This window comes from Scyliorhinus canicula, chromosome 16, assembly GCF_902713615.1.
Source record: "Scyliorhinus canicula chromosome 16, sScyCan1.1, whole genome shotgun sequence".
Taxonomy (NCBI): Eukaryota; Metazoa; Chordata; class Chondrichthyes; order Carcharhiniformes; family Scyliorhinidae; genus Scyliorhinus; species Scyliorhinus canicula.
This window is the reverse complement of record NC_052161.1, coordinates 95,069,875-95,141,963: the sequence shown is the minus strand read 5'-3', so window position 1 is coordinate 95,141,963 and position 72,089 is coordinate 95,069,875. Positions and strand designations below refer to the sequence as shown.

General features: G+C 50.7%; 1 long non-coding RNA gene across 2 annotated transcripts; it reads left to right on the top strand.

Annotated features, from left to right (window-relative positions):
- Positions 1-56,057: 56,057 nt before the first annotated feature.
- On the top strand, positions 56,058-65,376 carry LOC119950835. 2 transcript variants are annotated; one of them, XR_005457441.1, is made up of 4 exons: positions 56,058-56,209; positions 58,176-58,278; positions 59,381-59,446; positions 65,296-65,376. It is a non-coding gene; the product is annotated as an uncharacterized LOC119950835 (long non-coding RNA). The 2 variants fall into 2 exon arrangements; XR_005457440.1 differs by lacking the exon at positions 56,058-56,209 and adding an exon at positions 56,278-56,361.
- The last annotated feature ends 6,713 nt before the right edge of the window (positions 65,377-72,089 follow it).

Below are 72,089 nucleotides of genomic sequence, written 5' to 3'. Positions count from 1 at the left end.
ATAAAGATCAGTGCCACAGGGTCAGCCGGCCAGTTCACCGAAAGTTCAATGGCTAACAGGCTGGCTCTGTTGTTAGTATATTAAAACCGCTATTCTAATCCTACAAGCACGTGTCCGTAGAATTGTTGGTTCCAACAACTAGCCATATAAATACTGTGGTTATAGGAGCAGGTCAGAAACTGAGAATCCTATGGTGGATCATTCACCTGATGACTCCCCTTGGCCTGCGCAATCTCTACAAGGCACAAGTCAGGAGTGTTATGGAATACTCTCCACTTGCTGAATGAGTGCAGCTTCAACACTCAAGAAACTTGACACCGTCCAGGACAAAGCTGCCGACTTGATTGATTCCCTCCACAACCACGCAGAGTAGCAGTAGTGTGTACCATCCACATAATGCACTGTAGGAATTCACCAGGACTCCATAGACAGCATCTCCTAAACTCACGAGTACTACCATCTCGAAGGACAAGGACAGAAGATACATGGGAACCAAAAGCTCCCTCAAAGCCATACACCATCCTGACATGGAAATATATCTCAATTCTTCCACTGTCGCTGGGTTACACCCTCCCTAACATTACAATGGGTGTATCGGCAGCATATGAACTGCGGTGTTCAAGAAAGCAGTTCACCACCACCTTCTCAAGGTCAGCTAGGAGAGGGCAATAAGTGCTGGCCTAGCTGGTGAAGCCCACATCCCTTGGATACTTAACAAATCCACCTAGTCAACAAAACTCTGGCTCCAAAATATTCCCAACTTCTCCTTTAAAGATCTCTCTTCTTGGAATTCTCTCTGTAAGTCTCTCTCACTTAGACAGCTATAATAATGGTCAGCTTCACAGTGTTTTAATCCTGACCTCTAAGGTTCCCTCTCCCCGGATTCTTGAATAACTCAAACATTAGCTTACAAGCACACTTTCAGATCTATGGCCACGTCAAACAGAAAACCACTGCTCTAAAGAGGTGTCTTTGCCACAACGTCTGGAGTCAGACTATACTGTAGCTCTTTAATTAATTCAGAACATATCTATTTGTTCCCTTATTTTAACTAACTTAATGGGACCTATTCCTGTTCTGTGTCTGCGACATTTCCAACTGGAGATGTTGCTCACTGACACTTGAATTGATCTGGGGATTTATGAAAACACTCCCAGAGGGTCCCACATTTGTTACTAGGCAAGAACCAATCAAACAAGCATTGGGACATCCTGTACCTTAAATGTTACAATCTCCATAGACTGCCACTTTAACACCCAAAGACACACAATTCAACAGATTTCATGACAGTATGTCCAATACAGCGCAATATAGATGAGACTATAATAGTTCCCTGTACAAATGCACCATTTACTCCTGGGAGTTCCATTATATCCTCCAGGATTTCACTTCAGCATGGAAAGGTTTAAGGGAGGATTGAATAGATATTTGGGGGTGGCTGATCAAGGAGTATTAGTTTCAGGTGGCTGCAAAATCTCATCTATCTTATAACTCTGCCGATCACTGGAAGAAAAACACACTGTGCCTTCTATAGTAATACCTAGGGCAACCTCTGACCTTTTCAAAATAAGGCACTCCCATAGATATAATAATAAACTTATGAGGACTATCTTCCGTCAAAAGGTCAATTCCTTTGACGATAACTTCCAAACCTACAACCTCAAGCATTTGAGAGGAAAGGGCGGGAGACACATGGGAACCTGTAACCTTCCCCCGGACTCACACACTTGGAAATATATCCCTGTTCTTTCACTGCCACTAGGTCAAAATTCTGGCAAGATGCCGCCTGGGCACCTTGGCACTTCCACCTTGGCCATGTCCTTGCCAGCCTGGTTGTGCCACCTGGGCACCCTGGCATTACCAGAATGGCACTGAGGTGGCACTGCCAAGGTGCCCAAGTGGTACTTCCAGGGTTCCAGGCTGGCAGTATCACGGTGCCTGAGTGGAGTCGGAAGTGTCAGGGTGCCACCCTGCTCAGAGCCCAACCATCCCGGGGCTCCCGATCACCTAGGAGACCCTCCCAAGTGACCCCCAACATTTGTGGAAACCAGTGCTCAATGGCGCTTGGTCGGGCTCTCCAAGGTGAGGCCGTTAGATCGAGACCCATATTTCCAACTCTGTCTCTCTTTGGAGGACGAGGACACTTTTGATGTGGTACTTAAGGTGGTCTTTTCCCCTTTGAGTTTACATTCCATTTTCCAGCTGCCATGGTTTACTATGAAGAATGCTCTGGATTTACTTTCTCAATAACAATTTCTAACTTGCATACGCTTATTAATTGACCTGTCCATCCAAGTTTCAAAAGCCCAACTTTAGTATGCCCTTCCTCAGTTTTCAATCCTAACCCAATCCTCTGATGCGGTGAGTTAGCCATTTGGTTTCTCCTTTCTACCAGCTCCAGCGTGTGAATGTCTGTCAGTGACGACAGTGTACACACGCTCTAGGTGCCCCTAGAACAGAACGCGAGTCAGATCGTGCATTTCAATCACTTTCCATTTCACTTCAAAACCTCCCAGCATTTGTGGAAGTTTAAAAATCTCTGCTGGGACCGACACTGGAATGGGAAACCTGAACAGATGGCTTTATAAAGAATGGGAGCCTGTTAACACTGTTGGAAAATGAAAGTGATTGAGATATGACTGTTGATTTTTTGCACTGAAATTATTCAGTGAGTGCAAAACTATTACAACACGTAACAGAATACATCTTACAGGGTCGTGACAATCAGTGAAAATTAGTTATTTTAGTTCTGTGTAACTCATTGATAAAATAGCATTTGGGATATTTTGTGTAATATTAGGTTTCCAATAATTGCCTCAATTATTGCTCCCAGTTGAATTAAACCAAGATCAGAAAATCGCTGAAATGATCTCCTCTGTAATGTTAATGCAAATTTCTTTGGATGGTGCTGAGGAATAGCAAGGAATCATTCACATTACTGCAAATACATTGAAAACGATTGAACAGCAGAAAGGGGAAAGAACAGCAGAGAGGAGAATATTGACAATAGATTGTGGGAAATTCCAATTATCCAATAATAGGATGGGAAATGTGGAAGGTATTTATGGTGAGAAAATGTTTTCGTGTCAATATGTTGCTCGACCAACAAAACCAGAAGCACCACTTGGCCTGTTTCTGGCAGAGCAAGTTGGCAACCTAAAAATAGGGAAGAGTTGGCGAGCTGTGGATGTACTATAATTAGCTCCAGCATAGGAATATGAAAGGAAACGAGGACAAGGTCACTTGGCAGGAAAAAAGAGCCAAGATTAGCAAGGTAAGAACTTTACCCAGATGTAACGGAAGGAGCAAAATACAGGGAATATAGTTGTGGGAAATATTGAAACAGGAGGAAGAGAGTGTATGAATCATTTTGAGGAATAAAAGGATTGTATCATAAGTTGACATCATGCACATTAAGAGAACGATTAGACCAAATTTGATCCGATATTAAAAAAGTATTTCATATTTATAGATCATTAGAAGAAGAAGGCGCTTGCAGTTATACAGCACTGCTCACACCTCTGAGCAAGTTGCCGCCAATGACATGCTTTTGAAGTATAGTCACTGGGCAGAATTTTATGGCCCTGTGGCAGTGTCTGGGTGGGGGGAGGGGGGGGGGGGGGTGGCGAGGGAGGGGGCACATTTACACAGGTCCTGTATTTCACGCCTTTCTTTATCCATGATTCCCACCAGGAAAGTTGGAAGATGTTCAACATGGAGCCATCAGCCCAGCTGATCCTGTCCTCACCTGCTGACCACATGGTCTTCATTTTAAGTTGCTATTAGCACTCCTTTTGTCTTTTGCCGGAAGCAGCTTTGTCAAATCTCTCTGTTCCCAACTATCATTAACCTTCTATTTTACTCCACCTTTCACACTCCCTCTAAACAGTATAAAATCCATTAAATTCACCTTCACTTTAGCTGATATGGATGCGGAACGTTAACTCTGGGCGGGATTCTCCGACCTCCCAGAACACAGGATGCATATGATAGGTTAAGTGGGTTTATGGGGATAGGGCAGGAGATTGGGCCAAGGTATGGTGCTACTTGGGAGGGCCAATGGAGACTTGATGAGCCAAATGGCCTCCTCCTGAACTGTGGGGATACAATGGAATGTATGGGATCAAGGCATTGCTGGGCGACACGGTAGCACAGTAGTTAGCAATGTTGCTTCACAGTGTCAGGGTCCCAGATTCGATTCCCGGCTTGGGTCGCTGTCTGTGTGGAGTCTGCACGTTCTCCTCATGTCTGCGTGGGTTCCCTCCAGGTGCTCCTGTTTCCTCCCACAAGTCCCAAAAGATGTGCTTGTTAGGTGAGTTGGACATTCTGAATTCTCCCTCAGTGTACCCGAACAGGCGCTGGAGTATGGCGACTAGGGACTTTTTCACAGTAACTTCATTGCAGTGTTAATGTAAGCCTACTTGTGACAATAAAGATTATTATTACTTTTTTCTGGATTTTGGAATTTACTGAATTATACATTAACATTAGACTGTCTAACTATAGGCTGGATTCTCCATTTTTGGGGCTATGTGCACACGCCGTTGTGAAAACTGTGGGGCGGGATTCTCCGACCCCCCGCTGGGTCGGAGAATCGCTGGAGTTCGGCGTGAATCCCGCCCCTGCCGTCCTCCGACCCACCAAAAGTTGGCGAGGCGTGAATCGTGCCGCCCGCCTCAGAGAATGACGGGGACCAGCGCGACGCTATGGACCCCGGGGCTGCCCGAATTCTCTCGGTCGGATGGGCCGAAGTCCCGCCATGGGTCACGCCGGCGTAAATTAAACCACCTTATATAACGGCATCAACCAGTGCTGATGGTTGATGCGGACAGCGTGGAGGTAGGTCACAGCGTGGGGGGAGAGGGCGAGTGCCGGGGAGGGGGCGCGAGTGCCGGGCGGGGGTGGGGAGCCGGGGAGGGGGGAATGAATGCCGGGGAGGGGGACGAGTGCCGGGGAGAGGGGGGCGAGTGCCGGGCCGGGGGGGGGGGGGGGGAGCCGGGGAGGGGGGACGAATGCCGGGGAGGGGGACGAGTGCCGGGGAGGGGGGCGCGAGTGCCGGGTAGGGGCGCGAGTGCCGGAGAGGGGGACAAGTGCCGGGGAGGGGGGCGCGAGTGCCGGGTAGGGGCGCGAGTGCCGGGGAGGGGGACGAGTGCCGGGGAGGGGGGCGCGAGTGCCGGAGTGGGGGACGAGTGCCGGGGAGGGGGGCGCGAGTGCCGGGTAGGGGCGCGAGTGTCGGAGAGGGGGACGAGTGCCGGGGAGGGAGGCGTGAGTGCTGGGGAGAGGGGCGAGTGCCAGGGAGGGGCGCGTGTGCCGGGCGGGGGGGGGAGCCGGGGAGGGGGGACGAATGCCGGGGAGGGGGACGAGTGCCGGGGAGAGGGGGGGCGAGTGCCGGGCGGGGGGGGGGGGTGTGCCGGGCGGGGGGGGGGGAGCTGGGGAGGGGGGACGAATGCCGGGGAGGGGGATGATTCCCGGGGCGGGGGGGGGGGGCGAGTGCCGGGCGGGGGGGGGGCGAGTGCCGGGCAGGGGGAGGAGCCGGGGAGGGTGGACGAATGCCGGGGAGGGGGACGAGTGCCGGGGCGGTGGGGGGCGAGTGCCGGGCAGGGGGTGGGGGCGAGTGCCGGGCAGGGGGGGGGAGCCGGGGAGGGGGGAGAGCGCGAGTGTCGGGGAGGGGGACGAGTGCCGGGGAGAGGGGGGCGGGTGCCGGGCGGGGGGGGGGACCCGGGGAGGTGGATGAGTGCCGGGGAGGGGGGCGCGAGTGCCGGGGAGGGGGGAGAGCGCGAGTGTCGGGGAGGGGGATGAGTGCCGGGGAGGGGGGAGAGCGCAAGTGTCGGGGAGGGGGACGAGTGCCGGGGAGAGGGGGGCGAGTGCCGGGGAGGTGGGAGAGCGCGAGTGTCGGGGAGGGGGATGAGTGCCGGGGAGGGACGCGAGTGCCGGGGAGAGGGGGGCGAGTGTCGGGGAGGGGGATGAGTGCCGGGGAGGGACGCGAGTGCCGGGGAGAGGGGGGCGAGTGTCAGGGAGGGGGACGAGTGCCGGGGAGGGGGACGAGTGCCGGGTAGGGTCGCGAGTGCCGAGGAGGGTCGCGAGTGCCAGGGAGAGGGGGGCGAGTGCTGGGGAGGGGGCGTGAGTGCCGGGCGGGGGGGGAGCCAGGGAGGGGGACGAGTGCCGGGGAGGGGGCGCGAGTGCCGGGGAGGGGCGCGAGTGCCGGAGAGGGGGATGAGTGCCGGGGAGGGGGGCGCGAGTGCTGGGGAGAGGGGCGAGTGCCGGGGAGGGGCACGAGTGCTGGGGAGGGGGACGAGTGCTGGGGAGGGGGGGCGAGTGCCGGGGAGGGGGCGCGAGTGCCGGGCGGGGGTGGGGAGCCGGGGAGGGGGGCGAATGTCGGGGAGGGGGACGAGTGCCGGGGAGAGGGGTTGCGAGTGCCGGGCGGGGGGGGGGGGGGGGTGTGTGCCGGGCGGGGGGGGGGGGGGGAGCTGGGGAGGGGGGACGAATGCCGGGGAGGGGGACGAGTGCCGGGGCGGGGGGGGCGAGTGCCGGGCGGGGGGGGCGAGTGCCGGGCAGGGGGGGAGCCGGGGAGGGGGGACGAATGGCAGGGAGGGGGGACGAGTGCCGGGGAGGGGGGAGAGCGCGAGTGTCGGGGAGGGGGACGAGTGCCGGGGAGGGGGGGAGAGCGCGAGTGTCGGGGAGGGGGACGAGTGCCGGGGAGAGGGGGGCGGGGGCCGGGCGGGGGGGGGGGGTGGAGCCGGGGAGGTGGACGAGTGCCGGGGAGGGGGGCCCGAGTGCCGGGGAGGGGGGAGAGCGCGAGTGTCGGGGAGGGGGATGAGTGCCGGGGAGGGGGGAGAGCGCAAGTGTCGGGGAGGGGGACGAGTGTCGGGGAGGGGGACGAGTGCCAGGGAGGGGGGACAGCGCGAGTGTCGGGGAGGGGGACAGGGGGACGAGTGTCGGGGATGGGGATGAGTGCCGGGGAGGGACGCGAGTGACGTTGAGAGGGGGGCGAGTGCCGCGGAGGGGGACGAGTGCCGGGCAGGGTCGCGAGTGCCGAGGAGGGTTGCGAGCGCCGGAGAGGGGGATGAGTGCCGGGGAGGAGGGCAAGTGCTGGGGAGGGGGCGTGAGTGCCGGGCGGGGGGGAGCCAGGGAGGGGGATGAGTGCCGGGGAGGGGGGCGCGAGTGCCGGGGAGGGGCGCGAGTGCCGGAGAGGGGGATGAGTGCCGGGGAGGGGGGCGCGAGTGCTGGGGAGAGGGGCGAGTGCCGGGGAGGGGCACGAGTGCTATGGAGGGGGACGAGTGCTGGGGAGGGGGGGCGAGTGCCGGGGAGGGGGCGCGAGTGCCGGAGAGGGGGGGGCGAGTGCCAGGGAGGGGGTAGAGGGCGAGTCCCGGGGAAGGGGGACAAGTGCCAGGGAGGAAAGGCGAGTGCTGGGGTGAGGGGAGAGGACGAGGGAGGTCGTCGACCTGGACAGGTGCCAGCCTCCAACAGTCGAGCCCATGCAGCCCATGGCACCTGGCTGCGGGGGTGCGGGGGGGGTATGGGCAATGCTGACACGTCGCCACCCCCCCCCCCCCCCCACCCCCTGCAGGCCGCTATATGTTCTGATCAGCCAGCGATGTTGCCGCCGTGGCGGCAGCCGCACTTCTACATGTTGCCCTGGGGGAGGAGGAGGAGGAGCGTGCCAGGGAGGCGGCGCAGGCTGCCGCAGAGGAGCAGGTGGCAGCAACCCAGGCTGGAGGGCCACCCGCCCGACAGGACGAGGAGGAGGTGGCTGCGCCACGGCGACGGAGACGCCTGAGGAGGCCCCGTGTGTACCGGCCCCGCTTGTCGTACCAGACCTCACGGATCGGGCATGCAGGAGGAGACTCCGGATGAGCCGGGAAACCGTGGCACACATCTGCCATCTGATGGCACACCTGGCACCGCGTGGCACTGGGGGAGGACACCCTCTCCCCGTGTCCGTCAAGGTTACGGTGGCCCTGTACTTTTATGCCACGGGGTGAATCCAGGCGCCGAGTGGGGACCTGTCCGGCATCTCGCAGGCATCGGTGCACCGGTGCATCCAGGCAGTGACGGAAGCCCTATGTGCCATTGCGGACCGCTACATCCGGTTCCCTGTGTACCGGGCCAGCCAGGATACCCAGGCAGCGGGCTTCGCTGCCCTAGCCGGGTTTCCCATGGTCCAGGGCGCGATCGATGGGATGCACGTTGCCGTGCGGCCACCTGCAGATAACAGGGCCGAGTTCACCAATAGGAGGGGGACCTATTCCATGAACATTCAGGTGATCTGTGACCACCGCATGATGATCCTGCACGTCTGCGCCCGGTATCCGGCAGTGTACATGACTCGTACATATTGGCGCAGTATTACATCCCCGGCATGTTCGAGGGACGCCAACCCCAGCTGAGTGGCTGGTTGCTGGGCGACAGGGGTTACCCGTTGCAGTCGTGGCTGATGACGCCTATACGGAGGCCACAGACTGATGTGGAGAACAGCTACAACGATGGTGATGCAGCGACCAGCGGTGTGATAGAGAGGTGCTTTGGCCTGCTAAAAATGCGTTTCATGTGCCTGTACCATGTCATAATATCCACTCATGTATATCATGAGACAGGCAGTGATTGACACACATAATAACCAATGAACACACACGACACAGAACAACCAATCACCAGACAGGACACCACCACTATAAAGCCCAGAGGGCATTAAGGCTCTCCCTCTCTCTCACTGGACATGGCTAGGGAGATAGTCACAGTGCACAGGCCAATGAACATCATCACCATGTGATAGAGAGCTAGTCTGGTCAAGCCAGTAGGAGGTTATTAGTTAGGTTAATAGAGTGTCAACCCACAGCAGATTATGTACAGCAATTAACAGGTTCAATAAAACAGTGTTGGACCATCTCCTGTGTCGAAAGCCTGTTTCTCGTTTTACTGCATCCAGTTGCAGTCGATGTTAGACCAACACAAATAACACATCAGACCGCTCTGGAGGGGTCCTCCAGTACCCGCCAGATAGGGTCGGCAGCATCATTGTGGTGTGCTGCATCCTGCACAACACAGCCCAGCAGAGGGGCAATGTGCTGCAGGCAGAGGAGGGGGGAGTGGAGGAGCAGCAGGACGAGGCGCAGTCCTTCCCAGATGAGGAGGATGGGGACAATGGTCAGGACAGATGGGCTGGACATGGACGGGAGGCTGCCCACCGTTACCGGCTGGGCCAGCGGGCACGGGACAGGCTGTTAGCCACCCGGTTCACTGACTAGGGTGTAGTGTGAATCACCGAGTATGGGCACAGATCGCACACCATGGCACCAGCCGACCACCCTCACCCCCCCACCCACCCACCACCAACACCCTCACACCCCCACCCACCCACCACCAACACCCTCATTCCCGCCACCCACCCACCACCAACACCCTCACACCCCCACCCACCCACCACCAACACCCTCACCCCCGCCACCCACCCACCACCAACACCCTCACCCCCGCCACCCACCCACCACCAACACCCTTACCACCCACCCCCACCCACCAGCATGCACACCACCCCTCCATTGCACATCCACCTGCGGCACAACGGGCCGGGCTCACACGGTCGCCGGCGGAAGCGTGTCTATTGTAGGCCATGGAGGATGATGACGACCCGCTCTGCGATGAGCTCCTGGCTCTACATCGTTGGCCAATATCTGACCCATGGCCACAGTACCACCCTCCACCCGGACCATCCCGGCATACGGCCGTGATACTGCAGCGCACGGTCCCGTCCTCTGCCCAGGGGGTTGGTGAGGGCGACCCAGGGGGAGGGGGGCACACTCTCCTTGGGCCGACATAATACCACCCCTCACATACACACTGGCGCTCACCTCATACCACACCCCCGCACGCTTCGGACAGAGCACAAAGGCAGATTAGTATGTGTGAAAGTGATTTTAATGACAAACAGTCCATGCATGTGCCCTAGCCCCTTTAACTCATCTGTGCCCTGCACCCATGCCAACGTACTCAGTGTCTAATTGTTTGGCCTTACGGACCCTATGACTACGTCTAGGTGGTTTCCCAGACGGTATAGCAGAACTGGAGGTGGACTCCTGTGATTCCTGCCCTGTGACTCGGGATCCCTTTGGCGGCCGTTTCCTGGGGCAGCCCGGCCTTGATGGGCCAGGCTGCGGCTCGGCTCAGGATGGTGAGCTGCAGCCTGTCCTGCCCGTTGGACACCAGATGCACCTGGGACAGAAGTGGGGGAGTCTGAGGTGTCGTGGTGTTCCGGGACCTCCCCTACAGGGGGACCCGGGACGGGCCTCAGCAGCTCCTCCCTCGGGGTGCCCGATGGCCCCCGGGCCTCTACGTTGTTCGGGGGTGCGAACGGACCAGCCATCCAACGCCCCCACGACACCTGGCGCTGCCAGTCCTGGAGGCCCGCCCTGGTATCGACAAGGGTCTGCAAGTTTTCAGCCATGGAGCGCAAGGAGTTGGCCATCCCTGTCTGTGTCTAGGCGACGCCGGCCAGCACCTGGGCAATGGCACCGATGCCCTCAGCGATGGCCTGCTGAGACTGGGCCATGGCCTGCTGGGACTGGGCCATGGCCTGCTGGGACTGGGCCATTGCCTGCTGAGACTGGGCCATTGCATGCTGGGACTGGGCCATTGCCTGCAGAGACTGGGCCATGGCCTGCTGGGACTGGGCCATGGCCTGCTGGGACTGGGCCATTACCTGCAGAGACTGGGCCATGGCCTGCTGGGACTGGGCCATGGCCTGCTGGGACTGGACCATTGCCTGCTGAGACAGGGCCACGGCGTTGAGCGCCTCTGCCATCTGCCGCTGGCTCTGGCTCATGGCTTCCTGTGAGAGGGCAGCCATGTTCTGGGCCACAGATGCCGCCTGCACAGAAAGCCCCAGTCCTTGCATACTGCTCCCCATGTCTGACACCGTCGCACCCATTGCCTCCGCCTCGGACGCCACCCGTGTGGTTTTGGCCTGGGTGGCACGCATGACCGGCACCACTCCCAGCTCCTGGATGTGGGTGCACTCCTCCACCTGAGTCTGCAGCCACCACAAGCCGGCTTTCACCCCCTTAGATCGTCCCTGTTTCGGTGACTGCATTAAGTCTATGGGTGGGTGTGGTAACTTCAGGAACCCAGGACCCGTCTAGTGGCTGATGTTTGCTTGCGCCAGAATGCCGTCTGACCTCCCGGCCCCTCTGCTGCTCCTACCTCCACCTGCTGTACCGGGACGGCTGTGTTGTGCGCACCAGTGAGTGTATCCAGAAATCCTCATCACTAAAGTGCCCAACCGAGGTGAGAGTCTCTGCGATGGTTGAGGGTGTTGGAGAAAGCAGTGCCGTTGGGTTGTAAGCATCGTCTGACTCAGAATCCATGGTCCCCGGGGGTGGCGACTCGTCTCCACCCGTCCGCTGTGTCTCACTGTCCTGTCTTTCGGTGTCATGTGTGTCGATGTCCCAGCTAGGGGTGTCCTGGATAGTGGTGTCCCGTGTAGGTCTGTCCTGGGCAGGGGTGTCCTGGGTAGGGCTGTCCTGGGTAGTGGTGTCCTGGGTAGGGCTGTCCTGGGTAGGGGTGTCCTGGGTAGGGCTGTCCTGGGTAGGGCTGTCCTGGGCAGGGGTGTCCTGGGTAGGGCTGTCCTGGGTAGTGGTGTCCTGGGTAGTGGTATCCTGGGTAGTGGTGTCCTGGGTAGGGGTGTCCTGGGTAGGGCTGTCCTGGGTAGGGCTGTCCTGGGTAGGGGTGTCCTGGGTAGGGGTATCCTGGGTAGTGGTGTCCTGGGTAGGGGTGTCCTGGGTAGGGCTGCCCTGGGTAGGGCTGTCCTGGGTAGGGCTGTCCTGGGTAGGGCTGTCCTGGGTAGGGATGTCCTGGGTAGGGCTGTCCTGGGCAGGGGTGTCCTGGGTAGGGCTGTCCTGGGTAGGGCTGTCCTGGGTAGGGCTGTCCTGGGTAGGGGTGTCCTGGGTAGTGGTGTCCTGGGTAGGAGTGTCCTGGGTAGGGCTGTCCTGGGTAGGGGTATCCTGGGTAGGAGTGTCTTGGGTAGGGCTGCCCTGGGTAGTGGTGTCCTGGGTAGGGGTGTCCTGGGTAGGGGTGTCCTGGGTAGGGCTGTCCTGGGTAGGGCTGTCCTGGGTAGGGGTGTCCTGGGGAGGGGTATCCTGGGTAGGGGTGTCCGGAGTAGGAGTGTCCTGGGTAGGGGTATCCTGGGTAGTAGTGTCCTGGGTAGGGCTGTCCTGGGTAGGGCTGTCCTGGGTAGGGGTGTCCTGGGCAGGGATGTCCTGGGTAGGGCTGTCCTGGGTAGGGCTGTCCTGGGTAGGGCTGTCCTGGGTAGGGCTGTCCTGGGCAGGGGTGTCCTGGGCAGGGCTGTCCTGGGTAGGGCTGTCCTGGGTAGGGCTGTCCTGGGTAGGGCTGTCCTGGGTAGGGCTGTCCTGGGTAGTGGTGTCCTGGGTAGGGCTGTCCTGGGTAGGGCTATCCTGGGTAGGGCTGTCCTGGGTAGGGGTGTCCTGGGTAGGGGTATCCTGGGTAGGGGTGTCCTGGGTAGGGGTGTCCTGGGTAGGGCTGTCCTGGGTAGGGGTGTCCTGGGTCGTGGTGTCCTGGGTAGTGGTGTCCTGGGTAGGAGTGTCCTGGGTAGGGCTGTCCTGGGTAGGGGTATCCTGGGTAGGAGTGTCCTGGGTAGGGCTGCCCTGGGTAGTGGTGTCCTGGGTAGGGGTGTCCTGGGTAGGGGTGTCCTGGGTAGGGCTGTCCTGGGTAGGGCTGTCCTGGGTAGGGGTGTCCTGGGGAGTGGTATCCTGGGTAGGGGTGTCCGGAGTAGGAGTGTCCTGGGTAGAGGTATCCTGGGTAGTAGTGTCCTGGGTAGGGCTGTCCTGGGTAGGGCTGTCCTGGGTAGGGGTGTCCTGGGCAGGGATGTCCTGGGTAGGGCTGTCCTGGGTAGGGCTGTCCTGGGTAGGGCTGTCCTGGGTAGGAGTGTCCTGGGTAGGGCTGTCCTGGGCAGGGGTGTCCTGGGTAGGGCTGTCCTGGGTAGGGCTGTCCTGGGTAGGGCTGTCCTGGGTAGGGCTGTCCTGGGTAGTGGTGTCCTGGGTAGGGCTGTCCTGGGTAGGGCTGTCCTGGGTAGGGCTGTCCTGGGTAGGGGTGTCCTGGGTAGGGGTATCCTGGGTAGGGGTGTCCTGGGTAGGGGTGTCCTGGGTAGGGCTGTCCTGGGTAGGGTGTCCTGGGTAGTGGTGTCCTGGGTAGGGGTGTCCTGGGTAGGGGTGTCCTGGGTAGGGCTGTCCTGGGTAGGGCTGTCCTGGGTAGGGCTGTCCTGGGTAGGGGTATTCTGGGTAGGGGTGTCTGGGGTAGGAGTGTCCTGGGTAGGGGTATCCTGGGTAGTGGTATCCTGGGTAGGGGTGTCCAAGGTAGGGGTGGCCTGGGTAGTGGTGTCCTGGGTAGGAGTGTCCTGGGTAGTGGTGTCCTGCGTAGTGGTGTCCTGGCTCGGCTATGATGGGGGCCTGTTGCCGCCCCCCTCATCGCTGGGTGTCACACGCCTGCGTCGCCGCACTCGCTTGAGACGGGGGCGTCGTCTCCGTATTGCTCCGGGTCTGTCCCTGTCTCATGGCCACCCTGAGGCATCCTGCGGGCGTCGCATGCCAGAGGGGCCCTGTTTGGTCCTGCAATATACAATACAGCATACATGGTCAGACACGCAGGCGGTGATCGGGGGAAATGGGGGAGGAGGGGATATTGGGGAGGGGGGATATGGGGTATATGGGGGAGGGGGATATGGGGGAGGGGGAATATGGGGTATATGGGGGAGGGGGGATATGGGGGACATGGGGGAGGGGGGATATGGGGATATGGGGAGGGGGATATGGGGGAGGGGGGATATGGGGAGGGGGATATGGGGGACATGGGGGGAGGGGGGAATATGGAGGAGGGGGATATGAGGGATATGGGGGAGGGGTATATGGGGAGGGGGATATGGGGACATGGGGGAGGGGGGATATGGGGATATGGGGGAGGGGGGATATGGGGGATAGGGGGATATGGGGGATATCGGGGAGGGGAGATATAGAATCATAGAATCATTGAATTTACAGTGCAGAAGGAGGCCATTCGGCCCATCGGGTCTGCACCGGCTCTTGGAAAGAGCTCCCCACCCAAGGTCAACACCTCCACCCTATCCCCATAACCCAGTAACCCTACCCAACACTAAGGGCAATTTATCATGGCCAATCCACCTAACCTGCACATCTTTGGACTTTGGACTATGGGAGGAAACCGGAGCACCCGGAGGAAATTGTGCTATCCACAATGCTACCGTGCTGCCCCTTATGGGGGCTATGGGGTAGGGGGATATTGGGGATATGGGGGAGGGGTATATGAGGGAGGGGGGATATGGGGGATATGGGGGAGGGGGATGTGGGAGATCTGGGGGAGGGGGACATTGGGAGAATGGGGACGGGCCGTGGGGGGTCTCACTTGGTGGTGCACCCCTGACCTCTGCATCCGCAACCTCCCGGTCTTCAGGTCCGCCTGCCAGTTCCAAGGCCCTCTCCTCATGAACGGTGAGAGTGGTCTCTCATCAGCTGTGCCCCTCCGGTCCTCTCACGCTCCCCGTTGTTGTGTGCGCGCTTCTCCTGTGGGGGGGGGGGGGGGGGGCGCGGGCGCGTGGGTGGCAGGGATAAAGGGCAACAGTGTTAGGCAGGGATATACATGCAGGCCAGCGGTTGTGCGTAAATTGGCATGGGTACGCAGCACGTTAGGGTTAGGATTAGGGTGAGGGTTGGTTGCACCTGGGGGTGTGCTGCACATCATGGGGGGGGGGGGGTACTCACCCTGGCTGCCCTGATGAGGTCATTCACCTTCTTGTGGCATTGTGCGCCTGTCTTTGGTGTTACAGCCACAGCGCTGACGGCCTCTGCCACCTCCCTCCACAGGCGCCAGCTGAGGCGTGGGGCAACCCTGCGGCCGTGTCCGGGGTACTGGGCCTCCCTCCTCTGCTCTACTGCGTCCTGGAGCGCCTCGATGTCGCGCTGCTGGAACCTTGGGGCTGCCAATGGCGGGCGGCCATCTTGTCGGATCTCCGTGGGGGGGGGGGGGCGCGGCGTCTTTTGGGCTGTGACGCCGCCTGGCGCCAACACGAATGGCGTCACGCTGCTACTATCCCATTCCGGGCCAGAGAATTTGCGCCGTTTGGGGGTCCCTACACCAGAGTGATCCGCACCATTTTTGGCACTGGGTCTCGGCCATCACGCCGATTATCGGAGAATCCCGCCCGTGGTCTTTTACACCAGGAAAACTGGCGTCAAAAGGCCACAGATTCACAGCCTTGCAGGAGGCTGTCATGGAGCTCGCAGCTCCATCTGCCGTTACGGCCCCCAGCACCTTCGGATCAGAGGTCGCGCATGCACATGGCGGCGGCCTGCAACGGCTGTGCCGTGCTCCATGGCGGACTCAACCCGCGGACCTGGACCGCGGAAATAGTGCCCGACCCGGACCGCCTGCATAGAAAAACCCCAGTCCCGAATGAGGCCCTCTCTTCCCTCCGATCAGTCCCCAAAACCCGTGAGTTTCCCGAATGGCAGGACCGCATTGGAAATACGCTTTCAGAAATTCGGCCGATCGGGGACGGAGAATAACGGGGTGGGCCTCAGGCAATGGCCCCAGGTGGTGGATAATTAGCGCATCGGGGGACGGAGACCGTGGAACCGGCGCCGGTCCCGATTTCATGCGTGAAACTGAATTCTCTGCTCCTGTCGCTGAACGCGATTTTGGTACGGAGAATACAGCCCATATGTGTGTGAACCAAGTATAAATATGCAACTGAGACATTAAACATGCCAAAACTAGTGTTAAGACAGAGAAAATATGGCTGACGCACTGCGCACAAAGGTCCACAACAGAATTGAGCATCACTAACAGTAAAGGAATGCATTTGTTTATAATGTTTTTAAAACTTGTAAAATCCCAATGAGTTCATAGTATACATTTGAAGACACTTACTGATATGTCATGTTTTTACCTAATCTGTACGCTCTACACCAGTGCCTCTCCACCCCTCCCCATTGCCCAAACCCCCTCCCCTCCCCCATTCCTCCCCACATACACACAATGTTATCAACCCCTTTCTCATTCGAAAGCATTTATATCCTTTCTTAAATAAAGATTGGCCGGATGGTTAACAGTGAGGTTGAGTGTCTTGGGTTACAGGAAGATATAGACGGGATGGTCAAATGGGCAGGTAAATGGAATTTAACCCTGAAAAGTGTGAGGTGATACACTTTGAAAGGAGAAATTTGACAAGGAAATATTCAATGAATGGCCTGACACTGGGAAGTTCCGAGGAACAAAGGGACCTTGGGGTGTTTGCCCATAGATCTCTGAAGGCGGAATGGCAGGTTAATAGGGTGGTGAAAAAGGCATTTGGGACAATTGCCTTTATCAATCGAGGCATAGATTACAAAAGCAAGCAGCAAGTCATGTTGGATTTGTGTAGAACGTTTGTGAGGCCATAGCTGGAGTAGCAGAGGGCTAAATCACTTGGTTTGAAAGCAGACCAAGCAGGCCAGCAGCACGGTTCAATTCCCGTAACAGGCGCCTCTTTCATGTGGAAAGAGGGTGGATAAATATGTTGGCCTCCCCAAACAGGCGCCGGAATGTGGCGACTAGGAGCTTTTTACAGTAACTTCATTTGAAGCCTACTCGTGACAATAAGTGATTTACATTTCATTTTCATATGCAATTCTAATCACCACACTATAGTGAATGCATTGGAAGGGGTGCAGAGGAGACCCTTCGTGACTGGCCCTTCACCTAATAGAGGATAACTGCTCTCTATCCTCCCTGCCCATGCCCCTCATAATCTTGTACACCTCCATCAGGACATCCCTCCAGTGAGAACATCTCTTCATAACTTAAATGTTCCGTCCCAGCCTGATCACAGAAACACAAAACATTCCAGCTTGGCACTTTGGCTGTTCCAACCTGGCAGTGTTCATTCCAGCTGGCAGTGCCAACTTGGCACCCATGTGGCCTAGGTGGCACCAGCAGAGCCAGGGCACTGCTGCCCAAAGGGCATGCAGCTGGGGGCCTCTGATTCCCTTGGAGACCCCCACAAGTGCCGTCCAATCTGGTCCTCGTACCAAACAGCGCTAGCCCGAGGTGCCCGAGGTGAAGGGGCTGAATCTCAAAGCCTCAGGTACTTTGGGAATTTGCACATTAGAGTGAGGCTCTAATCTGCAGGTTTACCAAAACGTGATCCCACCCATCGTGCCCCGGTTTCACATCGCAACGTCTCGTGAGATTGCGTTGAATCTCGTGAAGTGTGGCAAGCCGGGTAGATCCCTGGAGTGGGTCTACCCGGCTTTCAATGGCCCAGCTGCATCACGGCAAGCTGCTTTTCTGGCGCAGTGTGGCCATTGGATCACGCCCTCTGTCTTTGCTTCACAGTTTGATCTTTCAACCACTGGCTGTTTGAGAGAAGCTGCCATGTCCCTGGGCTGTGAGGCTTTGTAAGTTCCAACTCTCAAAGTGACATTGAAAAAGAACATGAATATTAGAAATATAAAGCTAACCAAACATCAGTTAAGATTTATTCATGTAATTTTAACACTGAACTAATAAAAGAAATGGTGGTGTTGAAAATGTGATTACAAAGTAAAATTCTGTCAACTCCTTTCACATGGTTTGCCAATTTCTTTCCTTCCTCTATTCCCTGTTGCTCTTTATCCATTTAACTCTAATCTTAACTCATCTATGTTGTATTAAATCTTGAATATGTCCTTTCCATTATATCCTGACAGACGGGTGACCACCAAGTAATTTAACGAATGAACGGTGTATTAAAGTAGTAACTATTTACAGAGAGTGAGGTAAAAGTGACCATATTCCAAGACACCAGACTCGTAACTAACTGGGAAACCCACTCTCCACCCCCAGGGTTCACGCACTTCAGCCCGATCGGGACACATGACCGTCTGGGATGTCGCCACCCCCCCCTCACATTAATGGGGCTCGCTACCACTCCTTCACTTCTGTGTCCCTGGCCTCACAATCTTCAAAAGGATTTGTCTGAGATAGTCAAACTTCTAACAGGCCAATGTTTTTTTTGTTTATAAATTTAGAGTACCCTATTATTTTTTTTTCCAATTAAGGGACAATTTAGCGTGGCCAATACACCTGCCCTGCACATCTTTGGGTTGTGGGGGTGAGACTCATGCAGACACAGGTAGAATGTGCAAACTCCACACGGACAGTGACCCGGGGAGGGGATCAAACCTGGGTCCTCGGCGGCATGAGGCGGCAGTGCTAACCACTGCGCTACTGTGTCACCCTACGTAATATTTGTTTTATCTAAATCATGTGGAAAGAGGGTGGATAAATATGATGGCATTCAGAAGAGTAAACTCCTAATGTTGTGATTAGTTTTAATGGATTGATTGAGATGTCCGCATGTAAATTTGAGCTCTGGAAAGTGGGCAGCTTTCAATTCTCATTAACTTACTGAGAGAGGTTTGCATTTGAGGCCGGGGTGAGTGTGTGAGTGGGAAATTCAAGCTGCAATCCGGTAAATATTCCAGCACTGTATCCTGCTTGAAATCAGCAAGCCCTGATGACAGGGTCAGCTGGAGGGAGTGGCTAATCATTTCTCAGGAATATACAGGATTGCCGTTCCGCGTAAAAGAAACAAAACACGACAGGTGCTGGAGTTCAGAAATAAAAACAGAAAATGCTGGGGAAACCCTGGAAGAGTCTGTGGAAAGGGAAAGGGGGGCTGGGATTCTACAGTCATCCTCACCGGCAGGATCTTCTGGTCTGACTGATGGCGACCCCACCCACACCCCGTCGCGGTTCCCCCGGTGATGGAGGGTGTGAACAATGGGAAACCCCGTTGACAGCGGCGGGACCAGAAGACCCCGCCGGCAGCCAATAGTGGACCCCCTCTGCCACTGCAAAAGATGCTGTGGGGATGGAAAATCCCACCCACGTTTTGGGCCGGATTCTCTGACCCCCCCCCCCCCCCCCCCCCCCCCCCACCGGGTCGGAGAATCGGCGGGGGCCGGCGTGAATCCCGCCCCGCCATCTCCCGAAGTCTCCAGCACCAGAGATTCGGCGGGGGCAGGAATCGCGCCGCGCCTGTCGGCGGGCCCCCCCCCCCCCACCCACCGGCGATTCTCCAGCCCGTGATGGGCCGAAGTCCCGTCGCTGTCATGCCCGTACCGCCAGCGTGAATCAAACCACCTACCTTACCGGCAGGACAAGGCAGTGCGGGCGGGCTCCGGGGTCCTGGGGGGGGCGTGGGGCGATCTGGCCCCGGGGGGTGCCCCCACGGTGGCCTGGTCCGCGACCGGGGCCCACTGATCGGCGGGTGGGCCTGTGCCGTGGGGGCACTCTTTTCCTTCCGCCTTCGCCATACCCTTCACGATGGCGGTGGCAGAAGTGGTCCCCTCCCCTGCGCATGTGCAGGGATGACGTCAGCAGCCGCTGACGCTCCGGCGCATGCGCGGACTTCCGCCAGCCGGCGAAGTCCCTTCGGCCCCGGGTGGCGTGGCGCCATAGGCCGTTCCCGCCAGCCAGCGGGGCGCCAACCACTCCGGCGCGGGCCTAGCCCCTCAGTGTTAGGGCTTAGCCCCTAAAGGTGCGGAGACTTCCGCTCCTTCGGGGTGACCCGACGCCGGAGTGGTTCACGCCACTCCATCCCGCCGGGACCCCCCCACCCCACCGGGTAGGGGAGAATCCTGCCCTTTAACTCTGTTTCGGAACTCACTCTGCACAACTTCAGCACTGGGAAGGGGCTTTGACAACTGATGCCAGCATTGAGAGAGAGAGAGGTAAAGCTTGGGAGGATAAATGTCTCCTTGTGGAGTCTCGGGTGAGGGAGCACTATTTGTCCACCTAACTCACGAGAATTGCACAGCAAAATGAGCTATAAAACTGGCATGGTTTTTTCCAGTCGGTCAATGCTTTGGGCGGGGGTGCAGTGTCGGCGGGAAAAGTGAATCGCAACGGTCGAGGGTGTGTCTGGCCCACATTAAAATCATATCGCGGCGCATAGCAGTGGGCAGCATGATGGCACAGTGGTTAGCACTATTGCCTCACAGCATCTGAACCAGGGTTCAATTCCAATCTTGGGTGACTGTCTGTGTGGAGTTCTCCCCGTTCTCCCCGTGTCTGCGTGGATTTCCTCTGGGTTGTCTTGTTTCCTCCCACAGTCTAAAGGTGTGCAGGTTAGGTGGATTGGTCACACTAAATTGCCCCTTAGTGTCCAAAGTTAAGGTGGGATTATGGGGCGATGGGGGATAGGGCAGGGGCAGTGGGTCTAGGTGTTGTAGGTACAGACCCGATGGGCCAAATGGCCTCCTTTTGCATTGCAGGGATTCTACGATCGTATGATCCCGACACACCTTTTAAATTGAAAGTAGGGCTGAAGTAGGAGCCACGTCAACTTCAAAATCGGTGAAGATGTGAAGTTGCTGGCTGGGAATGGAGGGACATCAGTCCAGTGAGCACTCAGCCAGATCTTGACATCCCCCCCCCCCCCCTCTCCCCCCCCCCCCCCCCCCCTCTCCCCCACCCCTCTCCCATGAACCGTCGTGCAGAAGTTAAAACCCAGGCCTGTGAACCTGACCCCAAATCATTGACTACCACTGCCGACTGAAACCTCTCAAGCGAAATTGCAAACCAGTACAATTTCACTGAAGATTTGCACACGGCATAAACCTTAACACCGGCCAGAAAGCGAATGTTCCTTTAATGATTCCTGACCAGTAGCTGGCTGGGAATGGAATGTGCCAAACAGCTGAATGAAGCTGTCACAGGTCACCAGCGAATAATGAATTGCAAGTGAAAGGTTTCAATTCTCTCTTCCTCAAAAATAGGAAGCTTCTGATCGTGAAAAAAAAATCATTAAAATCAAAACCCGGCTGCAGCGAACTTCCTCACTAACCAATGAGAAAGGCATTGAATTCAAGTTCCCTTCATATTTCCTATATTATACAGTGCATCTTTGAACAATGATAATGGAACGGAAAGTCAGATCAGACACTGTTCTCTTACAGAAGATCATGAATTATTCAGCTGAGATTTGTAGGGAGATGAATACTCGTGGATGTAATTTGCAAAAACTTTGCATAATGACATCCATTTTATCACAGGCCTTATCATAATGCCTGCCCACTTAAACATATCCCTCAAATCATTGGAAATAAATGTAAAAAGAAGCCCAGGATGGAGGAAATAGAGAAATAGTTCAAACAGTCCTTTTGGACAATATTACTTATTTCAGAAATGATGCATGCGATATTAAAAGCATTGAAATGCTAAACAGCTAATAAATTCACGGCTGCATTTTTCATTAAATGAGTTTAAAATGGTCAGATGAGTCGGATAATTCTCCATTTTGACTTCTGAACAGTTGCTGGACCTTCTATAATGTGCATTGTAATGCTTTCAACCTTGTTGAATAAAATGGAAATTAATTCTATTCCTGTAAAATGTCCTGTCACTTCTACTTTGCTGGTGCAGAATGGAGTTTTCTATTTTTCTCTGTACGGACGCAGTGAAATAAACTATATTTGGGAAGCATTTTGCAGTGTGATCTTCAGCTTAAGGTGCTTCAAGGTTTGGAAATGTGCCTGGCTCTACAGCAAAAAGGGATTCTCACGTGAAACGGAAGCTCCATCGATCAACATGGGCATCGTGAACCACAAGTGTGATGTCTTTCTCTCTCGAGGACGGCAGGGTGGCACAGTGGTTAGCACTGCTGCCTGACACCGCCGAGGACCCAGGTTCGATCCTGGCCCCGGGTCACTGTCTGTGTGGAGTTTGCACATTCTCCCTGTGTTTGGGTGGGTCTCACCCCCACAACCCAAAGATGAGCAGGGTAGATAAATTGGGCACGCTAAATTGCCCCTTAACTGGGAAAAAAAATAGAAAGACAATTCCAGACGGTTTTCGCTGCCATTGTTGTTGCGCATTCACCTCCGCTTCAGCTGTTCGTCCCATCTTTCTCCCGTATTTCTTACTCTCTATACTGTATTTGCCAAGTTTGTTGTCGTTTCCCGTGCTCTCCTTCCGGTTTTCATTCCCTCGCCTCCTCTCCCTCTCTGGTTCCCCTCTATTGTTCCCTGTCTCCTCCTTCTCCCCTCCTTATTCCCTCTCCTCCCCCCCTTCTGCCCCCCTCCCTCCCTCCCCCCCCCCCCCCCCCCTCCCCCCTTCCTTTCTCCTGTGGTTCACCTTTCTTTTCTCTTATGTTTAGCTGTTCCCCTCCCCCTGCTCCCCCTGGGTCTTTCCCTTCTTTTCACGCCTTGGCTTCTTTCCCCTGATTCTTGGCTACTTGACTATTCTTCTGCCTGTTTGTTGGCCACAAACAGGCCCTTGAACAGTTGGGTGAATGGCTCCCATGTTCTGTGGCGAATTTAAGTTTCTCCATTTTGAGAGATTCTGAGAGGTCGGACAGCCAGTCTGCAGCTTTGGATGACGCTGCTGACCGGCAGCCAAGCAGGATTCTACGCCAGGCGATCAGGGAGGCAACGGCAAGAGCGTCTGCCCTCCTCCCCAGGAATAGATCTGGCTGGTCTGAAATCCCGAAGACCGCCACTTTCGGGCATGGCTCCACCCTCATCCCCACCACCTTGTCATTGCCTCAAAGAAGTCTGTCCAGTACCCATCAAATCTGAGGCAAGACCAGAATATGTGGGCGTGGTTGGCCGGGCCTCCTTGACACCGTTCACATCTATCCTCCACCTCCAGGAAGAACCTACTCATTCGAGTTCTTGTTAAGTGGGCTCTACGTACCACTTTTAGTTGCGTCAGGTTGAGCCTTGCGCACGTGGAGGTGGATTTGACCCTATGCAGTGCTTCGCTCCAGAGTCCCCACCCTATTTCAATCCCCCGGTTTCCCTCCCATTTCTTTCTTGTTGCGTCCAATACGGTGTCGGCCCTTTCTATCAGTCGTTCATACATGTTGCTACAGTTTCTTTTATCTAGGATGTTTGCGTCCAGTAACTCTTCCAGTCATGTCTGTCGTGGCGGTTGTGGGTACGTCCTTGTTTCCATTCATAGGAAGTTTTTGAGTTGCAGGTATAACTTGGATTTCTAACCCAATTTTTACAATACCAGGAGGCCGCAAATCACATTATGCCCAGCTAAGTACTTTCTCGAAGTGTAGTCATTGTTATAATTTTGGAAATACAGGGACCAATTTGACATCAGTAAGCTGCCACACAGCAGATAATCTGTTTTAGTGGTATCGATTAAGGGGTAAACATTGGTCAATGAACCAGGACAAACTTGCGTTCTGCCTCAAATAATAGCGGTTGGCTTAGTTGGTTGGTTTTTGATGGAGAGCGAAGACAGCAGCGTGGGATCAATTCCTGTACTGGCTGAGGTTACCATAAGATTACCTTTTGAACCTTGTCCCTCAACTGAGGTCTGGTGACCCTCAGGTTAAATCGCCACCAGTCAACGTCAAAGGGAAGAGAAGCTATGGTCCTCTGGCACTGTGGCGACTTTCATTTCAGTTCCTTAGAACATTTTTATATCCTCCGAGAGGGCAGACCCGCTTTATCATTTGATCCCGAAAGGGATCAATCGCTGAGTCAATAATTACTAATTGTTTGTGTTGGTTCTCCACTAACACCTGACACAAACAGACTTCACCTTTTAACCTGAATGAAGCAGGTCAAAATTGCTGGAACTCCGCCCCCCCCCCTAACTGCACTGTGGGTGTGCCTACATCACATGGACTGCAGTGGTTCAAGGAGGCAGCATACCGCCACCTTTTCAAGAATAAATAAAATTATAGAGTAGCACACCCGCAACAGTGCAGAAGGAGGCCATTCGGCCCATCGTGTCTGCACCAACGCACTGAAAGAGCACTCTACCTAGGTCCACTCCCCCGTCCTGTCCCAGTAACCCAACAACCCCAGCTCATCTGCATATCTTTAGACACTAAAGGGCAATTTAGCATGGCCAATCCACCTAACCTGCACATCTTTGAGCTGTGGGAGGAAACCGGAGCACCCGGAGGAAACCCACGCAGACACGGAGAGAAAGTGCAAACTCCACACAGACAGTGACCCTAGGCCGGAATCAAACCTGGGTCCCTGATGCTGTGAGTCAGCAGTATTAACCACTGTGACATCGTGCCGCGCCGAGGGATCAGCAACAAATGCTGGCCGAGTGAAACCTGCATCCTAAATAAAAGGAGAAAAAAGGGGAAAAACATCACAGCCTAGAGCAACTCCTGCTTCTTCTTCGGTCCGATCAATCCACCCTCAGAGTGTTTAGCTTCAACAGCAATGTTCCTTAGCAAACCCAATCTATGATTGTCGAATGCACTGGTCATTCAAGATTCATGGAGCAATCATATGTAATTGGGAGTCCAGCACAGGTTTTGTGAACAGCGCTAACTTTCTGTATGTGGAACATTTACTTTCATAACACTTCTTTGCCACAGTTTCTCTACCAGGTTTTCCTTCTTATGTTTTCCATCGTGACCTGTTATCGCTGTTAGAGCTACTACATTTCACAAGTAACCAGATTCCTGCTCTAACTCTCTGGGCGGGGTTATCTGCCACCAACACCAACACCCGCACCCCCCTCCCCCCCCCCCCCCCCCCCCCCACACACACACACCCTCCTCACTATGCGGTGCAGTCTCAGACAGCAGAGGCACCTTGCCATTGGCTGCTGGCGGGATCTTCGCCCTGATGTTTGTGCCATTTTGCGTGGCTCGCCCTTCAGCGGGAAATGTCGCCGTATATTCAGCTTCTTGAAAGCATTTTTTTCCACGTTTTTCACGCCCTGGTGGCCTGCCTCTGATTCGCTCGCCCCGCCACCAAATTAATCTCTGCAATCAGTGGGGGGTGCACTTTTTAAACCTTCCCCAGCACTCGTTTGAAGTCCAATCGGGGTGAAAGCTGCCAAATGGAGGTGGGAAACCCTCCAACCTCGATTGGACAGACACCCTGCCAGCAAAGCCACCAACCCCATGTGGGAGGCTTTGGCTGCGGTTGAGAGCGCCAGCTCATTCCATAAGAGGACGGGGCTGCAGTGCTGGTAGCAGATAATAATCTTTATTTTCACAAGCCATATTCCGGCGCCTGTTCGGGTACACTGAGGGAGAATTCAGAGTGTCCAAATTACCTAACAGCACATCATTCGGGACTTGTGGAAGGAAACTGGAGCACCTGGAGGAAACCTACGCAGACACAGAGTGAACGGGCAGACTCTGCACAGACAGTGACCCAGCCAGGAATCGAACCTGGGACCATGGCGCTGTGAAGCAACAGTGCAAACCACTGTGCTACCATGCCGTCCCGATGAATTACCTTCTTCGCGCAGTCAGGGTAAGTCTATCGTCTCTTGTGTCCCGCAGCACCCCCTTAACACATACCTCACACTTCCACGGTGGTCTTACTCCCAGACACCTCACAGGGGCCCAACACTTGCCATGCCGACCAACCCCTCACCCTCCCACCGCCCATTATCTCTCCAGTAGCTCCTCTGCCTCTCACATCCCCGCTTCCACTCGTCCCCCACGCATCCCACACAACACTACATTCTCACAGCAGGTGGGCGGGCACAGTGGGCTGGAGTGATGCTGGAGCTCAGGACCCTGACCCCATTTGAGAATGAGCCCTTGAACTAGCCAGTGTGGAGCAGGACAGCACCTGTGCGCAGGGCGAGGCCGAGCCAAAGGCACAAGTGGGAACCCTTAACACATCCAGCCATGTGCAAAGTTCACGTGAGTGACATTTCTCCTATCAGTGTTCATCTGTCCTCCACTAATGCCATTTTCATTCCATTGCATGTCAATCGACAGACCAGCCCGGACCATCCTTGTACCCCATGGAGTCACAGACTCGAGCAACTCTGAGGGACACATCTCGGAGACCAATATCGAAGAAGCGTCACAGATGTCAACCGCACCTTCCCTCAGCCCAGGTGCCTGCACCTCAATGGAAATAAGTAGTAGGCACGCTTCTGGGTTGCTCGCTGGTCAGCACCTCACAGCTGATGATCCACAGCAGGTTGGGCCAGGGATGTCCCAGGGTTCCAGCATATGCCAGAGTCCAGGACACTGCTGAGCCCCTGGCCAATGACATGCCTCTGGGTCCAGTCATCCCAAACTGTTGGAGCTACAAAGGCAGAGTCAGGAGCATCAGGAAAGAATGACAACATTCCTCCTCAGACTGCAAGGCCGACTGGAGGCGTCCCATCGGCATCTATCTGAGGGGACGATGCTGTCACTCTGATGCAATGAGGCCGTCACTGCAAGGGTGATGTTTGCAGCGGAGACCTTGGTGCAGAATGTGCACTCCATGGTGGGGAAACTTTCAGTCACCTTCATCCTTAGGTGGCACCCCCATTCCCCCAGCTCTCATGGTCTGCCGATTAAACAAGCCTTCCAACTTGAACAGCCAGTCACTCAGACTTTATTCCCTTTGACAAAGAGTCATCCAGACTCGAAACGTTAACTCCCTTCTCTCTCCACGGATGCTGTCAGACCTGCTGAGATTGTCCAGCATGTTCTGATTTGGTTTATTCCCTGAAGGCCTAGCCTGCATAACCAGTGGGATTTCCCTTCCACACAGTTCATGCCCTGAGAATGCCCTCTGCAAGCTGAGGGTTGGGGTTCACTGGGACTGCACTCATTCTTCCTCCAGTGTGAGGACCTTCTGCTCTCATGTAGCTGCTCAACATCCCTTGTCAGAGCCTGCTACCCTGCCCATGTAGCCTGGCATTTCGCCGGACCTACCCAGGGACCCCTGTGCTGACCCAGCGATTGTACCCACTCCAGCCACCTCCAGCTCTCACTCTGGAAGGGCCGTCCTTCAGCGAGGAAATGGCCACATGCCCAGCAATGAGGACCTGAAACGCATTCCCATGTGTAGTAATCCACGGGAGGCAGGAGTTCCGTCACCGCACCAATATTTATTTACAATAACGATATTACAGGAGCAGCTACAAACAGTGCTGCTAGCAGTCCAGTCAACTTAAGACTGCTCACAAAGCCTACACAGGTGATTATATGGGCCTCCTCAATGAGCTATCATTGAGGGAGCTCATACTCCAATTGGCCAACCAATAAAGCCAATTGGAGTTCATTACACCCCTCCTCTCCAAGGTCCGAGGAATTCCTGCAAGCTGGCATTCCTCTGAGCTTCTTCCTGTTCCTCATGTCTGGGTCTGTCACCTCTGTGTCGTCCGCCGGGTCGTTCTCCGAAGTGGGCGGGGTGTACCTTATAGGTGCCCGTCTTTTCCTTGACGAGCTCCTTGGAAGTTGTTCTTCCTCCTCCTCGGGAAGAGGTGTCGCGGCGGCCTCGTCAAGTGTGTCCATCTCCGACTCTGATGACTGGATGACGGGGTCTGGAGAAATTGCTCGTGGCTGGGGTGTGGTATCCTTTCCGTCTGGGCTATCCCAGCTTGAGGTGGTCCTGCTTTGCCTGCCTCCAGGTGTGGTTCCGCTGCCCTTATTTGGTCTAGGTGTTTCTTCAGCACCTTACCTCCTATTGAAACCTCATAGGATATGGGCCCTGTTTGGGACTCTACCGTGCCTTTGACCCACGTTGGTCCATTCCCATAATTCTTGACCCAAACCGGTGCCCCCACCTGGAAATGTCTCTCCTGCCGACTATTATCATGCCCCCTGCGTTGGGCCTCCTGTTGTTTCTCCACTTTCCCTGTTAAATTTGGGAAAAGGAGACTCAGCCTCGTTCGCAGCCGCCTTCCCATTAAGAGTTCAGCTGGCGGTATGCCCGTTGTGGAATGTGGTGTGGTCCTGTAATCAAACAGCCAGTGGGAGAGCTTTGTGTCTATTGACGCTGCCGGCTGCTTCTTGAGTCCCGCTTTAAGTGTCTGGACCACTCTCTCTGCCAGGCCATTGGTCGCTGGATGGTAAGGGGCCGTTTTGATGTGACGGACTCTGTTTTCCTTCAGGAATTTTCCAAATTCCCCACTTGTGAATGCCGTTCCATTGTCCGACACCAATACCTCCGGAAGTCCATGTGTTGCAAACAAGGCCCTGAACTTTTCAATTGTCGATGCTGTGCTTGCCGTGTTTACCCGGTGGACATCCAACCATTTGGAGTGGGCGTCCACTATCACCAAAAACATTGAGCCCATGAAAGGGCCAGCGTGGTCAATATGCAGGCGGGTCCACGGTCTGCCTGGCCATTCCCACGGGTGCAATGGCGCCGCTGGTGGCACTCTTTGTCCCTGTTGGCACTCCTGACACCGACGTACCAAGGCTGCTATGTCTGTGTCCATACCTGGCCACCAAACGTAGCTTCGAGCTAGCATCTTCATTTTAGACACCCCTGGGTATTTGTGATGTAACTCAGTTAAGATTGCCTGACGGCCCTGAGCTGGGACGATTACCCGGGCTCCCCATAATAGGATACCGTCTTCTACGGTTATTTGGTCCCTTCTGCTCCAGTATGGGTGCATCTGGGGCTCCACTGGTCTTTCCAGTTCCCCTGATAGCAGTAAATGCTTCATCTTGGCTAAAACTGGGTCTTTTTGCGTCCACAACCGAATATGTTGTGTGTCCAAAAAATTTAGAGTCATTACTGTCTCCTCTACTTTTGGTATTTGCGGCGGAGTGTCCGGGAGGGGAAGTCTGCTCAAAGCATCTGCATGTGCTACTTACGTTCCCGGTCTGTGCTCCAGAACGTATCTATATGCCGCCAGTAGCAACGGCCAGCGTTGGATTCCAGCTGATGCAATCGGGGGTCTTGACTTGTCTTCTTTTAATAACCCTAATAACGGCTTATGGTCTGTCACTGTGGTGAATTGCCGCCCGTACAGATACTGGTGAAATTTTGTTACTGCGAATATCACCGGCAGTCCTTCCTTCTCAATTTGCGCGTACTTCCTCTCAGCCAACGCCAAGGTCCTCGAAGCATAGGCTATTGGCCGTTCTTCCCCATTCCTTCCTCTGTGGGCTAAGACGGCTCCTACCCCGTAGGGGAATGCATCACAAGTGACCACCAATTCCTTCCTTGGGTCATAATGCTCTAGGACATTTTCGGATGACAGCTGTTCCTTTATGTCCCTAAATGCTCGGTTTTGGCGGGTGGACCATTTCCATTCTTGCCCCTTTTTTAGTAGCTGGTGGAGGGGTTCTAGGATGGACGCCCTATTTTCAATAAATTTTCCATAATAGGTTACCAACCCTAGAAATGATCATAACTCCTGGACCGTGGTGGGAGCTGGGGCTTCTTTTATTGCCCTTACTCTGTCTTCTAATGGATGTAAGCCTGACTCGTCTACTTTATATCCCAGTTCCGTCACTTGTGGGGCCAGAAAAACACATTTTTCCCTTCTTAGCCGTATGCCTGCCTTTGCGAAACGCCTGAGCACTTCCTCCAGGTTCCTTAAGTGTTCCCTGTTTGTCCTACCCGTGATTAAGACATCGTCCAAATAAATCGCCACCTGCGGTAGTCCCTGCAGAATATTTTCCATTGTACGCTGGAATATAGCGCAGGCTGATGACACTCCAAAAGGTAGCCTAGTATAACGACAAAGGCCCTTCAGGGTGTTGATCGTAGCGAACTTCTGGGAGCCCTTGTCCAGTTTTAACTGCAGGTAGGCGTGGCTCACGTCTAGTTTCGTGAACAAAAGCCCACCTGCCAATTTGGCATATAGGTCGCCTATTTTCGGGATTGGGTATTTGTCCAGCAGTGCGTATTTGTTTACTGTCTGTTTGAAATCTCCACAGAGACGTATCGAGCCGTCTGGCTTCAAAATTGGTACCACCGGCGCTGCCCATTCCGAAAACTGTACTGGTCTGATAATGCCGTCGCGCCATAACCTTTCTATTTCGTCATCTACTTTCTTCCTTCATGCAAAAGGTACCGGCCTGGCCTTATAAAATTTCGGAAGGGCTTCTGGGTCCACGTGCAAAGTTGCTTTGGCGCCTATGATTTCCCCCAAAACCTTCCTGGGAGACCTCTGGATATTTTTGGAGTACTCCACTCAACTGCCCGCTTCCACTCTGGAAAATTTTCATCCAATCTAATTTTAGGTCTTTCAGCCAGTTCCGTCCAATTAAGCTCGGTCTGGAGCCCTCTACTATCGGCAACGGTAATCTGAGCAATTGTTTCTCATATTCCACAGGTACATGAGTCGTGCCTAGAACTTCCAGGGGTTCCCCCGTGTAGGTTTTAAGTTTCGTCGATGTTTTTGTTAGGGTCAGTGGCTGGAGTCCATCTTTGATTTTTCTAAATGCTGCCACTCCCATTACTGATACGTCCGCACCCGTGTCTATTTCCATTATTGTCAGCCGCCCGTTCACCCGTGGGGTAATCCTAATGGGTTCTGCTTTCTTTGTTGTAATATTATATAATTGTTCCCCTTTGGAGGAGGATGGGGCGTCTCGGTTGTGTACTTTGTATCCACCTAAGATGGACACTGGGCTACAAAATGGAGAACTGCTAAGGCTGCAGGGAAAAACAGTCTTAGCAAGGACAAGCAGTTTGCAGGAGACTAATTAGCATTCTGCACGTACAGAAACCAGTTTGTGGCCAGGTGCAGAGTCTCAGCCAAAGGTGTAAATGGCAACAAAGATCTACATAGTAATGAGGTGATCCAGATCCAGACCCCGCACAATAGAAACATTTAAGTATCAATAGATACTTTTGAGTAGACGCCCAGACAGAACGGCACCACAGTATCCAACACAAAGAACCATAGGGACAGCCCACCCATCAAGGGATGACCCTCAGATTGGGGGGTTTAGAAGATATCGATTGGGAAAGGCCCAATCGATACATGGCAGGTAAAAGTCCCGCCCCGAAGGGGCACGGACTTCTAGGAACTATAAAAGTAGACCCCGCACATGGTTCGGTCTGCTTTGGCTCCGGCTCTGACTGCTACTTTTGCTCCGGCTCCGCTTTGCTGATACATCGCATCCTGACTCCAGTTCCATCACCAGCCGTTGAGCCATCAGCCATCGAACTGTAAGTGCCAATACAACGATCGCTACGTGATCCAGACCTTGCTAGATCCTGACAACTTTAAGTACCTGAGAGTTGCAGACCAAGAACGGGACGAAGGCCTTGCTCCCTGACCTTGCCTGTTCCTGTCTAGATAAGTATTTTAGTTGTTTAGTATTAGAAGTAAGTTAGTCTCTTTAAAGTATGCATGTGTATTTATTATATTTGTCATAATAAATATCAATCGTTTGGACTTACTAATCGATGTACAGATTTATTACTTTGAACCTGACCTTGATATACTTGTGAGGTGTCTAAATACGGCACCTGGCGACTCCTGAGCATAATTACATACACAGAGCCATAGTAGTGTTAAGCACACGGCCTTTAAACGGAGGCGAGTTAATACACTCCAGTAAAACGAGCAACAACTTCCCTGCGTCCCCACCTGGTATTCCTCCTTTGAACCTCCTTCTAGGGCAGGGGTGGGCAAATGTTTCTGTGCAAGGGCCACATTCAGAAATTCACAATTTTAAAGGGCCGCATAGTATTAATAGTCCCGGTTGTAACCAATTAGCGTGCGGCATATACCTCAGCGCTTCCCCCGGCGGCATCCTGCCTTTAGCCCTCTTTATCTCTACTTTTCAAAAATGGCTCTTCACCCGGTAATGATTCTGGGTGCCTCATATAGAACATAGAACAGTACAGCACAGAACAGGCCTTTCAGCCCTCGATGTTGTGCCAAGCAATGATCACCCTATTCAAGTCAACGTATCCACCCTATACCAGTAACCCAACAGCCCACCACATTAACCTTATAAAAAAATTTTTAAAAAAAAACTAAAAATTTTTTTAAAAAGATTTTAAAAAAATGTTTTTTATGACTTGATCTTGGTGGGCCGCATAAAGACCTTTGGGCCATAGTTTGCCCACCCCTGTTCTAGGGTTTCTGTCGTTGTTACCCCACTCTGTCTGGTGCCAGAAACGGTCCTTCTCTGTTGGGGGAGCCTCAGCCGGTACTTCCCTCTGTCTCCAGTTAGTCCTGGCAGACTTGGGGGCAGTTCTGGGGTTTTCCTTTTTCCCTCTATTCCTCAGGTTTTCCCTGAGAAGCGGCTATCTGGTAGCAGGACCCGTTGTGGTAGTCCCTCTCACAGGTATCTGCCTCCATTGGCGTGCCCTGTAGTTCCTGCGCCCTACTTGCTGCCTTTTCTGGGGACAGTGTGAGCTGTAACGCCTGCCTACAGTCTAGCTCCGTTTCTGCCAACAGGCGTTTCTGTATTGTGAGGTCGTTTATACCACACACTAACCGGTCCCGAAGCATTTCATTTAGCGTCGGGCCGAACTCACATTTTTCCGCCAGCCTTCTCAGGCGGGTCAAGAAATTTGTGACTGACTCCCTGTCTTCCCGCTTCGCTGTGTAGAATCTGTACCTACGCAAAATGAGAGGTGGCTTTGGGTCGTAGTGCTCTTTCACCAATTCCGTTACTTCTTGGAAAGTTTTCGTGTCCGGCGCATCGGGATAAGTCAGACTACGTATAATGGCGAAAGCGGAGGGTCCGCACGCCGACAGCAGGCTAAGCCGTCTCCTTTCGTCCGTCAGTATATCATTTGCCCGGAAGAAGTAACACATTCTCCCCACATAATGGGATCAGTCCTCAATAGCCGGGTCGAATGCCTCTAACCTCCCAAAAAACGGCATTTTAAAAATGGCAAGGCTTACCCTCCGAGTGCGGCAGCTGGTCTCCGCAAAATTCGTAGTTTACCTCGTCGCCACTGTAGTAATCCACGGGAGGCAGGAGTTCCGTCACCACACCAATATTTATTTACAATAACGATATTACAGGAGCAGCTACAAACAGTGCTGCTAGCAGTCCAGTCAACTTAAGACTGCTCACAAAGCCTACACAGGTGATTATATGGGCCCCCTCAACGAGCTATCATTGAGGGAGCTCATACTCCAATTGGCCAACCAATAAAGCCAATTGGAGTTCATTACACCATGCATGTCAACAACCAGACCCGTGGAGACCTGGAGGACCACAGCAGTGAAGGGCAGCGGAGACATGCGAGCAATACCTCCCCCACTCTGCCCACCAAAATGCTGAGGCACAACGGAGGTAAGGTCACCAGGGTCTTGCTTTTGCACTAAGACAAAAGCAAACTATTGCCGATGCTGGCATCCGAAACAAAAGCAAAACATGCTGTGCAACCTCTGCAATTGCAACTTTGACGAAGAGTCATTAAGATTTGAAACGTTAGCTCCGTTCACTGTCCAAAGATGCTGTCAGTCCTGCTGAGGTGGTCCAGCATTTTCTATTTTTGTCTCATTTTTATGCAGCTGCTGTAAATCGCGCCGGCGTGACATCATGCCAGTGGTTAACGAATATTCAGTGAGGAGGGAAGTCCCAACGAGAGGTCTCACTAATAAGATGCTAATAAATGAGGTGCCCAACCTTCCAGGAGTGCGGGAACTTCGCTACAACACCGGCAAGGGGGCGTGGAAAAATGTGATCTCGCCGGCGAGTATCGCGTTTCCTGATTCTCGCATGATTTTGCACCCACACCGTCGTTCTTGCTGATGGCTAACGTGGGTTCAAAGTTCCACCCACGGTCAAATTCAGCACTTGTAATCTTGAACAAGAGTAAAAAAATCACTGAGGCTCCCCCTCTTGACCGCACCAAGACCGTGCATCACAACTGGGCAGGGTGCATCGGAGTTCTAAGATACATTCCAATTCATTTGTCAAATCTTTTTAAAATTCCAATTTCTAATTTTTACATTCCATAATAAGATGATCACGAATTAATATTAGTTGTGGGGACTGGGTTAATGTATGTCATTGCGTTGAATGCCTTTTATGAAAGTTGTGATTGGACCTTCCAAAGCCAAGTGCTTTATGCCCTCCTGTGTTTGATGTGGCCATCCATCAACTCATTAACCGATAAGCTGATTAAAATTAACTGCTCAGGAAAATCTTCAAAGACATTGCTTTTAAAATTAATTGGTGAGGACAGTCTTCAAAGCATATGCTTCAGCAACAAAGGAATCAAAACTCTCAGCGGTCAAGAGTTCCGGCAAGTGTGGCTAAGTATTCCTTTTTCATAATTTCACAAACTTTATAATGGGCTGCAGAAGGAATGAGGAACTTCAGTTCCATGGATAGATTGGAGAAGTTGGACTGTTTGCCTTGGAGCAGAGAAGGTTGACAGGAGGTTTGTTAAAGGTCTTCAAAATCATGAGGGCACCGAGCAAAATATACAGAGAGGAACTGCTCACATTTTTCACAGATATAGGATAATTAGAAAACGAAATAATGGCCACGTGAGGAAAACCTTTTTCAAACGTCAAGTGTTCTGGAATGTTCTGTTTGTGAGTGTGGTGGAGACAGATTCACACAGTGAGTGGTTCGGCTCTGGAATGTACTTTCTGAGACTGTGGTGTAGGCAGATTAACACAGTGCATGGTCAGGATCTGGAATGTTCTGTCTGTGAGTGTGGCGAAGGCAGATTGACATAGTGAGTGATTAGGATCTGGAATGTTCTGTCTGTGAGTGTGGTGGAGACAGCTTCACACAGCGAGTGATTAGGATCTGGAATGTTCTGTCTGTGAGTGTGGTGAAGGCAGATTCACACAGCGAGTGATTAGGATCTGGAATGTTCTGTCTGTGAGTGTGGTGAAGGCAGATTCACACAGCGAGTGGTTCGGATCTAGAATGTTCTGTCTGTGAGTGTGGTGAAGTCAGATTCACACAGTGAGTGGTTAGGATCTAGAATGTTCTGTCTGTGAGTGTGGTGAAGGCAGATTCACACAGCGAGTGATTAGGATCTGGAATGTTCTGTCAGTGAGTGTAGTGGAGACAGCTTCACACAGCGAGTGGTTAGGATCTAGAATGTTCTGTCTGTAAGTGTGGTGAAGGCAGATTCACATAGTGAGTGATTAGGATTTAGAATGTTCTGTCTGTGAGTGTGGTGGAGACAGTTTCACACAGCGAGTGGTTAGGATCTAGAATGTTCTGTCTGTGAGTGTGGTGAAGGCAGATTCACACAGCGAGTGATTAGGATCTGGAATGTTCTGTCAGTGAGTGTAGTGGAGACAGCTTCACACAGCGAGTAGTTAGGATCTAGAATGTTCTGTCTGTGTGTGGTGGAGACAGCTTCACAAAGCGAGTGGTTAGGATCTAGAATGTTCTGTCTGTGAGTGTGGTGGAGACAGCTTCACACAGCGAGTGGTTAGGATCTAGAATGTTCTGTCTGTGAGTGTGGTGGAGACAGCTTCACACAGCGAGTGGTTAGGATCTAGAATGTTCTGTCTGTGAGCGTGGTGTAGACAGCTTCACACAGCGAGTGGTTAGGATCTAGAATGTTCCGTCTGTGAGTGTGGTGGAGACAGCTTCACACAGCGAGTGGTTAGGATCTAGAATGTTCTGTCTGTAAGTGTGGTGAAGGCAGATTCACATAGTGAGTGATTAGGATTTAGAATGTTCTGTCTGTGAGTGTGGTGGAGACAGTTTCACACAGCGAGTGGTTAGGATCTAGAATGTTCTGTCTGTAAGTGTGGTGAAAGCAGATTCACACAGAGAGTGGTTAGGATCTAGAATGTTCTGTCTGTGAGTGTGGTGAAGGCAGATTCACATAGTGAGTGATTAGGATCTGGAATGTTCTGTCAGTGAGTGTGGTGGAGACAGTTTCACACAGTGAGTGATTAGGATCTAGAATGTTCTGTCTGTGAGTGTGGTGGAGACAGCTTCACATAGTGAGTGATTAGGATCTAGAATGTTCTGTCTGTGAGTGTGGTGAAGGCAGATTCACATAATGAGTGATTAGGATCTGGAATGTACTGTCTGTGAGTGTGGTGGAGACAGCTTCACACAGCGAGTGGTTAGGATCTAGAATGTTCTGTCTGTGAGTGTGGTGGAGACAGTTTCACACAGCGAGTGGTTAGGATCTAGAATGTTCTGTCTGTAAGTGTGGTAGAGACAGCTTCACACAGCGAGTGGTTAGGATCTAGAATGTTCTGTCTGTGAGTGTGGTGGAGACAGCTTCACACAGCGAGTGATTAGGATCTAGAATGTTCTGTCTGTGAGTGTGGTGGAGACAGCTTCACACAGCGAGTGGTTAGGATCTAGAATGTTCTGTCTGTGAGTGTGGTGAAGGCAGATTCACATAGTGAGTGATTAGGATTTAGAATGTTCTGTCTGTGAGTGTGGTGGAGGCGGATTCACAGAGTGAGTGATTAGGATCTGGAATGTTCTGTCTGTGAGTGTGGTGGAGGCGGATTCACAGAGTGATTGGTTAGGTCCAAAGACCTCTTGTTTTGACTTATGGTTTTATATGAGCATCGGCAAGTGATATTTTTCAATGATTGGAATCCTGATGTCGATTTCAATGTGGTAATGAACTCCTCAGTAGTTTATTTATCAGGGCAGCATGGTGGCACAGTGGTTAGCACTGCTGTCTCACTGCACCAGGGACCCAAGTTCTATTCTGGACTGGAGTCTGTCCATGTGGATCTTGCATATTCTCCCTGTGCATAGATTTCAACCGGGTGCTCCGACTTCCTCCCACGGTCCAACGTCTTGCAGGTTCGGTGATTAGGCCATGCTAAATTGCCCCTTAGTTTACCTTTGTGTGAGCGTGGATGTACTTGATGTGGTGTAATGCCCCTCAAGCTATAAGTCCCAGGAGATAGACTAGCGACCTGTTCCTCGAATAATTAGCTTCAGAAACAGACAAAAGTCTGACCTCTGCACTGTCAGGATGCAGAGAGATTGAGAGAGAGAGAGTTTATTCGTTGTTGAGTGGAGAGGGCAAAATGTGGGTCTCAGATTGTAAGGAATATTGAACAGTTGCAGAAACAGCTGCTGACTGTGTGTAAGAGAGCTGCTTGAAAAGTAGTAATATAACAGTAATGATTAGGAGAGCTACTGGTGATCACAACGCTAGCAACAATCTGTGCAAAAGAAGGCGTAATATTGTGTGAAAGAATTTTGTTAAAAAACCTATTAACCGATATTTTTGTAGTTGTGATTGCTGTCTGACAGGTCTGAAATTGCAATCTGCAGAACAAGCAAAGTTTTTAAATCCCTTTTCAGATATTGTCTCGTTACCCTGTCCCATTCTGATGTCTCTCTGAGTACCTTGTTGAACCTTAACACTCCTTCACAATGTGCACAGAATGTCAAAGGTGTCTCCACACACATCACCTTGCTCACCTGTGGAGCTAACTCCCAGACATGACCATCACCTGCAGGCCACCCTCTTGTTCGTAGAAATAGAACTGCTGAGTTCAGCATCGCTTACTGAGCCAAATTGCTGCAGCATATGCCAGACTATGCGTTTTCTGTGCCTTGCCCTTTGTGCTCGGGCATATTCCTCCAAGGTTCCCTGGCAAATTGTTGTTGCGCTACATGATTTTTTGGGGGTTAAAAGTCAGTGTATGTTCTCAGTCTTGTACGGCTTATCCCCTCAAAATAGGTCAAGAGTGAATAAGTTTTCAGAATCTGCCAAACTTTGGCTCACGCGAATTCGAAGTTGCATTCATAATTTGTTGAAAAGCTCTCTGAAAATATCCATGCGGCTGGAGTAATAATGAATGATTTTCACTTGATGGATTTTAAAGCATTGAAATGTTTCTTCCTTGTGAAAAGCAAGTTAAATATCTGCTTCCCAACATAATTTATGACTCACTAACAAATTATGAAGAATACTTGGGCTTGAGATGTGTGACCTTTTGAGAGCGCGACCTCATTGATTCTGGTGAACAATTACCAACCAAACGTGGTATTTTATGACATCTCAACCGATTAACACCGTCAAAATGTTTGCTAGCTCAGGTTGAGAAATGTGCATTTTTTTGTGAAGGTGACCTAATGAGGAAAGTATCCAGATCTATAATGATTAGATTGTGCCTTTATTTTCAATATGAACAGCACAGTAATGCTGACATTATTAAAACAGGGGCAACCACTAGCAGTGAAAATACTGAGCTCAATCTTTTTAATCCTTTTATCTTTTTGTCTTGTTATTCTGTACAAACCGTTTTCTTGTCTCTCTCCTGCTGCTGCTGCAAGGCCTCAATATTCTTTATCAAGTGGCAAAGGCCACAGACCCAATTGGCAACCTGGAGGATCTGGGAGGGGTGTCAGGAAACTCTTGAAAAACGGTTCTGGAAGCACAGAAGCCAGTGATCCTGGAAGTCACTTTATTGACATTGAGAATACCCTGTCCAAACAAAGCCACGCAGGAATGACCCAGGCCACCAGGGGGCTTAGATTGGGTGCCCATCTGCAGGAAGATGCAGGGCACAATTCTCCGGACTTACGAAAAATCGGAGAATAGCGGGCGGCGTAAATTTTTACAGACACGCTGGTCCGACGCCCTCCCGCTATTCTCCACCCCCCCCCCCCCCCACGCCCGCCTCCCGACATGAATCGCTGCCCGCCATTTTTTTACAGCGAGCAGCGATTCTCTCCTGGCCGATGGGCCGATTTCCAAGGCCTTTACGGCCGTTTTTACAAGTGCAAAACACACCTGCTCTGACCGTTCGTAAAAACGGCCGTAAAGTCCCGTTCTCGGGAACCATGGCACCGATTGGCACGGCCGTACCACGGCCGTGCCAAGGGTGCCATGGGACCGCGATCGGTGGGCACGATCGCGGGCAGCGGGTACTTACCCCGCGCACTCTTTCTCCCTCCGCCGCCCCGATGGATCCATCCGCGGGGCTTCTGCGGGGCATAACGGCTCGCACATGCGCGGGTTTCACGCACAAGCGATGACGTCATCCGTGCATGCGCGGGTTGGAGTAGTCTAATCTGCGCATGCGCGGCTGACGTCATCATAAGCGTCAGCCGTCGCTAACTTTGGCTTCGCGGGCTTAGCGAAATTCGTTAAGCCCGCGATGCCGGAGTGCACGGCCGCGCGATGCTAGCCCCGACCGGGGAGCAGAATCGGTTCCGGGTCGGGGGGGCGGAGGCTGGCGTCAAACGCGCCCGTTTTTGACGCCAGCTTCCCGATTTTTTGTAACTCGGGAGAATCGCGCCCGCAGTCTTGCTATTCGGGAAAAGAGGCAGGAAATGAGGAGGTCGGCTTGGGTAGGATGTCACGGTAGCACAGTGGTAGCACTTCTGTTTCACATCGCCAGGGACCTGGGTTTGATTCCGGCCTTGAGTGACTGTGCGGAGTCTGCACATTCTCCCTGTGTCAGCCTGGTTTCCTCCGGGTGCCCTGGTTTACTCCCACAAGCCCCGAAAGTCGTGCTTGTTAGGTGAATTGGACATTCTGAATTCTTCCTCAGTGTACCCGAACTGGCACCGGAGTGTGGCGACGAGGGGATTTTCACAGTAACTTCATTGCAGTGTTAATAAAAGCCAACTTGTGACACTAATAATGATTATTATTATTCTCTGCCTTCCACCCTCTGAAGATGCAATGTCCCCTTGAGAGGTGAGGAATATGCAGATTCTCAGCAAAGGGAATCCTTGCTCCCATCCTTGTCCTAGCCCGTCCACATCAATGATCATGTTTGGTGTTCAATGAGCTGTTAACCCAAACGTAGGTCACAAGAAACCTCGATGTGAAGCCGAGATTTGGTGTACCAAGTTTCACATGTGTTTCCAGCCCTGTCGGCAGACTTCCATCCAAATTAGAGCAGGGCTGCTCGAACAGGGAGAAAGCCTGAAGCTCGATAGAAGCACAGGATTCATAAGGATGAGAAGATGTTGAAAAATATTTCCAGACATGCCTTACTGAACCAGAGATGTTTGCATGTCAGGCATCATCAGTGAAAGTTGCAGCAAGGAGAGGAAATTCGCAGTCAGCAACTCACTCAAACTCATTTGTCTGTGGATGCCTGTCCTATTTGCGGTAGAACCTCCCAGGCCCAGGTCAGCCTTGGAGCAGTCACCGAAATAGCCACCAGAACTCTGCCTAACACTCCAGAGGATAAACATGGACAAATCTGCCTCAGAGGACAGGCAATGGAAGGGAGCAGTATTATAGAAACTACATTATTCTTGTGATGAGGGAAAGGAGATAGTTATCAATGATAAATGAGCTAAATTACTTTGTCTTAACCCATAGCCTTTTAGAATCATAGAATTTCCTCCAGTGCAGAAGGAGGCCATTCGGCCCATCGAGTCTGCACCGACCCTCTGAAAGAGCACCCCACCTAAGTCCACTCCTCCCACTCTATCCCCACAACCTCATCTAACCTTTGGACACTAAGGGGTAATTTAACATGGCCGATCCACCTAACCTGCACATCTTTGGACTCTTGGAGGAACTCGAGCACCTGGAGGAAGACACGGGGAGAATACGCAAACTCCACACAGTCACCCAAGGTCAGAATTGAACCTGGGTCCCTGGCACTGTGAGGCAGCAGTGCGAAGCACTGTGCCACCCTGATAGTTGTGCTTTTTATTTTTAATAAGAGATTACTTCTGCTGTTTGCAGAGAACATGGTTGAACAGTCACTGTCAAGTATTTTTGCCCAGGAGATATGAATGGCAGTGAGTCAGGGCTAGTTGGTACCTGCTTGTTCAGATATTCCCACAGTGCCCTGACTCACACTGCTCCTTGAGTGAGAGTAGAAGAAGGGCAAAGAGAAAGACCCAAACGTCTATCAAGCCCAGGCTGAAATTCCCGCAATTAGTTCTGATGTTCAGTGACTATTATTACGTAAGCTCAGGTTGGCAGCCATTCTTCCACAAAGGGTTATCAAATGAATAAGAAACGATGTAGCTGTGGCTGATGGAGCGGAATTTTCTTGTTCTGGAGACTGAGTATGTTGGCAGGTGGGGTTAGCACGCTTAGAACCAGATTAGTTTTGCATTGGCGAGCCCGTCTCCGAATCACCTCATATGCCTGATCCTGATCCGTCTAATCCCCTGTCACGTTATGAGGTTGACAATCCTGGTGCCAGATTTAGACGTCACCCAAGCACACACATTGGGATAAAACGTCCGGTCCTGCCCACCAAGGGTATCATCATGGTGAGAAATTTGGCGGATCATAAAGGTTCGTTCACCTCGGGCCAGGAATTTCGGGTCTCGGGCGGGTGCTACTGAGTATTCCCGCCCATTTACCCTTTGCAGCCTAGCTGTGTGGCCTGCAGGTCCTCAGATGCCCGACAGGAAAAAGAAGCTATGTGTCTCAACGTTCAGCCAATGCCCCCCCCCCCCCCCCCCGCCCGCCCCCCGACAGCACCACACAACACTGAGGGATGGAACCAACAGGTCCATCAGTGTCACCTCTGTGGGAAGGAGCTACAGAAAAGTGCTGTGCCATTGGGACCCAATACCCTGCAATTCAGGAAGAGGATGAATGATCTAACCCGGTACACCAGGGTAAGTAAACTCTCTACTCACCCCAAACACACACTCACAATTACATCAGGCACTCAAAGGATTACACCCTTCAAGGATCTCATGCACAACTGGTGGATGGGACATCACTAATGAATGTCTCACAACATCAGCACCATCTCATCTGGCATCCCTTCAGCATCTTCGGCCCTTACCAGAGAGGCTCAGCACACACAGCCTCTTAGCCATCCCTTCTTATCACATTTGTCTTTATCCTGGCCAAGCTGACCCACAGCAGGAGGGAGAAATCTCAGACCAGTGGCAGGTCGGTGGACCAGGAATTCATTCTGCTCGAGGAGGAGGCAGCCATGTTGGCCAGGGGAAGGATCCATTCATGAAAACCTGTCACTGCGTTTATCTGTATTCTCCACAGCGCACAGACCTCAATGGGTGCATATATGGCCAACCTTGCCTGCGCCCCACAGCACCCAGTGTGAGCAGCCCTGCCTGCGTCCCACATCACCCAGTTAGAGCAGCCCTGCCTATGCCCCACAGCACCCAGTGTGAGCGGTCCTACCTATGCCCCACAGCACCCAGTGTGAGCAGCCCTGCCTATGCCCCACAGCACCCAGTGTGAGCAGTCCTGCCTGCGTCCCACAGCACCCAGTGTGAGCGATCCTGCCTACATCCCACAGCACCCAGTGTGAGCAGCCCTGCCTATGCCCCACAGCACCCAGTGTGAGCAGCCCTGCCTATGCCCCACAGCACCCAGTGTGAGCAGCCCTGCCTATGCCCCACAGCACCCAGTGTGAGCAGTCCTGCCTGCGTCCCACAGCACCCAGTGTGAGCAGCCCTGTCTACGTCCCACTGCACCCAGTGTGAGCAGCCCTGCCTACGTCCCACAGCACCCAGTGTGAGCAGCCCTGCCTGCATCCCACAGCACCCAGTGTGAGCAGCCCTGCCTATGCCCCACAGCACCCAGTGTGAGCAGCCCTGCCTGCTCCCCACAGCACCCAGTGTGAGCAGCCCTGTCTGCGCCCCACAGCACCCAGTGTGAGCAACCCTGCCTACGTCCCACAGCACCCAGTGTGAGCAACCCTGCCTACGTCCCACAGCACCCAGTGTGAGCAACCCTGCCTACGTCCCACAGCACCCAGTGTGAGCAACCCTGCCTACGTCCCACAGCACCCAGTGTGAGCAGCCCTGCCTACGTCCCACTGCACCCAGTTAGAGCAGTCCTGCCTACGTCCCACAGCACCCAGTGTGAGCGATCCTACCTATGCCCCACAGCACCCAGTGTGAGCAGCCCTGCCTGCTCCCCACAGCACCCAGTGTGAGCGATCCTGCCTGCGTCCCACAGCACCCAGTGTGAGCAACCCTGCCTGCGTCCCACAGCACCCAGTGTGAGCAGCCCTGCCTACGTCCCACAGCACCCAGTGTGAGCAGCCCTGCCTACGTCCCACAGCACCCAGTGTGAGCAGCCCTGCCTGCTCCCCACAGCACCCAGTGTGAGCGATCCTACCTGCGGCCCACAGCACCCAGTGTGAGCAGCCCTGCCTACGTCCCACAGCACCCAGTGTGAGCAGCCCTGCCTACGTCCCACAGCACCCAGTGTGAGCAGCCCTGCCTATGCCCCACAGCACCCAGTGTGAGCAGCCCTGCCTTCTCCCCACAGCACCCAGTGTGAGCGATCCTACCTGCGGCCCACAGCACCCAGTGTGAGCAGCCCTGCCTACGTCCCACAGCACCCAGTGTGAGCAGCCCTGCCTACGTCCCACAGCACCCAGTGTGAGCAGTCCTGCCTACGTCCCACAGCACCCAGTGTGAGCAGTCCTGCCTGCGTCCCACAGCACCCAGTGTGAGCAGCCCTGTCTGCGTCCCACAGCACCCAGTGTGAGCAGCCCTGCCTACGTCCCACAGCACCCAGTGTGAGCAGCCCTGTCTGCACCCCACAGCACCCAGTGTGAGCAGTCCTGCCTACGTCCCACAGCACCCAGTGTGAGCAGCCCTGTCTGCACCCCACAGCACCCAGTGTGAGCGATCCTGCCTACGTCCCACAGCACCCAGTGTGAGCAGTCCTGCCTACGTCCCACAGTACCCAGTGTGAGCAGCCCTGTCCGCACCCCACAGCACCCAGTGTGAGCAGTTCTGCCTACGTCCCACAGCACCCAGTGTGAGCAGCCCTGCCTACGTCCCACAGCACCCAGTGTGAGCAGCCCTGCCTACGTCCCACAGCACGCAGTGTGAGCAGCCCTGTCTGCACCCCACAGTACCCAGTGTGAGCAGCCCTGTCTGCTCTCCACAGCACGCAGTGTGAGCCATCCTGTCTACTCCCCACTGACTTCCTCGTGGTCGCTTGCCATTGTGGAGCTCGGAGGACAGCACTTGTTTCGGGAGTCTTGTGTCACACATGCAGGCAATATGGCTGCCACTTCGCAGTTGGCTGAATGTGACCAGTGCTAAGATACAGATGAAGAGGATACTTTTTCTTTCAGAGCGTCATCAGTCCTCGGAATTTGTTTCCCCAGACAGCAGTGGGGCCTGGGTCATTGAATATATTAAGTCTAAGTCAGGCGGACATTTGATCAACAAAGGAGTCAAGGGTCATGGGGTGTTGGGGGGCGAGAACAGGAAGGTGGTGTTAAAGCCACAGTCGGATCAGCCATGAACTTAATGAATGGTGGAGCGGCTGGAGTTGCTAAATGATCTAACGCCTGCTCCTAATTCTTATGTTCTTATGCCACAGCAGGCTGGTCCCACTGAACTTAACTGACACTCTTTGACAGACAGTAAATTCAATATATTCCAGGAATGAATTGGTATAAGCGGAGAGCTGGAAGAAGATTCCAGATTGTCATGACAGTCAAAGAATCGTGTCTGTTAAGCGATGAGTAAAAAGGAGGCAGAGAGAATGAATTATTAAAAACGAACGTGTAAAAGCTGTGATTGTGGTGTGCACGTTGTGATCTTTGATTCTCTGAGCTGCCACTTTGCCTAAACGAAAGCTTCTGACTGGAATTTCTGCCCTGTCTGCCAGACATTCCTGATAGCGCACGTTTAAAATGAACTTTCAGCTCACAGGCAATTAAACCTCTGCTCTTATTTCCCTGAGATACAATCAGCTCCCATCAGTTTCTCAGGTCATCATCGCCCAAGTGTTGCAAAACAATTTGCCCTGGAAAAACAAACTGCCATTAGTCCCGTTGCTCTCCTTTCCCTCGATCCCCTGCCTGAGAAAAGAGATCGGAGAATTCTGGATTAGGTTTGACCAGCCCCTTGAGTGCTGTTTCCTCTTATTCATCTGCACTGACAATGTAGCCCCCTTCCCTCAAATCTTTCAAGAAGACTTCAGATAACCCTCGGAACCTTGCCAACATCAAGAGAGGGGGGGGGGGGGGGGGGGGGGGGGGGAAGATAATAAAGGAAAAGAAAAACCACAATCGTTCATCCCAGTTTGAAATCCATTATTCTCTGTATCCCCCAGATAAAAGAATGATGATTTCATCATTTATCAAAGAAAGCGAGTGAAATCCCCTGATATCCAATCAGCAACATGACTGGCCATCTTACCAGAGCTGTCTTTTGTTCTTTAAATGTATGTCACAATGAGATACTAGCTGCACTCTCATCTAATACTTACCAGAGTGTATGTTTCATCATTAGCATTGTGCAGTGTTTGGAAGCACCGCTGGAAACATAATTAAAACAAAACTTTGTGCTTAAAGTGCACATTTTAATTGTTTTATGAATATTTTTCTATGAGAGCTGTTGTAGCAATACGGCATTTCAACAATTAGCATAAAGGCCGCATTATTTAAACCGGCCCCAGATGAATAGTAAAGAAGTCCTAAACACTGGAAGGGAGGCCCAGAATTGATTTGTTAATCTTAGATCCTGAATGCCCTACAGGGGAAACTTGTAATCATTACGGACTGTAAAATAGTCGGCGTTCCTTTCAGTGAAATAATAAAAGCTCAAGAACTGTAACCCCGATGAGAAAATGAAGCAAATATTTAACAGCATTTTGAGTTGCACTGGGAGGAAGTTAGAAGGATTTGTCACGAGCCGCTGGAGCCCAGGGCATAGGAGCTGAGTCTGTACTCATCTTCGGACATTATTATAGAAACTCATCAAGTTGGGCCTGTCCGTGGTGAAATAATGTAGAACTTGTCAAATCGCCAGTTGCGATTACTTGGAAGGCCCAAAATAATATGAACAGCTTATTTGCATTGGAAAGAACCACCATTTTTGCCAATTTTTGATCTTTGGGTCATGTGAAGTGGGCAAAGCACATCGGACATACATAGAAATTGATGGAAATTACAATCAGGAGAGCTGGGTAACAGTGAATTGATGTGACGTTGTCCACTTTATACTCTCCTCCAAAATTATAATTACCATAGTTTTTAGCAGTTTTTATTCATTCTCGAGATCAGCTGGCCAGGTTGGCATTTACCATGCATCCCGAGATTGCCTGTATCTGAAAAAGATATGTCAGGTCTACTTCTCGAACCCCTGATTGCCATTATCTATTTTAGCAGTTCGATACACTGGGTGACTTATTGGCCACTTCCAAGGGCACTTAAGAGTTACCACGCTTGTGGGGGACCGGAGTCACATATAGTCCAGACCAGGTAAGGACAGCAGTTTTCCTTTCCCAAATGCCAATCCAGCTGCTTTCTGGTGATCTTTACTGGACTAGCTTGTTATTTGCAGTTTATCTTTAGGTTGAATTCAAGTCATCAAACTTGCTGTGGCAGTCCATTCTCTCGGCTATTAATCCAGTAGCATAACCGCATAGCACACTGCAGCCCTGTGACAAATACATTTATTCAAAATTCAATTCCGCCATATCCCTGAATCAACCGTGTCCCCAGGAATGCATTAAATTCTGCCTTGGACTCAGTAACATGGTTTGATTCACAGCCTGCCGTCGATCATTTATTCCACAAGTTTCAGTGAAAACATTCTCCCTAATTTTGCTTTTCATTCTATCGTTATTGTAAGTGCACCTCACTAAAGCTCTCACTGTAGGTGAAGAGCTTTGAGATGTCTCTGAGATATGGGCAGCATAGTGGCTAGCTCTGCTGCCCCACAGTGTCGGGGATCCGGGTTCAATTCTGACATTGAGTGACTGCCTGTGTGGAGTTTGCACGTTCTCCCTGTGTCTGCGTGGGTTTCCTCCGGGTGCTCCAGTTTCCTCCCAGAGTCCAAAGATGTGTAGGTTAGGTGGATTAGCCTTGCTAAAATTGCCCCTCAGTTTCCGAAGATGTGCAGGTTAGGTGGGGTTGCGGGGATGAGCCAGGGGAGTGGACCTGGGCAGGGGGCACTTTCAGAGGGTCGGAGCAGGCACAATGGGCCGAATGGCCTCCTTCTGCACTGTAGGGATCCTGTGTTGAGACACAGGGGTTTCGGTTTATTTCTTTTATCTTTATTAAAATTCAAAATGGGTGCAAAGTGTATCAATGTAGCCGTGGGACAACTTGTACACCACCTGCATAGTTGTTGGTTCCATAGCTGAATTAAGAGAGACCATCTTTTAGCCAAACAGGGTAGATGGTTAAAACAATTATTGGCACCGTTAAGTATGTTAACGCAGGGTCCATGATCTATTGAAGGAGCTTGAGATGTGCAAAATTACTTTCCAATAAATGGGATAGGTCTCACAGAGGCTGACAACAAAATCCATAGAATCCATAGTATTTCCAGTGTGTTTAAAATGTATGTTCTATTTTAAATTTGGGAAAGGATTTACTTTTGACCAGCTCCTGCTTTGCTTCATCCACCTCCCACCTCACACCCCCTCACAATCCAGAACTATCCTGACGGGAACAGACCCACAGGCCCAGCTCCGACTCCTCTAATTACCATCTCAAATGAACTCTCATGAGCATTAACCCGCTCATTTACATATGTAAGAAGCTAATACTTGCTTTAAACGCCCGACAGTGTACTTGGAAAAATTACCCAAACCAATATCAGGTTAGGCACCTTTCAGCCTCGGTTCTCTGAGCATTGGTCATTGCTCCCCGAAATTAGCCCTTGTCGCATTCATTAAGTGGTTCAATATTACCCCAATGGATGGTTGCAGTGAAACTGGACTCAACCCCTTTTTTATTTACAGGAGTGGAGCTTGTACCCACAACCCCGTTTTAAAAATGTGTTCACAGGATGTGGGCTTCATTGACTGGGCCAATATTAGTAGCCCATCCCTAATTACCCTTGAGAAGGTGGCAGTGAGCGGCCTCTTGAACCACTGAAGCCGATGAGGTGTAGGTGCGCCCACAGTGCTGTTAGGGAGGGAGCTCCAGGACTTTGACCCAGCGACAGTGAGGAAATGATGGCGCAAAGTTCTACCAGCAGAACCAAACTGACAAGAACCCAAATACATCCAAAATAAACAGGTTAATGCCTCTGTTAAAACAACAGCAGAAGAATTGCTTACAAGTTTATTAAGAGGTTGTTGGATAAACTGGGGCTCATAACAACAATGTACTGTGTTCCTGGATGCATAAATATTAGATGACAACACAGAGAGCTCTGTAGTCTCTCTGGTAACATCTAAATTTATCCAAAGTAATGTGATCCCACCGTGACTATACAAAGCACCCAAATACAGAACGCCAGCTCCCATTTTTATCTGTTCAGTCATAACCAAAAAATCTCTTGCTCTGGTTTCTCTTCTTGCTCCCACACCATCACCTTTGCAGTCCCCAATTATTCATCTTTGTTCCCCCTTCCTCCTAATTTCCAGTATGTGCAGCCCCCTGGTAACACATCAGGTCCCACGAATACATCAATGAGATCCATGTCAACCTCGCCACTACTTCTCTCAATTTCCGCACTGCTTCTGCTGAATGACATTCGCCCATCACCTCTGTGCTCACCAACCTACATTGGATCCCTGACATGACCTTGCCTCAATTTTATTCTCTATTTCTGTGACTTCCTTCAATCCTACAACCCTCCGAGAGCTCTGCCCTCCCTCAATTCTAGCCCCTTAGATATGTTTCAACTTTAATCATTCCATTGTTGGTGGCCATAATCTTCAGCTGCCAGACCCTAAACTTTGGAATTCTTTCCTTAATTCTCTCTGCGTCCCCATGTTCTCCTTTAAAAAGCTCCTTAAACCTTGCCTTTTGACCAAGCTTTTGATCACCTGTCCTGATATCTCCTTGTGTAATCCATTGTAAGAGTTCTTTCTATTTATTTAGCTTTGTTCCACTTATTTTATTTTATTATTTTTGATCTGTGGACCGATAATCGGAATGTGTCTTTAAGCAGAAGAGTTTTTGCCAGGACCGTGTGTTCCTAGATTTTGTACTTTGGAGAGGATAAACCAGACTCATAGGCACCGAGTGAATCTTAGGGACCGGTTTTGGAACAAGTTGGTTCGATTCGCCAACCAGCAACTGGTAGGTTAGGCAGGGATAGTGTTCTGCCTGACAACAGTCAGCGATCGGTTCCTGCCAGGTAGTTTTTGTTGGAGACAACCTGCAAGCAGCCTCTGGGCCCTCACAGGACAAGGAGCTGTGTTTCTCCCTTTCTCTGCTGCCGGTTTCCAGCTGTCTTTATGAGTCTGCAGTGAAGATTGTTATGAGCTGAAGGAAAAGAAAGGACCAAACGGAAGGCCTACCCTTGAGAAAAAAACTAATTGGAAGGCATCCATCTGAATCAAAGATCCTTATTCTTTTATTTTATTATATTTTCTTTACCTCTCACCCACCCTTTTCCCTTTGTGTTTGTTTGTGTCTGTGGAGAGTGGGGTGGGGGGGGGGGGGGGGGGGGGCGACCCTAGAAAGAGGGGCGGGGTTGGAATTTAGATAATAAATAGCCAGTTGTATATATTCTACTTATTTAACATAAAATTACTGCAAATAATAAAAGGTTACTTGTGTTTAAATTTTACAAACTGGTGACTATGGTCAATTGAACTCAACCAAAGCCAGTGGTATTAATATAAAATCTTATTGCACCTGTGTCGACACTCCGGGTCAAGCCAGGCTGGAATTGACCACACACTAACCCAGGGCTTTGTGACAGATTTTGTATGGTGATGCTCATGTGCAGCCACTTGGGACATTTTAGCACACTGAGCGCACTAGATAAATGTAAATTGTTGTTGTTGTGTAATCCCTGAATGGGCTTCGGTGGTACACAATTGACACTTTGCCCTTGGGCTCACAAAAGACAAGCCACTGGAAGATCAGTAGTAATCACAGGACCATTCCCTAGTAAAAATCAGTTAATGACAGGAGGGGAGAAAACTTAAAAAAAACCCAAATAATCTTATCAAGTGTCAACTTCCAGTTATACCGCTTTGTAAATGCTCCGAGCCCAGAAACAGAGTAAAATGAACAGGAGCGTGACTGTACTCCAGTATTCTGCAAGCAGAGCTTCTAATGAAGATGTATTCTCACATCGATGTTGGAATCATGACAGCCTTCATGTATAATTTAAATTTGCTGGTTTTAATCTCTTACCTTCTGTTAAGCTGTCATTTTGCCTTCTGGAAAAAAAAATATCGAAAATCCATGAAAGTGGGAAGATCATTATACTATCCAGGGTCTTGTTAAAAAAGAGTCATGCATATTTTACAAATACCAGCTCATGAAACGAATTTGAAATATATGAATTAATTGGAAAGACCCCTAGATACATTTCGTAATGAAATAATTATAGCGTGAATTAACCCTTTGAGAGCTGTATTTCTACAGTGTAGTTAGAAGTATTGTGAAAATGCTCCACCAAAATCCTCAAGGTTTAATATAGAAATCTGTGGATGTGCGTATTATATAACAATAATTGATTTGGCAAACAGTTAGAAACCATTTAGGCTTCTCTCCCTAATTAGATGCAAGCTAAACTTTTTAATCCAATTACCAAATTGTAAGGACTTCATTTTGTTCTTCATTTAAAACAAAAAAAAATGCTGCAATTCCAGTAATATTAAAAATAAATGTCTGTCCCAATGGCCTAGTGAGTAGATACATCAATGGTCCAGCACTTAAGCATGAAGGCTAGCTCAATTGCGTTCCCGTCCTTATTGAAACCCACCAACCAAAAGAAGAGGATTGGTAACTCAATTAGGTGGATTCTTTAATTTGAAGAGTTGTAACTATATACAACAATATCTGGGAGGTTAGCTTTCACATCTAGGGGGTCATTTTGAGCCACGTTAGTCGTGAGCATAAACGGTAACGTGGGCCCAAAATACTGCGCGAGTCGGGAACCAATTTATGAGTCAATTTAACTTTAAAGGACAAATCCCTCTGATGATTCACTGCATTGATAAGACATCTACCTCACAATGCTACGGTTGATAGTGACATTTGAAGGTGTGAAAGCATTTTACACTTACCTTCCAGAATGTTCTGGATTCTTCAGGGGGTTTTCCATTTTTTCCCCCACAAACTGTCAGACCTGCCGTGGATTTCCAAAACTCTGCGTCAACAGATGAAAATGGTGTGTGGGAGAAAAAAATGTTTTTTTCCTGCCATTTAAAATGGGGAACCCAATGCGAGTAGGGACAGTTGTGTACAGTACATGTTGGACAATCCCGACCCCCTGAAAGACCAGAGGAAAATGATGGGTGCGGTTCAGCTGAGAAAAGTTAAAGTCCGCTTTTTGGGCGCATTTGGCAGGGATGTACCGAGATTCACCCTGCTGTTCACCGGCACTTTGTTGGTATTTTGAGCCCCAGAGAGTTTCTCCCTATCACAGTTCAGTCGAGCTCAGCTTGCCAGCAGGAACGGGGCTCCATTTTGTCTGGCAGCCCTGATCTCTACACCCCCCCCCCCCCCCCCCACTTTCTGGCTGCCGCCGCTTTATTGACCGCCCCCCTTACCCCTCAACCTTGTCGAGGTCCCTGGAACCCCCCCTATAATTAGCCAGATGCACCCTGAGCCCAATACCTGGCAGTGCCAGCCTGGCATTTACCTTGATACTTTGGCAGTGCCAAGGTGCAAAGGGGAATGCCAATTTACCACCTTGCCCTGTCGCCGACCACCCAGGGGTCTCTAATAGACTGCGAGACCCCTCAAGCTGCCGTCACGCCTGGTCCCGTGTTTGTGCAAACCAATGCTAAATGGCGCTCTGGTGAGATCCCGGAGGTGAGACCGGTGACTCCCGGGTGGCGGGTACATACGATACATTCAGAGCTGGATCAAGCCCAGCGAGGGCAAAATCTAGATTTGAACGGGCGGAACGAGTTGGGTGACTATCGATTGGTCCAGTGTCCAGCGCAAGCCCGATTTGGGGCCATCGCTCGATTCACCCGTTGCATCCGGATCAGCACCGGCCGCAGTGCGGTCACTGAATTGCACCCAAGTGGGGTTGGGAAGGAGGAAAATCGGACTTCCATCAAAATAAAAACGAAGTGTGGCCATTCAGGTACCGAAATGCATCTCCACCCCATACCTTCAAGAATTAAACACTCCCTCAGTATGATACTGAATTGTACATGCAAACGACTTGAGTGGGGTTGAACACATGGGCCTGAATATTTTGGATGGCTCGAGCCCCACCATTTGGAGATTTGGTGAGGAATTCCGACTATCGACTCTGACAAACCTGTTGCCATTTTCCCTCGAATGAGAGTTGATTCCATACTCGTTTGGACATAAGTCGCACCTCAGAAAGCTGACGACTGATCAGATTGGCTGACATTTCTCCACCCCGACCAGGCATAGCATTGCGGTGGCTGGAAGAGGCACTGCAACAATGTGCCTGGGGCTAAGTGTTGGGACATGGAGACCGGGGGCGGGATTCTCCGCCGGCATGATTCTCTGTTTTGCCGCGCCCAGGGGTTTCCCGACGGCGTGGGACTGCCCCACAATGGGAAACCCTATTGACCGGTTGGTGTAACAGAGAATCCCGCCGGCGGGTCGGGGCAGAAATGTGGCGGTGTATCCAGCCCCAGGAGTCCCAGGGACGGGAGGACGGGGTCTCCCGGGAGGGTTGTGAGGGAGATAACTGGGGTGATGGTAGATAGGTCTGGGAGAGAAGGGACTAAAGGCCCCTGGACTTTAGTAGGGAGGGTGACCCCAGCCAGTAAGAAGATTCTGACGGAAAGCTTTCGGGCAGCACGGTAGCATGGTGGTTAGCATAAATGCTTCACAGCTCCAGGGTCCCAGGTTCGATTCCCGGCTGGGTCACTGTCTGTGCGGAGTCTGCACGTCCTCCCCTTGTGTGCGTGGGTTTCCTCCGGGTGCTCCGGTTTCCTCCCACAGTCCAAAGATGTGCGGGTTAGGTGGATTGGCCATGCTAAATTGCCCGTAGTGTCCTAAAAAGTAAGGTTAAGGAGGGGGTTGTTGGGTTACGGGTATAGGGTGGATACGTGGGTTTGAGTAGGGTGATCAATGCTCGGCACAACATTGAGGGCCGAAGGGCCTGTTCTGTGCTGTACTGTTCTATGTAAAAAGCCCTTAATTGACTATTAGGTGGTCATTAAGTGGTCATTAAGGGCTATAAATGGTAAAAGGACAGGTGTCCCGTCCAATGGCCCTGCCCGCATATTTGTAAAATTACTTCCAGGTTGAGGTTTAGGCGGGTGAGATACCAGAGGGAATCCCGTCTCTGCAAAGTCCACCCCCACCCCCCACCCCACCCCCACGTCAGTACCCCCCTGGAGGGAGCATAACGTTCAGACCATAATTTTCTGACTCTGAGACAGGGGTGCCACCATTTACCCAAAGGAATACAACATTCTTGGTGTTGTACCTGGTGGCATTTGGTACAAAATGGAAAACTTAAACAAGCTAGTATGTCACTGAGACTAATTCCAACAGCACTGGGCCAATTCCCATTCTGCCTGGAACACACCTTAATACCTTCCTCTCCTTGTCCTGGACCTGAGGGGAAGGCAGTGGTAAACCGCCTCTGACAAAAAGAAAAGGGCTCAGGGTGTAGCATCGCTGGTCAATGAGCCAAGGATCTGCCTTTGGGCAGAGCAGACACACATACACATATACATGAATGAATTATGTTGGAGACTGGGAGAACTCCCTGCTCTTCCTTGAAAATGCTATTTGATGTGCCCACCAGACTACTGGCTCAAAATTGCTTCTATGTTTTAAGTTATCTTATCCTGCAACGTGTTCCTTACAAAATAGTTCTACCAGCCTGAGTGAGAATTGGAAGCATTTTAGCATCTATTAAGATTTTTATCTCACAATGTGAAATATTAAGGCACGCTTCAATGAAAAGTACACAGATACAGTTCAATCGAAACATTAGTAATGTCGAGTAATTTTTCAGAGAGGAACAGAGTCTTTCCTTTGCAGTATTCTCTATAGCAGCTTAGGAAGGTCAAGTGACAAAGGGAAATGTAAACGAGACTGATAAACAGCATTAATTACAGTCTGTGAACAATCCTGCCGCAATATATTGCTCATTACAACCCACTTCCCTCCTAAAATGTAATTGTTGTTAATTCTTCAATCATTTGCCTCTTAAATAACATAGTATTAGCAGCAATGAATATTAACCATTTCTCTGCTGTGATATTGAATCTTCCAAACTTGTCAGAAAGTTCTGTTGCTTCCTCATTGAGATAATTGAGACAGGGTTACATATTTTACAAGCCTCTGGCAAAATACATTCCAGGCACAAGATGGGCACAAACCCCCTGGCACTTCTTTGTGGAACACCAGCATTACATATCATTTAACTCCGACTGTTCTGCCACAATGCTTTTGTGCTTGTTCTATTATGTGAGGGGACAAGGTGACACAATGGTCAGCACTGCTGCCTCACTGCACCAGGGACCCAGGTTCAATTCATGTCTTGGGTGACTGTGTGGAGTTTGCACGTTCTCCCCGTGTTTGCCTGGGTTTCCTCTGGGTGCTCCGATTCCCTCCCACAGTCCAAAGATGTGCAGGTTAGGTGGATTGGACATGCTAAATTGCCTATTAGTGTCCACAAATGTGCAGGTTATGTGGATTAGCCAGGCTAAATTTCCCCTTAGTGTCCATGGATTTTATTAATAATAATAATCTTTATTGTCACAAGTAGGCTTACATTAACACTGCAATGAAGTTCCTGTGAAAATCCCCTAGCCACCACACTCCGGCGCCTGATCGGATACACAGAGGGAGAATCAGAATGTCCAAATTACCTATCAGGCACGTCTTTCGGGACTTGTGGGAGGAAACCAGAACACCCGGAGGACACCCACGCAGACACGGAGCGAACGTGCAGACTCCGCACAGAGTGACCGAAGCCGGGAATCGAACCTGGGACCCTGAAGCTGTGAAGCAACAGTGCTAACCACTATGCTACCATGCTGCCCAGGTTAGCTTGGGTTATGGGGATATGTTGGGGGGGGGGGGGGGGGAGTGAGCCTAGGTAGAATGCTCTTTCAGAGGGTCAGTGCAGACTTGATGGGCCGAATGGCCTCCTTCTGCACTGTTGGGATTCTGTGGATACTCAGCTGTAGCCAAGGTGATGAACGGACACTTTAACTCCTCAGCATTCCCGTTACATTCCTTTACTTCTGTTAATTGGTATACAGTATTAACCCTTTCTAGATTTATGGCTTCTCCAGGCATCCCGCTGTCAGCCGTGACACATCTGAGTCAGAAGATTGTGGGGTCACGACCCTCTCGAGAGCCCGAGACCGAAACTCTCCAGTGCAGTATTGAGAGAGCCCTGCACCACCATCGGTACCGTTTCTCGATGAGATGTCGGGCAGCACGGTAGCATGATGGTTAGCATAAATGCTTCACAGCTCCAGGGTCCCAGGTTCGATTCCCGGCTGGGTCACTGTCTGTGTGGAGTCTGCACGTCCTCCCCGTGTGTGCGTGGGTTTCCTCCGGGTGCTCCGGTTTCCTCCCACAGTCCAAAGATGTGCGGGTTAGGTGGATTGGCCATGCTAAATTGCCCGTAGTGTCCTAAAAAGTAAGGTTAGGGGGGGGTTGTTGGGTTACGGGTATAGGGTGGATACGTGGGTTTGAGTAGGGTGATCATTGCTTGGCACAACATCGAGGGCCGAAGGGCCTGTTCTGTGCTGTACTGTTCTATGTTCTATGTTCTATGTGAAACCCAAGCCCTGTCTGCCCGCTGTGGTGGACAGAAAAGATTCTACTGCACTATCTTGACAAAGAGCAGGGGAGTTCTCTCCAGTGTCCTGGCTGACAGCTATCCTCCAATGAACAACACAAAAAACAGATTATCTGAGTCGTTGTCACGCCATTGTTTGCATGGAACTTGCTGAGGGGAAAAGTCGCTGTTGCATTTGTTTGCATTGAACTTGCTGAGGGGAAAAGTCGCTGTTGCATTTCTGCGGTGTTCCTTTATGGGGCAATCGGAGGAGAGGATAACGTGGCCCGGGTAACCAATCAGGGAGCAGGATGGGGAGATCACCCCAGCAAACACGGGTTTCTGTATCAGTTTGATCCTGGAAGCTGAGTTGCAGCCATATGGCTGTAAACCTCTGCATTGTAGTAATATGTAAATAAACATTGGAGTTGTTATTTATCTGACTGGTGGATGGGAAATATTACAAATTTCCTACGTTACCTCAATGACTAGACTTCAAAAAATACTTCATTCTCTGTCAGGGAAAAGCTGAGGTTGTGAAAGATGCGAGCGAAATGTAAGCCTTTATTTTTTAATGCTGCTCCTCCGTTTCAGACCTGCTCTCATTAGATTCTCTATTACTTCACCCTCACTGAACATATCACCACTTGTTCTGGGAAACAAAATAGTAACAAACAAACTTGCGTCCATGCCGCACATGTCACATTTTTAGGATGTCCGGATGCACCTCACAATCAATGAAATATTTTTAAAGTTTTGTCACTGGTTCAATAAATTGTGTGGTGAAAGGTCCCGCAAAAAAAAAAAATCGTCAGCATGTTTTTGGAGGTGGTGGCTGTCGGGTAAATGCTGACAAAATAATTCTCCGGCTTATCTCTCAGTTGTGACGTGGTATTTCTTACTTTTTCTTGGATAGCGAGGCCTTCATTATGACATCCCGTTTGAAAGGCAGGACCACAGTGACTTTCTGACTCAGAGGTCAGTGTCTTTCTATGGCTGTTTCCACAGAGGCAATTTTCATTTGGTTTTCCAGGTGGAAACCGATGCTGTGATTTTGTTGAAATTGATGTAAAGGGAAAATGTGTGATTTCTGGAACTGGCATCTTTTGTTCTTTAGGATTTTGGCAAAGGTTGGTATCATGACCGGTGCAGGCTTGCAGAGCTGAAGGGCCTGTTCCTGTGCTGTATTGTTCTTTGTTCATTGAAATTTGACTGAATGACTTCACAACATCGAGGGCCGAAGGGCCTGTTCTGTGCTGTACTGTTCTATGTTCTATGTTCTAACTCTGACCTGTGAACAAAGGAGGAGAAAATCTCAACGAATACACCTGTCACAGATAGATACAAAAAGGCCCAATTTCGAAGACGAGCATCCTGAGCTTCAAAGAGTCTTGAAAAATGTTTGATGTTTGGATAGGGTTAGTTGTATACCTCAGGAGTGACCACCTAAAACAGGCATTAGGCCCCTTGCATATACTGATATGAGCCTTAAAGCCTGTTCTTGGACTCCATACAATCCCTACAGTGCAGAAGGAGGCCATTTGGCCCATTAGGTTTGCACCGACCCTCCGAAGCAACACTCTACCTGGGTCCACTCGCCCGCCCTATCCCCATAACCCTACGCATTGAACATGGCCAATCTACCTAACCTGCACATCTTTGGAATGTGGGAGGAAACCAGAGCACCCAGAGGCAATCCACACAGACACGGGGAGAATGTGTGAACTACACATAGTCAGTCACCCAAGGACAGAATCAAAACCCAGTCCCTGGCACTGTGATGCAGCAGTGCTGACCACTGTGGCACCGTGCCGCCCTCCAGGATATTGGCATCAGGCTTTGCCTGATCAGTATTTCTACATGTGGACATGGTCTAGCCAGTTTCTGCCATTAAAGTGGCAAATGTAATAATTGATAACAAGCAGATTCACTTTTGTGCCTTTCCCGTGAACCGCTTCTGGAGAGGCAGGTGGCCCAGAATTCCTGTCAGCTGAACTGCAAGTTGTTGCTAAGCATCCCTTACACCTCTTGGCAGAGAACAAGGACTAACAACTGGGCAGGATCTGAGAGAAGTGTGAAAACTTGACTTTGCCCAGAATCCTGCATTCGGTCAAAAGATATTGCCTAGCTGTGCGAGTTTTAATTGGTTGTTGTCTATCAGCATACCCTGAGAATATACTGCCTACTTTCAGATCATTAATACATCAGGAATACATTTGCAAAAATAGTTTAAACCAGACAAAGGTTATGAAGCTTTTTGTAAGCTGTTTTTCTGAAGGATATCATGAATTAATCACCATTCTTTAATTGCGCCTTTCCACTTTTGTATCAGAAAATTACAGAAAGCGATTTTTGAAGAGATCATGCAAAATATAATTGGGAATATTTTGAAAGCTGGAAAGGTCTTTCAGAACAGGGAGGGAAGGAATCTATTCCCTTGAATCATCCGATCTGCAATTTGTGCTCAGCTGATTAAATAATAAATCCCTCAAGTCCTGTTCCAGATCCAACCAGCAGTTTTCCTTGACCACACGCAAAAACAAATATTTGCAAATAGCGACCGCAATTTTGCACAGACTGCCGAACCCTCCACCATATATGCTTAAGAATTTCCATAGCAACAGACTTCAAGATGCATCCGAGGCCCAGGTGCACTGCTTCCCCACATGGGGAATGAAGATATACAAGGGTGTCTTTTGGGAATATTGAAACACGAAAAAGATGGGCTGAGTCAGGCATTTATTTCATATTGTAAATCTCTGTCATCTAAATTGGAGATTGTCTCAGAGATTAAAAGTGTGCTTTCACCACAGGTTCATGTGTAAAGTCAATTCAGGCTGAAAGTGAAGTTATTAAAATGGCAGTCATTGCACTCAGGATTATGGTCATTTCAAAATCGATCTTTTTTTCACAGTTTACTCCCTTTTTCCTTGCTTCTCTCCAGACGCTAATGGCTCGCCTGCCACTATCTGGTATCCCAGGCGTCAGCAGCCGATTGGCAACATGGACTGTCCCAGAATGCTGTACACGGTGACACCGGTGATATGGTTGGTACCCGTATATTGCTGTTGTGATCCTGAACAAGGAAAGGAGGCTTTATTTTCGCATAATCAGCTTGGCATGGCAGGGGGTAGAAAGAGAGGTCCATTTTGACCCCTAGTAGAGTGGGCGATGGACAACGCGCAACTTGAAGTGGAGTGTAAAACGAGCTGCAGATTCACATTCGGTAAAGAGGAATTTCAGCCCCATTGGCTCTTTACCCAGCCTCAATCTATTCAGTTGTTATCCTTGTTTACATATTTCTCCATGCCTCACCTCTCCCTGTTTTTGTAATCCCCTCCAGCCACACAACCATCAAGTTATGTGCTCTCCTGTAATTCTGGTGATCCTGTGCGTCACCAATTTTAATTGCTCCATCTTTGATGGTTGTGTCTTCGCTTGCCGAGGCCCTACCCTCTCTGCCGTCCCTTTCTGCCTTTAAGACACTTGTGAAAATTTACCTCTGTGACAAAATTTCTGGTCATCTGACCTAATATTTCCTTCTGTGGCACAGTCTTCCTTTGTTTCATGATATTCAAATGAAGTTCTTTGGGGTGTTTTATTATGTTAAAGGCACTATGTAAGTATAATTATTGTTTTTATTGTTATTCTTAACTAAAGCTACTTAAAGATGCCTGAATGAGTTAAGAGGTTACATTCCTGGACCTTGTGGGTCAGAGCACACATTTGTACAGCAGATTTTTCCGCTATCTACCAAACATATCCCACCCTATGCATTCATAATAAATGCAGAAAGAAGTTGTAAAAAGTACTTTTTGCTTTGAAGTGGAGTTTTAATGCATATTTATTTATTTGGACAAGATTAGGAGATTGAAAGATTTTTTTTCAATGGTACTATGATTGGTTGTGTTTGTTGGACAGTTTTATGAACTGAAAAGCAGGATTTTCTTTCAAGGGGAATTTGAATGCCTGTTGCTTATTTTGACAGTTTCAAGATCAGTGTTATTAAATAGCTAATTGGTTTGTACCTAGTGGATATTGGAAGAGTGGTTCAAAGGTTTGTCAGATTTCAGCACATTAAATCAATTTGAAAATCAAACCACAACATCCGCTGCACACAATAATATGATATCCTTCTCACTGTTGAAGGCAGATGGCACTTTCTCCATGGATAAAGTACTCCAATGCAGCCGAACAGTTACACAGTTGGTCAATGTAAGTGTCACTTCCCTTTTATGGCTCTTATGATCAATCGCTCCATTATTATTTTTAATTTTTCAAATAGCATATAATTATAGCAGTTGGAATTGACAAGAACTTTCAAACCCACTTGTCAAAATTTCCTGATTCCATATCAAGTTTCTCCCACAGTTCAAAACATGGTATGGTTCACACAACCTTAAGGAACCAACTACCTCAAGGAAAGTAGCAACCTAAGGGAAAAATGTATTTGAAGCAGGCATTTAAATAGCAATATAACATCACTTTAAGCACATGTCAAGTTGCAATCTGCCACGTTTCCCTACCTGGGGGTGGCAAGGTGGTGAAGTGGTTAGCACTGCTGCCTATGGTGCTGAAGACCCAGGTTCGATCCTGACCCTGAGTCACTGTTGTATGGAGTTTGCACATTCTCCCTGTGTTTGCGTGGGTTTCACCCCCACAACCCAAAGATGTGCAGAGTGGGTGGATTGACCATGCTAAATTGCCCCTTCATTGGAAAAATTAGATACTCTAAATTTATAAAAAATGAAATAAAATAAAATAAATAAATGTTTCCCTACCTGGGAAAAATAGTGGGCAATGGGAATTGCTTGGCAAGTGTAAACTTCTGGCCCCACGCACCACTGAGCACTGAGGAAATCCTTGTGGTGAGCAGAAAATCCAAACCCATATGATGTGCTTTTGTCGAGGGATAAACATTGGCCAGGACTTATTGCCTCTTAAAAGTCATATGGCCCTTGTTATGTCAGCCCTGGTAATAACTAAAAGATTCTCCTGCAACACTTCCAGGATATATCAGTGACCTTCTCAATAAATTCTACTCAAATACAATTCTTGAGAAAAATTAACATTTCACAGCGATTTTCCCACGGCAAACTGAATCAGCAGCAAAGTAGATCAGCCAGTTGCCAATGTGGGGCAGACTGGCATATAAATTACTTCCCACTCATTAAAGATGGTAAAGGGCAGGAGTGCCATGCTCACCCCTGGCTGCAATTTTCTTTTTCAGTAACTTCATAATTATTTTGGGCTTGTTATCACAAATCGACATTCCGCAACATTCCAGGAATGGTTAGCTCAATGTTGTCTCGGCATTAATGTCACAGTGACCATACAATGTCAGTGGTCACAGCAACAGGGGCCTTGGAACACAACTATCACCAGTGCAGCAAAGGGCTGCAAACAAAAGAAGCAAAGAATTGAAGTAGTCCCTCCCTGTGCTTCAATAAAACTGAACAAAGATAATGCATTGATTAACTGTTGTCCAATACGAAGAGGCATGGAGCTGGGAGTTGGCCTCTGAAACCTCAACCACACCACAGACTATAGAACAAGTCCTCAAACACGGGAGATGATTTAAATGCTGAACAGTCTCTCTTCAATTTAACACTTAGTGATACTTGAATCGTAGAATCTTACAGCACAGAAGGAAGACACTTGGCCCATCGTGCCTGGGCTATGCGGTCAAGATTAGCTGAACAGTTTGCTTCTATTATCTATTTACAATGGTCAACAAAAAGCCATCAACACTTTTGTGCAGATCATGGAGAACCACAGGTAAAGTTCTCAGGAGTCAAATTACAAAGTCAAATTGCTAGGCAGCCTCTAGTGACATTGAAGCTATTGGGCAGGATTCTCCCGTACCCGGCGGGGCGGGGCGTCCCGGCAGTACGGAGTGGCGTGAACCACTCTGGTGTCGGGCCACCTCAAGGCGCGGAATCCTCCACACCTTCAGGGGCTAGGCCCGCCCGGAGTGGTTGGCGCACCGCCAGTCGGCGGGATAGGGTCCTGGTGCCACGCCAACCAGTGCCGAAGGGCCTCCGCTGGCCGGCGCGAGTCAGCGCTTACGCGGGAGCACCAGCTCGTGCTGGCGTCATGCCCACACATGCGCAGAGGGATTCACTTCTGCACCGGGAATGGCGGATGACCACGGCCTCCGGTGGGGAAGGAATGGAGTGCTCCCATGGCACAGTCCCGCCCGCGGATCGGTGGGCCCCGACCATGGGCCAGGCCACAGTGGAGGCACCTCCCAGGGCCAGATCCCCCGCGACCCGCCAAGAGCCCCGGAGCCCGCCCGTGCCGCGAGGTCCCACCGGTAGGGGACCAACTCTAATTTACACTGGCGGGACCGGCATAGAACGGGCTGGACTTTGGCCCATCGCGGGCCGGAGAATCCGGACAGCCCCAGAGCCCATTGAGTTGCGCCGGACCCCGCCATTCTCCGAGTCGGGTGGCGCGACTCGCGCCGGGCCGGTGTTTGGGGGGGCGGGAGAATTTGGAGGACGGCAGGGGCGGGATTCACGCCAACCCCCAGCACTTCTCCCACCCGGCGGGGGGGGGGGGGGGGGGTGGGTCGGAGAATCCCGTCCATTGTGTCTCTTCACTCAGAGAGTGCACTTGCCAAAGTTGGATCCAGTGAAACTTGCCTCAGAGGTTAGTGTGGTACCCACTGACCTAAGACTGACAACAATCTCACTCTGCCTCAGAAAATTCCGGCCAAATGAACTATCCAAAAAAGATTAAAGGTTATTGAAAGTAACAGAAAATGTTAAGTGGTGTCATGCAGAGATCAGTGCTGAGGCAAACGGCTACTACCAATAGACAGAAATGAGGTAGAGATTGGAAGCAGTGAATATGGAACATGCCTGAATTGGGGAATGTCCCTGATGCAGTCCGCTAACCTCATTTGCTTATTACGTGAAAAGTGCAGACGCCCATCGCAAAAACAGAAGTAGCTGCAAGGCCGGTCATCTCACAAATCAGCAGAGGTTCCTGGAAGGCGCCAAGAGAAATGGAGGTCAGAAGAAGAGCTACGAATGGCAGCCTGCAACAAGCCAGCACTTTAACATGGCATTGGAAAGGAATCCTTCTCTAGGTAGTTCTTGGAAATGAAATGGCGTAGATGGGCAAAGAGATTTGGGAATGTAGACACATAGGAGCAGGATTAGGCCATTCAGCCCATCGAGCCTGCTCAGCCGTTTAATCAGGTCATGGCTGATGGTCTACATCAATGCTGCCATCCCACGCTATCCCCATGTCTCTTGATATCATTAGTATCCAGAAATCTACCTGTCTTGAACATGTCATGACACCCTGGGCTAGTACGCCATCAATTCCAGCCCCACTTGCCCCCGAGTCAGGTAAAATTTGATTTATTTAAAGTATCCGAGGTCCTTGGCTAAGCCCAATAAATTGCAGTCACCAGGTTTGTAACTTTAACACAAGTAGCCTTTTTTATTCAGTACAGTATTATAATTAAATTGACAGAAAATGTAACTGACTATCTAATATCTCTTTTCAAAACCCCCTTCCTAATTACTACCACTCTCTACACACACATACAGACACAAAGCACAGTGGGGAATAGAGAGTGGAAAGGGACAGAAAATATTAATAAAATAAAAGGAGAAAAGATTTCCAGTTAAATTCTTTCTGAAGTTCAGGTTTGCATTTTGGTACTTCTTCCTTTTAGGCTTAAGATGGTTTTCTCTGGCAAGATTGTCTACTTTCCTGGCAGATTCAGGAGCATGTCAAGTTCACAGCAAAGATGTGCCAGGCACTCACTTGTTTTAGATCAATAGTTCATTCACTTCAGCAAGCAGGAGACGGAGGGAGAGAGTGTTCCTTCTCCTATCAAGGTCTAAACACTTCTGCCAAGTTCTCTCAAAAAGCATCGTGCAGGAACTAATCACTGACTGTTGTCAGGCAGAACATTGTCCCTGGGCAACTCACCGGTCACCAGCCAACCAATCGAACTGACTCCCTCCAAAATAGGGTTGTAAGATTCATTATGCCCCGAAGAGGCTGGCCTCATTTCTCCAAACATTAAACTTGGGAACACAGTGTCCTGACAGGCCTGTTGCTTCAGCTTGAGTCCTCTGCTTAAAGGATCATCCTGATTGTGGGTCCATGGACAAACAATAACAAAATAAAAGAGAAGAAATCGGAGCAGAGAAAATAAATAACAAGTACTCTTATAAATATACACAGTGGCTGAGTTTCCACAGCTGTCTGTGGCAGAGAATTCCAGAGAGTCACCACGCTCTAAGAGAAGAAATTCCTTCTCGTCTCAGTCCTAAATGGCCTAGCCCTTATTCTGAGACTGTGTCCCCTGGTTCTAGACACCCCCGACCAGGGGAAACAGCCTATCCACATCAACCCTGCCCTGTAAGAATTTTTTAAGTTTCAAAGAGAGAATCTCTCATTATTGGAAAGTCATAACATAACCAATAACAGCATTTAATTTAGTAACTCATCCCAAGGCACACTAATTGAATACCCTTGCATTTATATATCACCGTAAATAATCTCAAGACGTCCCAAAACCCTTTAACATCCAATTACATACTTTTTGAAATGTAGTCACTGTTGTAGTGCAGAAAAAATTTGTTTAATGTAGCAACACAAGCAGGGTCAGAAAGTGTGGCCATAATTTTCCACCCGTTGGCTGGCAGGGGCATACTCGGGTCCCATCGGCAGCCCACGCCAGTCCATGGGTCACCTGGCGGTGCGGCATGGCGTCAATGGGAAATTCCATCGACAGCGTTGGAAACAAAGAATCCCGCCACCAACGAACAGCACGCCGCCTCTCGCTGCCGAGAAACACGCAGCCTGGGAGGTCTGAGAATCCGACCCTGTGAGAAAAAAGCGTTTCTCTGAGAGGATTGTGCAATGTTGGAATTATCTCCCCTGGAGAGTTGTGAACGTGTTGTCGTTGAGTTTATTCAAGGATGGGATAAACAAATTATTGAACTTTGGATTTTTAATTTTTGGAGAAGTGATAATGAAGTAGGGGATTAATCATGATCACGTTGAATGTGGGAGTAGGTTGGAGGAGCCATATTGTCTACTCCTGCTCCTACATCTGAAGTTTTTATATCGGTTCCATAGAATTATATAGGTTCTATAACATCCCAACAGTGGAAAACGAGGCCATTCAGCCCATCAAGTCTGCACTGACATTCTGAAAGAGCACCCTAGGCCCAATCCCACACCCTATCCCACAACCTGTAACCTAAGCTACACATCTTTGGACACTAAGGGGCAATTTAGCATGGCCAATCCACGTCACCTGCTCATCTTTGGACTGTCGAAGGAAACCCACGTAAACATGGGGAGAACGTGCAAACTCCACACAACAGTCACCCAAGGTCAGAATAGAACCCAGGTCCCTGGCGCTGTGAGGCAGCAGTGCTAACCACTGTACACCGTGCTGCCCTTTCGCAATATGGTTCAATTCGAGAGGAACATAACCCAAAGGTAAGGCGGTAACCTTGTTTAGACAATGCCTCAGGGGAGGCATGACGTGAAATGATTTTCTCGCTGGGTTTGAGTGGGTGGACATCAGGCTGGTGAATAATTATCATTTGCTTGGCATTCCTGACTGCGACTTCCACTCCTGAGTATCGGTGCGCAGAGTTCTGGTTTCCGTGCTGCAAAAAGGATATTGAAGCACTAAAGAAATGCAAAAATAATTCACAAGAGTGATACCAGAATTGAAGGGATACAACTGTCTGGAAAGAAGAAAAAGATTGGGGTTCTCTTTCCTGGAAAAGAGAAGACCAAGAGGAGAGTAGGTAAAGGTCTTTAACATTATGAAGGAAGGTTTTGATAAGGTGAATTGGAAAAAGTGTTGCTCCTCGTGACTGAGTACAGAACAAAGAGGAATAACTAATGGTTCAAATAAAGAATTAAGGAGTAATTTATTGACAGAGAAATACTGCAAATGTGGAATTCACTGCCACATTTGAGCAAATATTAAGCTGGCATTTGTACAGAAGTATAAGGTCTCCCTTGTGCATTCATGCTACATTTTATTTTCTCTCTTATCCTGAGTCTTTTAGGCACAAGATTTAACAGATGGCGAACCAGCTGGGCAGATGGCAGGAACTACAGCAATAAACAATGTACCAATATATGTGTTATTCAATATTCACTTGTTGTCATTAGCAGATAATTCTTTGAAACACATTGGTTTCTTGTAAGGTCTGATATCTGATCCTGTCAGTTAATTTTGTACCACAATCTAATATAAGGGGAGTAGGTCAGAGAGGGAGCATGCCGTCTCTCACAGAGGCATGTATCGGTTGCCCTTTGATGGATTTTCTCTCTCAGTCATCCATCACAAGCTTGAACTAATCCCTCCAAAGGTTTGGAGCACTGGACGGTGTGGTGTGGCGTGACACACATACATCTGGTTTATGAGTTGTTTCTACTGTTCTTCTGAACAATATTCTGATTGGAAGGTGGCACGGTGGTGCAGTGGTTAGCACTGCTGCTTCACGGCGCCGATGACCCAGCTTCGATCCTGGTCCCGGGTCACTATCCGTGTGGTGTTTGCACATTCTCCCCGTGTCTGCTTGGGTCTCACCCCCAGAACCCAGAGATGTGCAGTGTAGGTGGATTGGCCACGCTAAATTGCCCCTTAATTGGAAAAAATGAATTGGGTACTCTAAATTTATAAACAAAAATGGAATGAACTGCCAGAGGCAGTAATAGAGGTGGGTACAAGTTTCTCTTCTAAAAGCATTTAGACAGTTATATGGGTAAGATGGGTATAGAGGGATATGGGCCAAATGCAAGCAATTGGGACTAGCTTAGTGGTAAAAACTGAGTGGCATGGACAACTTGGGGCGTAGGACCAATTTCCATGCTGTAAACCCCTATGACTCTAAATAAGCCGCTCATTTTAATCCCACTTTCCAGCACTTGGTCTGCAGCCTGGCAGGTTACAACATTCCAGATCCAGATCCAGGTTCCTTTTAAATGAGTTGAGCATTCAGCCTCAATCACTAAGTTAGACAGTGAATTCCAGACACCCACCATCCTCTGGGTGAAAACTATTTTCCTCATGCCCCTTCTAATCTTCCTACCAACCACCTTAAATCAATGTCTCCTGGTAACTCCTGTTCCATTCCCCCTCTCTATGGTAGTGACATGACGAGTGCCCACTCAGTATTCCTCACTCCTCTTGACCTTATGTGGTCTACTGTTATGACTGGGTGTGTCTGCCAGATACACATCAGGGGTGGAGGCACCCTGTGGCCTTTGATGGCCTTGGCGGAAGTCCTCTGGAGGGCCTGGAGCAGGGTGGGCACTGACTAACTTACCAGTGTCACTGGCATCACCTTGACAGCTTCTTCTGCCTGCTGCCCTTGAGATATGCCGGTGTCAGGGGCGGTGCAGGTATTCAGAAAAACTGGATATCACTGTCGGTTCCTTAGTGGCAGGTCCTGGGTTGGCCTCCAGCACTTCCTCCTCCCTTCTGGTGCCCGTAGGCCCTGGGAGACTCCCTGGGATGGAGGGGCAGTTGTATTTAGCTCCTTAACCCTCAGATTAATCTGGCGCTGCCAGTTCTGGAGGATCCAAATTGGCAGCACCATGGTGTCGACAGGCTTGGCGATGGTCCTCAGGGACTGGGCCACGCCCTGCAGTGTCTCAGTGATGCCAACCTGCATCTGAGGCACGTCCTCAATGACTGGGTCATTATGAAAGGCCCTCAGCCATGGTCGTCAAAAACTGAGCCGTGCCTTGGACATCACCACACAAGACACGGATATCATGCTCCAGGTTTTCCAACATGTCTGCCTAGCAATATTGACCTCAGTGCCACACATTGTCAGCACCATCTCCTGCATCTGTAGCCTTTGGGGCTCTTCCATTCGGACTTGTTGTTGGAGTGTCGCTGACAGCCCCTCCTGAATCACACAACGTCCTATCATCTGCATCAGCTCTGGGAGATCCGTGTCCAAAGGCTCAGGATCTGACTGGGACCCAGCTGAGTCCATGGATCCAGCATACCATCGTCTACTGACTCCCTTGGATGTTCCTGCCTCCACCTAATGTACATCCGCAACTGTGTACTGGTCACCAGATTGTGCCCCAGACATCTGTCCACTGATGTCGCCACCGAGGTGTATGGCTCTGCGCTGGTGGAAGGTGGGGTTGACAGCTGTGATGCCTCAATGGTGCTTCCCTCGGAGCTCTCTCTGAAGTGGTCTCTTGGGTGGCGGGGTTGGGAGGTATGACTCCAGATGATCTGGCCTCATCAGATGGAGATCCTTGAAGACAATGGACATGTGGTCAGTGAGAGGGAAGGATCATTTTGTCTGACATGAACAACTCACTTGAGACAGCTCATCTGAGTAAAGGGGCAGTGGATCCTTACCTCTCTGGCACAGGCCAACCTCGCTGTCATTGACTGCTGTTTCCTCGGGAAACTCAGCGATTCCCAGGGCCCATTCCTCATAGGGGGTGAGGACTCGGGTCTCTGGTACTCCTCCCCCGGCCTAGGTCCATTGCCATTTATTAAGGGCTATCTTCTGCTGTGGGGACAAAGAGAGGGCTTTGTGCACCACAGCCTTGATGGGTCGGGGAGTCTATAGCAGGTGGCATGTGTGGACACCACACATGGACATGAAGGGGTTGTGCTGGCGTGTGCCGGGGGAACGGAGGAGCAAGCACATAGGTCGGATGTGGGGAATGTGTGAGGTGTCAGCCAGAAAATTGGGGAGGGGGTTTGGGAATTTCAGGGCTGGCATGCGACACTGATGCCAGGAGAGAGGTGGTAACTTACCCTTTCAGCTCATTGACAGTTGTTTGTCTTCTTCTGACATTGGACAGCGGTTCTCCTTGTTGTGAAAATCCCCTAGTCGCCACACTCCGGCGCCTGTTCAGGTACACAAAGGGAGAATTCAGAATATCCAATTCACCTAACAGCACGTCTTTCGGGACTCGTGGGAGAAAACCGGAGCACCCGGAGGAAACCCACGCAGACACCGGGAGAACGTGCAGACTCCGCACAGACAGTGACCCAGGCCGGGAATCGAACCTGGGACCCTGGAGATGTGAAGCAACAGTGCTAATCACTGTGCTACTGTGCCGCCCATTGCGCTAGCTTCACGTTTTTAAATAGGTGTGCTGTGCTAAAGGGTGCCTACATGACCGCTCGCTGGGGAGCCGATTACATAACAGCAGGCCGTTAGATCGGGGGTCTGTCCCGTTAACGATATGGAGATTGGCCTTAATTGGTGCTTATTGGTTTCTCGCCTTGTCTGGGTGGGATCCAGATCTCGCCAGCGGCAGTGAGCCAGTTAGATCAGGAACAGATTGGTGCCCGCCGGTGATCCCGATTTCAGAAACTCCTGTGATCTAATAGGCTTGCTTGAATGCACGCCGGATGCAACATGGCCATTAGATCGCGCACCTGGAAAGTTCCCAAATGGACATGCAGAAAGTGCGGGAGATACTGTATTCACATAGTCAAAGACCACAACCCAGCTGTGTCCTGTGCAAAAATCAGGACAAACCCAAACTGGACAATTATCGGCCCATCAGACTACTCTCGATTATCCGCAAAGTGATTAAAGGTGTCGTCAACAGTTCTCTCAAGCGGCACTTATTTGGCGATAACCCGCTCACTGACGCTCAATTTGGGTTCTGCCAGGGTCACTCAGCTCCTGACCTCATTACAGCCTTCATTCAAACCTTAACATGAGAGCTGAACGGCAGAGGTGAGATGAGAGTGACTGCCCTTGACAGCAAGGCAGCATTTCATTCAGTGTGGTGTTTAGAATCCCGAGAAAAACTGTAGTCAATGGGAATCGGGGAAAACTCTTCGCTGGTTGGAGTCATACGCAGCACATTGGAAGGCGATTGTGGTTGTTGGATCTTAACCATCTCAGTCCCAGAACATCACTGCAGGAGGTCGTCAGGAGAGTGTCCCAGGCCCAATCATTCCAGCTGCTTCATCAATGACCTTTGGTCCATCATAAGGTCAGAAGTGGGGATGTTTGCAGATGATTGCACAATGTTCAGCCCTATTCGTAACTCCTCAGACACTGAAGCAGTCTATGTGTAAATGGAGCAAAACCTGCACAATATCCAGGCTTGCATTGACAAATGGCAAGCAATAATTGTACCACACAAGTGCCAGGAAATGACTATCTCCAACAAGAGAGGAGCTAACCATCTCCCCTTGACATTCAATGGCATTACCGCAGTCAACATTCTGGGAGTTACCATTGACCAGAACTTCACTAGCCATATAAATACTGTGGCTACAAGAGTAGGTCAGAGGCTGGGAATCCTGCAAATAACTCACCTCCTGACTCCCCAAAGCCTATCCACTATTTACAAGGCACAAGTCAGGTGTCTGATAAAATACTCTCCACTTGCCTGGATGAGTGCAGCTCCAACAACACCCAAGATGCTCGACACTGTACAGGGCAAAGCAGCCCGCTTGATTGGCACCCCGTCCACAAACATGCACTTCCTCCACCACCGATGCAGAGTAGCCGCAGTGTGCACCATCTACAAGATGCACTGCAGGAACTCACTAAGGCTCCTAAGGCAGCACCTTCCAAGTCCACGGCCACTGCCATCTAGAAGGACAAAGGCAGCAGGCCTGGGAACACCACCATCTGAAAGTTCCTCTCCAAGCCACACACCATCATGAATATATCGCCATTCCTTCACTGCCACTGGGCCAAAATACTGGTACTCCCTCCTTAACAGCACTGTGGGTGTACATCCATCTCATGGACTCCAACAGTTCGGGAAATCAGCTCATCACATCCTTCTCGAGGACAATTAGGGATGGACAATAAATGCTGGCCTGGCCATCAAAGCCCTCAACCCATAAATTAACTTTTAAAATGTGCCACTGGGGCCTACAGCGGTAACTGGGCAGCCACCTGGGGTAGGTAGGGTCCTCGGGGACATGGGGCAGATCAGTGTGAAGTCACCCTGGAAATTTAAGAAAAACAGCATTAGGAAAATTCAAGGACTGTTGTGAAAAAGACAGGTGGACTGAGAACGGGGAGGGTCTGGAGAAGGTGGAGCAGAATAGAAGTTCAAGCATAATCGGAAGCAAAGGGTAAATTGCCATGGACACAAGACTAAGGGGGTTTTAATGGTAGCATTAAAAACTAAAGGAGGACTTTCTCCCCCATCATGGCCCCTTTTTTATTTGTTCCAACGCAAACCAACCCCCCCCCCCCCCCCCCCCCCCCCAGGGCCATCTATTACTTGTTCCTTATTTGCTGCTCCCACTGAGCACCAACCTTTGTTCTTCTATTAACACATTCTGCTCTCTTCCCTTCATGACACTATTAGCACCTTCTTTAGTCTTTAACACCACCACGAACATTCCCTATGTGTCCATGACGGCTTTGTCAATCTCTCGTTAGCTCCCACCTATCCAAAACCTTTTATTCTGTATCACCTCTTTCACCCCCCCTTCTCCAACTATATAATCCATCACATTTCTACCCCTCTTTGTCATGATATGCTGATAGGCACTTAATGAGATACAGACAGGCAGCTCATGGGCACAGGGAACAGGACATAGCCAATCAGCAGGCAAAACACATGGGAGGTGGTTTCCCACTATATAAGGCATGAGGCACTCACACTCGGCCTCTTTCCACTAGGGACATCTACAGAGTGAGTCCAGTGTACATATCACGCAACGCATACAGCACGTGGAGAAGAGTTAGTCTGGTTCAGTCTAGATAGAAAAATCACAGCTAGGTTAGCAGAGTGTCAAACTCACATAGAACTGTGCTAACTGTGACGAGGTTCAATAAATCAAGTTGAACTAAACTCAAGGTCTGGAGTGGACTTGAGTTATAGCTGCATCCAGTTGCAGCCCGTGTTACCTCAATGTGCTTAACACGACATGGTACCAGTAGTCTGCTTTATCTAGGTGGTTTACCTCAATCTGTTCCGTGACGACCAGCAAAGACATTACAACATCATGGAGAAGATCCAGCCTCCTCAACTGCTGCGGACCTCCGGCAATCTCAGTGCCAACTGGTGGACCTTCATGCAAAGGTTTCTGCTGGACATACGAGGAAGATTGCGCTCCTCCTTTCAACTGCGGGGGATCAAGCCATCCAAATCTTTAACTCGTTCAACTTCGCCGAAGGCCAGGACAAGAAGAACTTTCAGACCATCCTGCACGAGTTTGACAGTCATTGTGAAGTGGACACCAATGAAATCTTCGAGCGGTATATTTTTAAGCAACGCCTACAAGGTAAAGATGAATCTTTCAACTCTTTTCTAACTAATCTCCGTCTTCTAGCGCTATCCTGCAACTTTGGTGACATTGCTGACTCCATGATCAGGGATCAGATCGCTTTTGGCGTTCACTCCGATCTGCTGAGGGAGCAGCTTCTGAAAATCAAACATATGACCCTATCAGTCGCAATTGAAACGTGTATGGTTCATGAGCATGCCAAAAATCGGTATTCCCAATTCAAATCGGCCGAAACTGAGAAAACTGCCTCCCACGTGGCAGAGACTGTGCAGGCCATCGCCCAGATGTAGCGTCTCAGCCTTGTTGAAAGCGACCATTTTGCGCGCTCTTCCTGGGGACCCACGTATGCACGATGTGAATGGGATAACGAAATGGCCGATCAACACACTGCGCAGGTGCAAACGTCTGCCAACCGCACTGTGCATGTGCGATGACACACGGAGCGCAACGACATCATGACGTGCCCGAACTGTGGCACCGCCCATTTAAAGAAACACTGCCTGCAAGAGGCAGGCACTGTTTGAACTGCGGGAAGCCTGGACTTTATGCAGCCTTGTACAGGTCTGTACCACCAGTCAAGGGCCAGCACTCCCAACT